Genomic DNA, 61,302 nt, shown 5'->3' with positions numbered 1-61,302 from the left:
CATGACTGGACATGGCAATTAGTGTCTGATTAGGTCTTTGGTTGTTCTCAACCTGAGCAGTGGGTGTTTAGTTCAATGTGCATCGATAAGCCCACAATAGCCTGCAGCAAGGCCAGCTGACTTTCATTTTGTGCAAAATCACGACCTCGCCCCTCTCTCTCTCGCATGCATGCACGCACGCACAACACACACACACACACACACACACACACACACACACACACACACACACACACACACACACACAACACACACACACACACACACACACACACACACACACACACACACACACACACACACACACACACACACACACACACACACACACAGACACAGACACAGACACAGACACACAGACACATACAAGCTGGCCAGGGTGGAAATTGTCTGGCAATGTAATTATCATGTGGTCCTGTGACATAAGCTTTGTGTGAAAGACTAATTGCAAAAGAGTGAGTGTAGAAGGTACACTTTTGCATGCATTTTAAGAGAGAGAGAGAGAGAGAGAGAGAGAGAGAGAGAGAGAGAGAGAGAGAGAGAGAGAGAGAGAGAGAGAGAGAGAGAGAGAGAGAGAGAGAGCAATTATTTGTGCACTGATAGCCTACTATATGAGATGGTTTCATATTTTTTTATATCTCCTGAAGTGACCAGCGAGATTAGTATGTTTATAATTGTGGATGAAGCCCTTTGTTTGTTAATAATAGCTTAAGGCCCAGTCCACACGATCACGGGTATTTTTGACACAGAGGTTTCAAAAAAATAAACCTCTGTACCACGGGTGGTTTAAAAAATAACCGTATACTCACGCAACTGTAAAAGTGATGCAATATACATGTAGTACAATGCCAAAGCAATAGGTGGCAAGGCCATTTTCAACCAATCAGAAGGTTGAACGCGTCACTACACGTCCTGCTCAAAACAGAACCTGCCATCTTTAAATTACCTCGCTTGAACATTAGCAACATAGCATTCATTGTTTGCAGCAAGAACAAAGTGCAATAAACAAAAAAGGATACATTCACTGTGTGTTCTGCCTCATTTGTTGATGAAACAAAGCCAACATCAACACAATTTACCACCAAGAGCGGAGAGTTTAGTTCCACAAAAAGATCGCCGATTTTGTTAGCTTACATGCTAATGTGATTGGGATTGCCATTATAATAGTCAGCATTGCGGCTAGCGTATATTAGCGTAGTAACATTATACATGGGAGACTATCTTGCTGGACACAAACATTGTTGATATAGCAGTCTGGTTAATGTTGTTATATCGCTCTCTATTGGTTGTACTAGTAACGTTAACGCTAGTAGAATGAATGGATGAAAACTTTATTTAACAGATTGCAGAATGGGTACAATACAATACGGCTCAATACAAACAATGTTAAGGGGATGCAGACCAGAAAAAGACAGCTCTGCCGTAAACACTGGAAATAATCTCGGTTACTATGTCCACACGCAACCACTGCAACCGGGATGCGCGCAAAACTTCACCCTGGACTCCGGTTGTAAAAGAACACGGTTGCAGTGTTCCAAAACCCGGATGCGTGTCGACGAACAGTGCAACTGCGCACATTAAATCACAGCGTTCGTGTGGACAGGGCCTAAATCACGGTTACATAAAACCCTGCGTTCGTGTGGACAGGGCCTAAATCTCCCACCTTGGTGAGAGCCAAGGGGCTAAAGCCACACTCATCTCTACTCTTAAAGCCAGGGTCCCTTCTCTCCCTCAGTGGTTTCCAAGGTGGCCAGAGTGGAAACACTCCTCTCATGTAACCTACATGTACTTTATGTGTTTCACTATTATTATACCTTGTATTGATCATGAAGATCCATCTACGGACATAATTGAAGAGTCTGGTTCAACCACCTGTCCGATTGCGTAAATGGTAAATCATGCATTTATATAGCAGCTTTTATCCAAAGCGCTTTACAATTTGTTCCCACATTCACCCGTTCACTCACACATTCACACACCAACGGCAGATGCGTCTTGCTCAAGGACACTTCGACATGCTGCCCGGGAGGAGAGGGAATTGAACCAGGGAACCGCCGGATTACCAGACTACGTCCCGAGCCACCCAAGTCGCTTAGGAGAGCAAGGTCTGTTAAATAATGCCACAGGATTAACCCTTTCAGTGTGAGTAGGCCTGTCCGATTCAGACTGCGTCCCAAAAAGTATGCTTAAGCAGGACACTTCGAAAAACAATGGCAGTTTGTTTTGCACACAATCTGTAAACAGTTTTGCGCACGTTAATTTAGTCAGTTATCGCAAGTTAATGAGTCTGAATATGGCCACCAGTGATGTCATCCTTGTGTTTTGTTAATTGTTAATGCTCAATGAAATTCATGTGGCCTTAACTATGGTTCCCCTGTTTTAACTCGATAGCAGGGCCCAGGATTGACAAAGAAAACTCACCCTGCTGTTTGATGAAGCAAATGTGCGCAATGTGCCAACGTGGATGACTGATGCGCGGTGGAAACACTTGAAACGACAACATCGCTAATACACAGAAAGATGTTTACTGACAAAGTCTTTCATCTGGTGGAAGAAACCTTGCTCCTGACGTAAACCAAGTAATGTAAATCTCCAGGGTTATAGTTGAGCTGCATCGTGGTGAGTTTGGCACAGTGGCTATTCAGTATAGCTTCCTGCCTGATTCATTGGTTTCCTATTGTGCATCTGGGTGAGGTAGAATACAATGCATCATATCTTCAGAAACCTCAGAATTAGCTGTTTCATTCAGTCACTGACTGTGGCGCTACGCTGTAAGAATCTATGGTTGAAAAGTAAGCAGAAAATGTATCTTGTGTGAGCACAGCACAGGCTCTCCCCAGTTGCTTGCAACCCCACAGTTTGAGAATCACTGGTTTAGCCGGTGTGTGTGTGTGTGTGTGTGTTTGAGAGAGAGAGAGAGAGAGAGAGAGAGAGAGAGAGAGAGAGAGAGAGAGAGAGAGAGAGAGAGAGAGAGAGAGAGAGAGAGAGAGAGAGAGAGAGAGAGAGAGAGAATTCCCTGGGAGCAGTTACACACTTAAATCAGAGAGTGAATTTGTGTTTCAGTTTATGTCCAAGGCCCACTTTGCATTCTCCTGTAAATGTACATGGATGGGGGGGGGGGTTACCAGGGTTACTATACAAAACACATTTTCTCAAAGATTAAGTTAAAACATTTACTGTTATGGGTTATAACAGTATAATAATTAAATAATCATATCATATATCTCCATCAAATATTATGAACCTACACAATACGGTTTGTTGGCTCTCTAATACACTTTTTATCTTCAATGGAGGGGGGGGGGGACACAACATCACATGTGGAACCTCACACTCCAGGTCCAATAGACCCAGTGTCCTGCTCTCTGATAGGATCTCCACGGTGCCACTCAAAGAGCATTTGCATAAGGAGGGGGCTATAAATGACCAATTGTCTCATGGACAGGATTCCTCGGTGGGAACCTGCTCCACGGTACAATAAGAAGCAGGACCGAACCAGGAGACCGCGACATCCAGTAAGAAGATTACTGCAAGAAGAACACCAAACAGCCGGCTGAGTGATAAAAGATGTCCCACAAAATAGGTCCTCAGTCATCCTACAAAAAGATGTTCGGCGGGGACAGGTCCTTGTCGAGCAGGTCCAGCAGCACCTACTCCAGCCGCCAGTTCTCGGCGCCGATGCGCTCCTCTCGCACGTCCTTCGGTGGTCTCTCCTCCGGCCCCCCGTCGACCATCTACTCCTCCAGGAGCCAGAGGGTCCGGAGCAGCGCCATGCCCCGGCTGGCGTCCGAGACCCTGGACTTCTCCCTGTCCGACGCCATCAACACCGAGTTCAAGACGAACCGCACGAACGAGAAGGCGCAGATGCAGTCGCTGAACGACCGCTTCGCCAGCTACATCGACAAGGTGCGCTTCTTGGAGCAGCAGAACAAGATCCTGCGCGCCGAGCTGGAGCAGGTGAGGGGCCAGGGCGCGTCGCGCATCGGGGACCTGTACGAGGAGGAGATGAGGGAGCTGCGGCGCCAGGTGGACCTGCTCACCAACGAGAAGGCCCGGGTGGAGGTGCACCGGGACAACCTGGTGGACGACATCGAGAGGCTGAGAGAGAAGTAAGTTGGGGTCCATGGTTGATACTGCTGCTGGCCGAAAACTCCGAATTGATTGATTGATTGATTGATTGATTGATTGATTGAAAACTGTATTAACAGATTGCAGAATGGGTACAATACAGTACAGCTCAACATGACATACAGATAGACAGTGCTGCTACAGCTATACATTTATGACATACCATATTTACAATCCCGAGAATATGATGTGGTTTCAGGAAAAACTAATAGGCACACATATAGTCACACAGCTACACAATATTATTTTCTTAGACTTGTTTAGTTTAGTTTAATGTAGTTTAGTTTAGTTTGATTTAGTTTACTTTAGTTTATTAGGATCCCCAATTAGCTATACAGCATTGCAGTATAGCTCTTCTTGGGGTCCACAAAACATTCATTGTGACCTTGCGACATAATACTCACATCATGTACATATAGCTCCCACGCACGCACACACACACACACACACACACACACACACACACACACACACACACACACACACACACACACACACACACACACACACACACACACACACACACACACAATACACATCATATAACATATAACATTATGTCGTTGTCATTATATTAGGCTATTTATAAATCTATACAGTAAGCATGTAGGCCAATTAGGTTAAAAACAAAACAAAAACATTCTCCTGTCCTAGTTTAAAAGTTTGCCAGGCAGCGCTTCATTTGCATAGTCTTTTGTCTGTGGTTTAGTGAAAAGCTTTTCTTTTTTCTATTTCACCGAAAAGTTTGCATGAGTGGAGAAGAAGAAGAAGAAGAAGAGGGAGAGAGAGAGGGAGAGAGGGAGATGGAGAGAGAGAGAGAGAGGAAGAGGGAGAGAGAGATATGGAGAGGGAGAGAGAGAGAGCGCAGGCAGGAGAACGAGTGAGGGAGCGGGAGGCCATGTCCCGTGCCAAATAAAAGGGGGTCAAGGCTGGTTTCTGCTGAAATGCCAGCTTGTTGTTGTTTGTGTGTCGCTGCAGGTTTCAGGAGGAGATCGGTCAGCGGGAGGAGGCGGAGGCGACCATGCAGGGCTTCAGACAGGTACGATGACGTTTGATTGATTGATTGATTGAAAACTTTATTAACAGATTGCAGAATGGGTACAGTACAGTACAGCTCAATACATACATTGTTAAGGGGATGCAGACCAGAGAAAGACTTTCGTCTTGTTTACATCAGGGTCCCCCATTTTCAATTCATCATAACGTCACCTCACGCAGGTGCATTAGAACTCTACTGCTTAACACATCAACAGCTATTAAAGGTGCTGTAAGCAGTATTTTCTTTGTTAGAATAGGTGGTCTACATGCAGGGGCGGACCTAGCACATTTGGCGCCCTAGGCGAGCTTCACCACTGCACCCCCCCCCCCCAAAAAATCAAAACATCTTAACCCTTTCACTGCCACAATACACAGAAGGTTAATCCTTTCACGACCGTCGGTTGTGTGATAGTAAAGGGTTAACCCTCTGTCGTGTGGCAGTGAAAGGGTTAAGAGTTATACAGTAAAGTACTGCACCTTTGTTTTTTACAAGCAAGAACAAGAGCTAAGAATAAATGTAAAGTGCACACTAAAGAATTAAAACAAATAAACAACTTAGCTAACACACAATAATAACAATAACAAACAATAAAATAATGTGCAAATTTGCTTTCAAAGAAAATTAAGAAGAAATGTAAAGTGCACACTAAAGAATTAAAACAAACAACTTAGCTAACAATCAATAATAATAATAAATAATAACAATAACAAACAATAAAAGAACATGCAAATTTGCTTTAAAAGAAAATGATGTATTGTAAAATATGTTACACATATATAATCAAAATATAATATGCTAAATAAACAAACAAATAAACAAAAATTACAAATTCACTTTGTCTAAAGAACTATTTACATTCCACTCCCTATCATCACACTTCAAGGTTAGCCTGTAGCTTTTACTGGTTTCCATTTACAGTGCAATCCTTCTCGCCTTCCTCGCTGCAAAGTCATCAATCACATCATCATATGAAATCTGACCACCAACCTCATGGTTAATACTGATTGCAGAGGCATTCTTGAGCCATGGTTGACCTCAGGTATGTTTTCAAGAGTTTTAATTTGCGGCCAGGTAGCACAGCGGACTAAGCGTCTGTCTACCACCGCAGATACACTGATATCGAATCCAGCTGTCAGCGGTGCCTCCGGCTTGGCCGGTCGTCATACTGACACAATTGGCAGTGTCAGCGGGAGGGAAGCCGGTGGGTGGTAATCTGGTCGTTGTAAACAGCGACTCCTACAGGTCGGTCAGGGCGCCTGCACAGCGAGGAAGGGATCTGGGTGAGGTAGTGTGCCCTCCCACGCGTTACACTCACCCAATGAGAGTCCTCGCTGCCAGGTGAAAAGAGGCTGCTGGCTGTCTCCTATGTATCGGAGGAAGCATGTGATAGACTTCAGGGCTCCCTAGACCGGCAAGTAGGGGGCAAATGCGCGCAACGACCAGGAAGGGGAGGGGGGAATTGGCATAACGACAAAATTGGGATGGGAGGAAAATACAAGAAAAATAGGAGGAGAAAAAGTGGATACAAAAATTGCTTTATCCTCTTGCGCTCCGAGGTCCATCTCGGGGGCGCGTTCTTTACCTTCTTGCGCTCCGAGGTCCATCTCGTGGGCGCGGTCTTTATCTTCTATGGGTTCATGCGCTCCGAGGTCCACCTCGGGGGCGCGGTGTTCTATGGGCATAGTCAAGTCATGTCCCGCTTGTCCCCCCCGTGAGCTAAGTCAGTTTCACTTAAACTAGCTTGGGTCTCTACCGGTGGGGTTGACAGGTCGATAAGGTTGGGCATACTTAAGCTACTAATTTTATCCTTGCTTAACGTCCTTTTAGATAAGCTAGGATGTAGATCTACAGCGTAGTTCTCCAAGTGGGGAGGGGGCTGACGCTGGCGCCTAGGGCGCTCTAATGGGGGAGAGCCGTTTGGAGAGTGTCCGCCACTGGCCATATTATTATTAATATGATTATTATTACTGATACCCTCCGGCTCGAAGGACCAATTGTAGCTGAGGGGCTACACAACCCGGACTGTATTAAAAGATTGTTTAGATTAAACCACTACTAAAGATTATTACTTGCCAGACAGTACAGTTAGATAAATATGGCAGACACTCAATTGACGGCACAGGGACAAAGATATCAAGTTTACAGTATTTTAATCGTCATATCAATATACAACTGAATTATCACGTTGCTCCTTTAATAATAGAATGTCAGAGTATCAAAGTCAGGGGGAATGAATATTTCCTAGGTTAAGAATACTCGACCGGAGCTCTGCAGGGAGTGAGAAGAGGTGATACGGGGCAAAGCAAGGGGGGTAGCTGGAGACGATAATTTCCCTCTGGAGTTGTAAGCTCCGGAGGAATTGAAGAATGGTCGGATAATCCTGTGGTCACTGAAGAAAAGGGGTCTCGTACGGAACCGGTCCTTGTAATCCTAGTGCCCGATGGCAGGGTTAATAGCTCTTAATCCAAAAGCCCGATGGCATAGATGGTAGCTAGCTAGCTTCGTTTGTACTGGAAGCTAGCCCGAGGATGGTCTTCAGGGAGTAGTTAGATCCAAACGCTGATGGTTTTATCTACACGTTACTTCGCTTACATAAGTCACTATACTGCGCCAATAATGGCTCTACAATATTATAGTCGTATCTAAGTAGCTACTAGCTATCCGTAACGATACACCACTGGTAGGTCTGTGTACAACTGTACCGAACGTATTACGATCTCGCTCTGCTGCTTCTCCTGTTCTGATACTGCCGACTCGTTACTTCCACTGTTCACTCACTCCCACTCTGTTGGCTGCTTGCGCCATCTACAATATATATACTCAGACTGATTTCTAGGGTGCAGCCGATTCACCTGTCCAGAATCAATGCGCCTGCTATGGGCATGTCTGAACTTGCCCGGACATGTCTTTGAACTCTGTCTGGGGGGCTCGTCTCAAGGGCGGGACCCAATGAGGCGAGCGAATAATACTATGGTGCAAACGGATGGCGTTGGATATATATCTTATATATATAAACAATATACAAGTTATACAAAATAATAAACGCAGACTTTCAGTATTAATCTGGACCTTCAGAACAGTAGTCATTTATCATTAAACCATGCTGAGTAGCCATTTATCATTAAACCATGCAGAGTAGCCATTTATCATTAAACCATGCAGAGTAGTCATTTATCATTAAACCATGCAGAGTAGTCATTTATCATTAAACCATGCAGAGTAGTCATTTATCATTAAACCATGCAGAGTAGTCATTTATCATTACTGTAAACCATGCAGAGTAGTCATTTATACTGTAATTAAACCATGCAGAGTAGTCATTTATCAAAGAAAATCTGCAATCGTACCACATAGAGCTTAAAGGAACACGCCAACATTTTGGGAAATTAGCTTACCATCTTCTCCAGAGAGAGAAAAGAAGATAGATACCAGTTTCCTCTCTGTGCGTTCAGTAGAAATCTATCTGGCTGCATGTTAGCCTAGCTTAGCACAATGAATGGAAGTGGACATGGCCGGTTTGCCTTCAGGAGAGGTGTTAGTTGGACAATGCCTAGGCTAACCGGCCATGTCCGTTTCCATTCATTGTGGCTAACGTTGTGGCAGCCAGATAGCTTTCTACCGAACGCAGAGAGAAAACTGGTATCTATCTTCTTGTCTCTCTCTGGAGAAAACGATAAGTCAGTTTGCATCACATTTCAAACGACCACAACCTGGAGCCGTCATCCTTTTGTCTCTCACCCCTCTTCATCCAATTACCAGACATGATGAGCGAGAGGGAGTGGAATGCCACGTCCTAAATGGCACGGCAGTAGACCTTGCCCACAGTCCAACACGGCATTAGTGCAGGACTACTGGGCCTGACCCGGTGTGGTTATCAGAGCGAGGAGACCACCATGTGATCCCAGTCTGGCGTCTTTTATGGTCAGATTTAAGATGATGATAAAGTCATCAGACTGCGGTCAGAATCCTCAGACTGCGGTCAGAATCCACACCCTGCAGCGACGGAGAGCACAACAGACAAACTGTTTTACAAGTCGTATGATTTACTGCAACGTTTCAGTCTGGAACCTTCTCCAGGCGTCCTGAGGATAGTCCCATTGAAACATTGTAGTAAATAATAATATAATAATAATAATAATAATAATAATAATAATAATAATAATAATAATAATAATAATAATAATAATAATAATAATAATAATAATAATAATAATAATAATAATAATAATAATAATAATAATAATAATAATGATAATAATAATGCTAATAATAATAATAATAATAATAATAATAATAATAATAATAATAATAATAATAATAATAATAATAATAATAATAATAATAATAATAATAATAATAATAATGCTAATAATAATAATAATAATGATGATGATAATAATAATAATAATAATAATAATAATAATAATAATAATAATAATAATAATAATAATAATAATAATAATAATAATAATAATATAACTAACAATAATAATAATAATAATACTAATAATAATACTAATAATAATAATAATAATAATAATAATAATAATAATAATAATAATAATAATAATAATAATAATAATAATGATAATACCGATGATAATAATAATACTGATACTAATAATGATAATCATAATAATAATAATAATACTGATAATAATAATAATAATAATAATAATAATAATAATAATAATAATAATAATAATAATAATAATAATACTGATAATAATAATAATAATATTAATAATAATAATAATAATAATAATAATAATAATAATAATAATAATAATAATAATAATAATAATAAATAATAATAATAGTATCATTGTGATAGAGTATCCTTTGCACTTATCGTAGCCTGCTTTGCTCCTTCAACACACACTTAGATCATTCAAGTGTTCATGACACTTCTATGACCAAAAATGGTCATAATGTAAAAAACAAAAGCATGCTGGACTAAAGTCAGACAGTCTGATGCAACATCGCTGGAGTTGGATTTGAAAATCCATCCAAAAGGTAGTGATGACTCACAGCCAAACAGTCAGCCAACCAGTCAGCCAACCAGTCAGTCAGACAGCCAACCAGTCAGACAGCCAACCAGTCAGCCAACCAGTCAGTCAGACAGCCAACCAGTCAGACAGCCAACCAGTCAGACAGTCAGCCCTCAGTCAGTCAGCCAACCAGTCAGTCAGACAGCCAACCAGTCAGTCAGACAGCCAACCAGTCAGACAGCCAACCAGTCAGACAGCCAACCAGTCAGACAGTCAGCCCTCAGTCAGACAGCCAACCAGTCAGACAGCCAACCAGTCAGACAGCCAACCAGTCAGACAGCCAACCAGTCAGACAGTCAGCCCTCAGTCAGACAGCCAACCAGTCAGACAGCCAACCAGTCAGACAGCCAACCAGTCAGACAGCCAACCAGTCAGTCAGCCCTCAGTCAGACAGCCAACCAGTCAGACAGTCAGCCAGTCAGACAGCCAACCTGTCAGTCAGCCAACCAGTCAGACAGCCAACCAGTCAGACAGCCAAACAGTCAGACAGCCAACCAGTCAGTCAGACAGCCAACCAGTCAGCCAGCCAACCAGTCAGACAGCCAACCAGTCAGACAGTCAGCCAGTCAGACAGCCAACCAGTCAGTCAGCCAACCAGTCAGACAGCCAACCAGTCAGTCAGTCAGCCCTCAGTCAGACAGCCAACCAGTCAGTCAGCCAACCAGTCAGACAGCCAACCAGTCAGACAGCCAACCAGTCAGTCAGCCAACCAGTCAGACAGTCAGCCAGTCAGACAGCCAACCAGTCAGACAGCCAACCAGTCAGACAGCCAACCAGTCAGACAGTCAGCCAGTCAGACAGTCAACCAGTCAGTCAGCCCTCAGTCAGACAGCCAACCAGTCAGACAGCCAACCAGTCAGACAGTCAGCCAGTCAGACAGCCAACCAGTCAGTCAGCCAACCAGTCAGTCAGCCCTCAGTCAGACAGGCAACCAGTCAGTCAGCCCTCAGTCAGACAGCCAACCAGTCAGACAGCCAACCAGTCAGTCAGCCCTCAGTCAGACAGCCAACCAGTCAGACAGCCAACCAGTCAGACAGCCAACCAGTCAGACAGCCAACCAGTCAGTCAGCCAACCAGTCAGACAGTCAACCAGTCAGTCAGCCCTCAGTCAGACAGCCAACCAGTCAGACAGCCAACCAGTCAGACAGCCAACCAGTCAGACAGCCCTCAGTCAGACAGCCAACCAGTCAGACAGTCAGCCCTCAGTCAGACAGCCAACCAGTCAGACAGCCAACCAGTCAGACAGCCAACCAGTCAGACAGCCAACCAGTCAGCCAGCCAACCAGTCAGACAGCCAACCAGTCAGACAGCCAACCAGTCAGACAGTCAGCCAGTCAGACAGCCAACCAGTCAGTCAGCCAACCAGTCAGACAGTCAGCCAGTCAGACAGCCAACCAGTCAGTCAGCCAACCAGTCAGACAGCCAACCAGTCAGACAGCCAACCAGTCAGACAGCCAACCAGTCAGCCAGCCAACCAGTCAGACAGCCAACCAGTCAGACAGCCAACCAGTCAGCCAGTCAGACAGCCAACCAGTCAGTCAGCCAACCAGTCAGTCAGCCCTCAGTCAGACAGCCAACCAGTCAGACAGCCAACTAGTCAGTCAGCCAACCAGTCAGTCAGCCCTCAGTCAGACAGCCAACCAGTCAGACAGCCAACCAGTCAGACAGCCAACCAGTCAGTCAGCCCTCAGTCAGACAGCCAACCAGTCAGACAGCCAACCAGTCAGTCAGCCCTCAGTCAGACAGCCAACCAGTCAGACAGCCAACCAGTCAGACAGCCAACCAGTCAGACAGCCAACCAGTCAGACAGCCAACCAGTCAGACAGCCAACCAGTCAGACAGCCAACCAGTCAGACAGCCAACCAGTCAGTCAGCCCTCAGACAGACAGCCAACCAGTCAGACAGCCAACCAGTCAGACAGCCAACCAGTCAGTCAGCCAACCAGTCAGACAGCCAACCAGTCAGTCAGCCAACCAGTCAGACAGTCAACCAGTCAGTCAGCCCTCAGTCAGACAGCCAACCAGTCAGACAGCCAACCAGTCAGACAGCCAACCAGTCAGACAGCCAACCAGTCAGACAGCCAACCAGTCAGACAGCCAACAGCCAACCAGTCAGACAGCCAACCAGTCAGCCAGCCAACCAGTCAGACAGCCAACCAGTCAGTCAGCCAACCAGTCAGACAGTCAGCCCTCAGTCAGACAGCCAACCAGTCAGACAGCCAACCAGTCAGACAGTCAGCCAGTCAGACAGCCAACCAGTCAGTCAGCCAACCAGTCAGACAGTCAGCCCTCAGTCAGACAGCCAACCAGTCAGACAGCCAACCAGTCAGACAGCCAACCAGTCAGTCAGTCAGCCCTCAGTCAGACAGCCAACCAGTCAGACAGCCAACCAGTCAGACAGCCAACCAGTCAGTCAGCCCTCAGTCAGACAGCCAACCAGTCAGTCAGCCAACCTGTCAGTCAGCCCTCAGACAGTCAGCCAACCAGTCAGTCAGCCAACCAGTCAGTCAGCCCTCAGTCAGACAGCCAACCAGTCAGACAGTCAGCCCTCAGTCAGACAGCCAACCAGTCAGTCAGCCCTCAGTCAGACAGCCAACCAGTCAGTCTCAGACATTCAGCCAACCAGTCAGACAGCCAACCAGTCAGACAGCCCTCAGTCAGACAGCCAACCAGTCAGACAGCCAACCAGTCAGACAGCCAACCAGTCAGTCAGCCCTCAGACAGTCAGCCAACCAGTCAGACAGCCAACCAGTCAGTCAGCCCTCAGTCAGACAGCCAACCAGTCAGACAGCCAACCAGTCAGTCAGCCAACCAGTCAGACAGTCAGCCAGTCAGTCAGCCCTCAGTCAGACAGCCCTCAGACAGTCAGCCAACCAGTCAGCCAGCCAGCCCTCAGTCAGACAGCCAACCAGTCAGACAGTCAGCCCTCAGTCAGACAGCCAACCAGTCAGCCAGCCAGCCTCTCTAGCCAGATCCGTGACAGCCAACCAGTCACCCAGCCAGTCAGCCAGATCCGTGACAACCAACCAGTCAGCCAGATGCCTGACAAAGCCCACTGTTGTGCCAGGGTGCATGCGTTTGTGTCCGTCGTGTCTGTTATGCGTGACCGAGAGACTCGCGGACAATTATGGACAGTTTCTGCTCAAGGGGCCTCTGGCACACTGGCTGTCGCTCCACCGCTCACAGAGCAGATCCTGTGCGTCTGCCACCGCGACGGGGACCTGCGAGGCACCGTGTCGTGAGGAAACACATAGGTTTCTGTCTCCAACATCCACACTCACACTCGTCATGTGTCTACATTTAGTTTATATTAGATGCATGTGTTTCTGACCTTGCCGCACAATACAATGAGCCTTTTGTGTGTGTGTGTGTGTTGTCCACTTGTCCTGCGTAAGTGCGTGTGACTGCTTCTGCGTGAGCACTCAGCAAACACACACAGCACCCATGTCACCGTCACCAGTCACCCAGTAGAGACTCATGTCCCCCTGCAGGATGTGGACAACGCCGCCCTCGCCAGGCTGGACCTGGAGCGGAAGGTGGAGTCGCTCCAGGAGGAGATCATCTTCCTCAAGAAGCTCCACGATGAGGTGAGATGCTCTCTTTACAGAAGCCCAGTGCGCGGACTATGTATAGACCTGTTTGCTGTATACGTCAGACTCAGTCGGTGTGCGCACGCATCCGTGGGGCAAAAGGAACAAGGCATCCTGGTCAGAACAACAGGGCAGACTACAATATAATTTGCATTTGTTAGCCATGCTGGCGATCTAAACAATCAATCCATGCCAAAGCTAGCTATGTAAAAGGTGAAAGACTCACACTCACAGCCATGCTGATTTGTTGTGAAGATGTTTTAAAGATGACCTGTAAATCAATCAACCGATCACTGCAGGAGATGATGGAGCTCCAGACCCAGGCCCAGGAGCAGCAGGTTCAGGTGGAGATGGACGTGGCCAAGCCTGACCTGACATCAGCTCTGAGGGACGTCCGTCTTCAGTATGAGAACCTGGCCAGCAAGAACCTCCAGGAGTCTGAGGACTGGTACAAGTCCAAGGTAAGAACACCCAGGAAAGGCATGTAATGACTATTTGGTCCTGAAAGGTTTGCTCAACTTTGCTGCTATTTAGGAATATATATATATAAGCTCATCTGCACCGTTGTTCACACAATTTATTTGTCCTCATATCTTTATATTCAGATAACATTTTATTGTCTATATTTATGTCTTTCTAGTTTCTACTATTACCCTGCCCCATACCTGTACCTCCCCTCCCCCATGCTGCGATGACACCCAAATTTCCCCAAGGGGATCAATAAAGGAATATCTTATCTTATAATACGAGCACTGATTAAATCTCTCTTTCTCCCTCTTTCTCCCTTTCTCCCTCTTTCTCCCTCTCTCTCTCTCTCTCTCTCTCTCTCTCTCTCTCTCTCTCTCTCTCTCTCTCTCTCTCTCTCTCTCTCTCTCTCTCTCTCTCTCTCTCTCTCTCTCTCTCTCTCTGACAGTTCACTGACCTCACGGACTCCGCTGCCCGTAATAACGAAGCCCTGCGAGTGGCCAAGCAGGAGGCCAATGACTACAGGCGCCAGGTGCAGGCACTCACATGTGAAGTGGACGCCCTTAAAGGAACCGTGAGTACCCTGCACCGGTCCTGCATGCTGAGGAACCCCCACACAGACCCACCACAGACCCGCCACAGACCCACGTGAAGGCCTCTATCTGCCCCAGAGACCCACCACAGGCCCACCACAGACCCACGTGAAGGCCTCCATCTGCCCCAGAGACCCACCACAGGCCTACCACAGACCCACGTGAAGGCCTCCATCTGCCCCAGAGACCCATAACAGATCCATCATAGACCCACCACAGACCCAGACCCACGTGAAGGCCTCTATCTGCCCCAGAGACCCACCACAGGCCTACCACAGACCCACGTGAAGGCCTCCATCTGCCCCAGAGACCCACCACAGACCCACGTGAAGGCCTCCATCTGCCCCAGAGACCCACCACAGACCCACGTGAAGGCCTCCATCTGCCCCAGAGACCCATAACAGATCCATCATAGACCCACCACAGACCCAGACCCACGTGAAGGCCTCCATCTGCCCCAGAGACCCACCACAGACCCATGACAGACCCACCACAGACCCATGACAGACCCACCACATACCCATGACAGACCCACCACTAGAGCTGTCCCCGAAGCCTGTTTTTGGGCTTCAAACTTCGCCAGGGTTTTTTGAACGGACGTTCGAACTTTAGTTTTTAATCATGCAAAAATGTGCTCCTAAATAATATTTCTGGTTCAGTACTGTCGAGTCTTGACTTTAGGCACATAGTGCACATTTACACATATGTGCATATTGCTGCGGTTATTAAGAGTAGTAGTACCTAGTCACGGGAGGCTTCCATATCATTTGGATGGTAATCCATTTTGTGAATACATTTTATTTTTTGTGATCCACTTTTTCTCCTCCTGTTTTTCGGTATTTTCCTCCCATCCCAATTAAGTCGTTATGCCAATACCCCCCTCCCCTTCCTGGTCGTTGCGCGCATGTGCCCCCCACTGGTCGGTCTAGGGAGCCCTGAAGTCTATCACATGCTTCCTCCGATACATAGGAGACAGCCAGCAGCCTCTTTTCACCTGACAGAGCGGACTCTCATTGGTGAAGTGTAGTGGGAAGGTCACTCTCATTGGTGAAGTGGGAGATCACACTACTTTTCACTTGGCAGCGAGGACCCCCATTGGTGGAGTGTAACGCGTGGGAGGGCACGCTATCTCCACTAAGTCCTGCCCCGCTGAGCAAGCACCGAGACCTGACCTGTAGGCGTCGCTGTCCGCCAGATTCCCACCCACCAGCTTCCCACCCCCTAATACTGCCAATTGTATTAGTATGAACGACCAGCCAAGCTGGTAGCAACGCCGAGAGCTGGGCTCGAACCCAGCATCTCCTGCGTTGTCGACGAGCGCAATCTCCGCTACGCCACCTGACCGCCTTTAAGTGATATATATTTTTGGGTTCGAACCCATTAATTAAGATTTGAATGCCAACGTAACGAACGAAGGTCAGAATGTTTGAACATTTGTGCTCAGCCCTACCCACCACAGACCCATGACAGACCCACGTGAGGGCCTCCATCTGCCCCAGAGACCCACCACAGACCCATGACAGACCCACCACTCTACACTTTACTGGGCTTAACCTCCAGTGAATTACAGGGAAATCAAACTATTCCTGGGGATTTCCTGCAAAACCCCTCGTGGACCCCTGGCCGGGCCCCAGACCCCACATTGGGAACCACTGTACTACACTACCCTTTAACCCTTTCACTACCATACTATACAAGATTAAATACCACAATAACATTGTTTCTCAGGCAAAAGGAATTAGTTAGAATTGAGAAAAGTGAACACAAAGAGGAGAGTGCAAATAAGGAACTGCTGTAGACACAATCATGTTCTGTCAATACAGACAGTGGCTCAGGAGGTAGAGCAGTTCTGTATCGTTAGGGCTCAGCTTGGCTTCGCCTTCTGCACTATCTCGCGTACGTGCACGCGTACTGAATAAACCACAAATGTACCTCTAATACCAGTATTAGTCTGACCACACCCCTCATCAGCTTACCTTCATAAGCAGGTGTGTGGTCACCTGCTCTCCTCCTTCTCGCTTTCACCACAAGGAAGAAGTGCCTCGGTAGATCCCCACACTTGACACCATGATGGAAGAAATTGGATTAGGAACAGCTTGGGAAACAAGGATACGTTGACATCATATCTTTATTTTCTCTCTCACTATTTTCGAGAAAATACGGCGATATTGTCTTCGTACTGGAGTGTCTAGAAGATGATGATCATTCTACAAACCCTCCACCGGTTTTCGTATTGGGAGCACGCCGCTGCATGCTTCTCAACTGCAGTTCCTTGCTGTGTTTGTTGGGGTGAAACCTGTCAGGCCACAGCTGAACTGTCGGACATGCCGCTGTTGTGAGGAGCGGTGCGTTCCAGGTTGGGTGAGTAGTGTTTGCTGGCGGGCTCCACTTGTCTGTTAGTGCTATGGGGGCTACTAGACGAAGTTTATGGAAACCGGCCCCAGGCTAGGGTCCTTTGTTTAGCCGTCTAGGCGACAGAAGGCCTTGGTCTGGCGACCATTATAGTTTTAACTAGTGGGCCGCGACCATTGACACTGGTGATCCCTGTGTGTTCTGGACGAGTGGATTCTCTGTCACCGTGTTAAGACCCCATCTTTCATATCCAAATGAGAGTATTCCTTCACGAGGGGATATGTGCATGTAATGTGCGATAGCGGCAGATTCATGTTCAAAGTCAGCTATACAGGCCAGTTGGTACTGTGCTGATTCCGCCGGACGTGTTATTGTCACCGTTGTGAAGCGGTGTTGACGTCTTGTTTTTCCTTTTTCTCTTAAAAAGTGAGGAGGGTTCAGAACGGCGGCCTGTCTGGGTGAGTGTTATGTCATTGTTTACATGTTCATAGCTTACGGTTAGCCGGTCGGTGGCCTGGCGCGGGGTGGCTTGGCTTCTCGCGCGCCGCCGGGAGCTCGCTCCTGATCGCGTGCGTCGTAGATCGGCGTCTCGCGAGCGGAAGCGATAGCACCCGAACGGCTGGAGCAGCCGTTAGCTTGATGCTATTCTGTTGAACGTGCTTTGATTTTTAACATGTTTTACACTTTTGACCACGACGTCATCCTTGACAGGGGATGTTCGTCAACCCTGCCCGAGCCTAGACGGGGATTGCGTCAACAAAGAGGACTGTAGCGACTGGTGGAGCGGCGACGCTGCCCGGATCGAACAACACGGGACGCTTGTGACTGCACTTCGCTGATCTGCGTTCCGGGCAGGTACGGGGTTGGCCAGACCCTCATAACACGTCTTCTGGTTTTACCTTGCTAAATGTATTGTGAATGACGGTGTTTTTTCCCAAAACGTGTGTTGTTGCAATGCATTTGAGATACGTTGCGGGTTGTGTGTGAGCTGTTTTTGTCACTGGCAGTAGCTTCTCCGTGCAGGTCGTGATGTATTGATCTGGTTGTTGTGTGAGAAACATCATGGTGTTTATGTGTACCGTGTACTCACTACTAAGGCAACTAACCTATGAAGCTATGCTTGGTGACGAGTGAGTAAAAGAATGTTCTTTCTCAGACTGTAATGACAATGGACAGTGAGTTCACACATTAACAGGTTTTCCTGTTTTAACTGGCCGTATTGAGGGTGAAATAGGAGGATTGTGTTTTTCCCCCCCGGTTCCCTGGGGACTTTATCACCTCCTATCAGACATGTTGTGCATTAATTGTGTCTTTTTGTGTGGTAGGGATACGATGTAACTCTCAGCTTGATTGCTGAGGTTGTGCTAAATCTGCTGGAGAAACTTATTTCCTAAAGGGAAATTGGTTTGGTTGCTGTCGTGTGCTTAGCAAGGCCTGTGGTCGATACTAATCAAGAATGATGTATTCTCTCATTGTGATGATGATGGGTTGTGTGTGTCATGTGACCTACAACTGGGTTGTACTGGCCACAGAAGCACATGTGTATGTTGGACCGGGGTTCTTAGAGCCCTCTCTATTCTGTGTTTTTCCTTAGTAAAAATCAGATAGCAGGTTAGCTCGTGCGCTGTGTGGAGCTGTGAAACGCTTCATAGAGCTGACTATGACTGTGTCATATTCTCTTTTTGTCGTTACGTCGTATCATGGGTGTGGGGTCGTAAAGGGGTGAACTGGTAACCTTTCCTCTCCCCATTGTTCTGTCGGTCAGGGGTACACCCCCTGTCCTTCAAGGTTCCCGTCACGTGGCGGTTCGGCACGTTACGGGGGGGGGGGGGGGGGGGGGGGGGGGGGAGGGAGTTCCTGGTCCCACGGCCTGGTATATTGGGCGTGTGCACCGCAGGAATTCCCCCGCCATAGAGTACGTCACCGTGCGCGTCTCTGTTGGTAGGACTTCCGTGTGCTGTTCAGGTCCATGTGATGGATCTGTTTTCAGGGGGGGTGGTCAGGGCTCCTCCTCACCAAGCGCCTACTCAGGCCTTCTGTGAGTTCGGACTCCTTCTTCCATGTGATCCATGTGAGGAAGCCTCCATCAGAGTACAGAGCCTTCCTCCTCAGATTGTCAAAGTGAGTGGACCCTCTAGAAGGGTCCTTTTCTATTGTATGTATATTCGATTCAATTCGTTTATTGAGTGTGTTTGGGTTCGGTGCCTCTTCCCCGGAGGCCCTAAAACCAGTTTTTTACATGGCTCAGGGTGCAATATATTCTTTTCAATCTGTACAGCTCGCGTGGGAAGTCTCTCTGGGGATCCCCGTCTCTTTCCTATGGGAGGGTGGTGGGATGTAAAAATGTGAACATTTTTTACCCCGGCTGTGTAGACTGGGATACATACTGTTGATGCTTCCTTCTTTCTATTCCAGAAGTGTTGGAGTTAGGGAGTGTCACACCCCTCTTGTCGTTCCCCTGGGCGCCTTGGGGATTCAATGGCAGGTCTAAATAGCCTGTTCATTGATGGGGGTGTGTCCCGACGCACGTATAGTGCTAGCTCGCTGTAAACAGGCGATTGACTGGCACGCCTTAGTTGCTTGTGGTTGAAACAGCGTTTTTATAAAGCAACTGAGATGGGGGTTTTTCCTCTTCCGGCGACCACATCCCATGACCTGGGTGGGTTGTCGACGGATCCTCGTTCATGTCTGGGGGATGATGACGGGATGGATCTGAACATATGTAGTGGGGTCTCACGCCCTTGGGGTGGGCCACCAGGCGCGGTTCGTCCCGACGTCTGGGTGGCGCCTTCTTTTCATGTTAAGATCAACACGCATATCTGCCCTTTTCCTGGGGCATGTCGGCGTGGTTAGGGCACGGGACTGGTTCTGGTCACGCTGGTCCAGATCAGTTGAACCCGTTGTCCGCCGGGGATGCAGATCTGCTGTTCTGGTACCCTGAGGGACTTGGGCTTTTTTCAGGGGGAAAAATGCCAGGTCGGTCTGGGTGTCACAGGGTTAAGCGCTATGGAGACCCTGGTTGGGTATGTTTTTACTCAGCACTGTCGTCATGGCTTACAGCCATGCCATTCTGTACGCGCTCGATCTCGTCGGATCTCGGCCGCTACACAGGTTGGTCCTGGTTAGTACTTGGTTGGGAGACCGCCGGGGAATACCAGGTACGGTGTGCTTAGGGGCTGGTTCTCCATTGTTTTTCGCTCCTCTCTCACGCATGGCGAAGAGGGGCCTGTGGGGGTGGTTTTTTGACCTCCTCTGGTGACCCTGTGCTTCCCGTACCGCCAGGCCCGGTCCGAAGTGATGTTTGCGACCCGTAGGCCTGGGTTAACCCTTTTTGGAAACTGAAACACTTGTACTGCGGTATAGCCGGTGTATACCCGCAGGTGTGTTTTGGAGTTTTTTCTTGAGGGGTTATAGGAACAACCACCGCATTGGGTAACACCGAGGTGGTTGGTTCCCTGGTGTGTTGGAGCAGTGTCAACTCCCGGGTTCACCGGTTGAGGGTGCCCCTGCACGTTCATGACGTCTGCCAATCGTGTCAGCCTTCTCTGCCTCGACCCCTCTGGGTGGGGGTTGTTAAATGGAGGCTTGGTCATGCAACACCGCCAGCTTACGCTCCTTCCGCCGGGGCGGCTGTGTTCAGCTGTCCCCTCTGGCGCCTGTCTCGTCCGCAGTCTCCAGGCTAGGGTTAACAGCCTGTTGCCTGGTTTTTCCCCGGTGCGCTGCCTGCTTCCGTTGGTTAACCTTTTTTGTGTGCTTACGGCCATGCTGACTGCCTTTTCTGCAGGGTCAGTGTGCCAGGCGGTGTACTATTGGGGGGACGGGGCCCGCTCGGCTTACTGGCCTGGTTGGTTCCGCCTGGGAATACCAGGTGCAGTAACTGGGGGCCTTTGTCCGAATACGCTGGCGATGTGGGGGGCGGGGCACTACGTGCCCACCTGGTGGGGTCTTGATGCTGGCATCATGGACTTCTCCGGGCCCCCATTCCAGGGAGTCCAGTCCTTTTGGTGGGTCTGGGTCTTCCTTCGTGCTCCGCTGCTACGGCCTTGCCACGGGGTTGGGTTTGCCCTTGACCCCGTGATTCTGGGGGCAGTAACGAGGTTGTTCCTCCGTTCGTTCCCGGGTGGCATGCGGGTTGTGCGTGTGTGTAGTCGTGGGTCAAGCCACGGTCTGCTCACCCTGTGCGTTGAGTTGCTTGAGTGCCTCTTCGCACGGTCGGGTCCGTCGCCCTCCCGTGACGTCCCTAATAGGGGGGCTACCCTCCATTAGGGGGGGTCGGGGGGGCTCGGCCCTCCCTGTTCTGATGGTTTTGGGGGGCTGTCAGCGGGGTGTATTTGTCAGCCAAGTGGCTCCGCTTGGCCTCCCTTGTGCAGAAGGCGAAGCCAAGCTGAGCCCTAACGATACAGAACGTTAGGTTATGACTATAACCAAGTTCTGTTAGTTAGGGCGATGCTTGGCTTCGGACGGCCGCTGCAGCCCTTGACCTCACCTTGTGGTGAAAGCTTGGGAAGGAGGAGAGCAGGTGACCACACACCTGCTTATGAAGGTAAGCTGATGAGGGGTGTGGTCAGACTAATACTGGTATTAGAGGTACATTTGTGGTTTATTCAGTACGCGTGCACGTACGCGAGATAGTGCAGAAGGCGAAGCCAAGCATCGCCCTAACTAACAGAACTTGGTTATAGTCATAACCTAACGTTGTCTGGTAATCGGAAGGTTCCCGGTTGGATTCTGGCTCCTCCCGGCAGCGTGTCGCAGTGTCCTTGAGCAAGACACTTAACCCCTAGCTGCTCCCGATGAGCAGGTTGACACCACGCATGGTCGCCTCCGCCGTCGATGTTTAAATTAATGGGTCAATGTGAGGCACAAGTTCTAAAAGTGCTTTGGATAAAAGCGCTATATATAAAAGCTTGTGTGTCGACTTGTAACTGTTGTTTTCTATCGTTTATCCTTATTCATTGTGCCTATATGTACAAGTAGCTGATAAATTATGTCTTGTTTTGTACGCTTGTTGTCGCTGTAAATGAGGGTAACCTCAGTGTCTTACGAGTTGAAATAAGGGGTTGAAATAAAATTATACTAAATTTACATAACACTCCTATAGAGTTCAAAAACTTTAAAACCACCACAGATGGGAGGTAATTCAATGAGAATTGGTTTCGGAGGTCACAGAAAGTCAGCGTCCTCTCTTGAGAGTGTTTCCATGCTGCCATTCAGTGCTCTTTTGTCCCTCCCTGGCCACCGTCCCAGAACGAGTCCATGGAGCGGCAGATGAGAGAGACGGAGGAGAACTTCTCCATGGAGACGTCCAGTTACCAGGACAGTGCCATCCGTCTGGAGGAGGACATTCGCCACATGAAGGACGAGATGGCGCGCCACCTCCGCGAGTACCAGGACCTCCTCAACGTCAAGATGGCCTTGGACATCGAGATCGCCACCTACAGGAAGCTGCTGGAAGGGGAGGAGAGCAGGTAGCCCCTCCCCCCTCTGTTGCAGTGAAGAGCGACTGGTTTATTCTGCGTTCATAGTAGAAAATAATATTAAATAGATTTATATTATAATCATAATTGTGTTTCTTGCTTGCAGGATCTCCACTCCAATGCCGAACTTTTCGACCCTAAACCTGCGAGGTACGACCTGTTCCTAAATGAAAGACCTGTTTATAAATGAAAGACCTGTTTGTAAATGAAAAACCTGTTTGTAAATAAATGACCTGTTTCTAAATGGAAGGGTTTCATCTCAAAACTATATATCCATTTTGGAATTTGAATTATTAGCTGATATTCATTGCAAATATCATTTTCACAATGACAGATGAGTACATCCTATAAACTGTTACTATTTTGTAGGGCTGTCCCCGACTAAGGATTTGGATGGTCGACTATGATTGGCCAAAATCTGCCGTTAGTCGACTATTGGCCAATTTTTTTTTTAGTTTTTTAAATATATATATTTATTTATTTTGTACATTTTTTATCATTCCATTTGGGTTGTGGGGGGGTGCTTAATGTCTGTAGGAGTCGACTGAAGGCTTCTTGTCCTCTGCAAAAGCATGCAATTGGTCCACTGATGGATAGATCTTGATATTTGTCTAGTCTAGTGTGTTCATTAGATGGGTGAAATCCTCTTTCAGTGCCTCTGTGCCTGTTTTCGTAGGCAGTTAGCCTCTGGTATGCGTGCCATTAGTGTTAGCCACGCTTCTAGGCCTCTTTTCTTTTGGAAAGAATGATAAAAAAAAAAATAATAATAATAATTTTTTTTTTTTAATTCTTTTATTATTATATTCGACTAAGAGGTTGGCCAATCGACTACGGCTCCTTTCGACCGATTAGTCGACTAATCAACTAATAGGGGTCAGCCCTACTATTTTGTAAGTACAGTGTTGAAGACTACGTGAGCTTCACTAATATTCCACAGTGAGACTTTAATACCAGACACATGTTGAGGAGGCCGAGGGGTAAAGTTAGTTTAAGAGGTGGACATTTAGTTTTGGAATGAAACCCTGAGGGCCCGCATGCACATAACGCCTTTTTCTGAGCATAAGCGTCTTTTTTCAATCGTTCCCAATGAGGAGTGAGCACATGTGGCCGCCCTCTTTTCTCAGAGCGCTCTGGCTTTTTTGTGCGGCCGCTCCCAGCGTTTAAAGTTGAAAGCTTCTGAACTTTTCTGAAAAGGTGCCGGTGTCGTCACTGTCGCTCCTTTTCAGACAACCAAATCATATTTAGGGTGGGACTCGTGACACATTTGTAACTTAGTAACTGATGTGGTCGATATTTTAGAACGCAACAGTAACCATAGTAACCAAGTCGAGAAAAATGGAAGAGCAACTTGTTCTGGCTGTCTTCCGTTTATCCGGAGCTGTATGACATGTCGGACCGCAACTATCACCACAAGGACAGGAAAGCCCGTTTGTGGGAACAGATCGGTCCTGAATGTTGCTGATGAGTTTTTTTCTTTTTTTATCCTCTGTTAATGAAACAATATCTAACATTGCCAGTCAAAATGGAAGTACTTGAGGGACATGTATAGGTTGGAAGGAAGGCTGACAAGGAGAAGAAGAGTGGGGCAGAAAGAAAGAGAGGAAGGCTGACAAGGAGAAGAAGAGTGGGGCAGAAAGAAAGAGAGGAAGGCTGACAAGGAGAAGAAGAGTGGGGCAGAAAGAAAGAGAGGAAGGCTGACAAGGACAAGAAGAGTGGGGCAGAAAGAAAGAGAGGAAGGCTGACAAGGAAAAGAAGAGTGGGGCAGAAAGAAAGAGAGGAATGCTGACAAGGAGAAGAAGAGTGGGGCAGAAAGAAAGAGAGGAATGCTGACAAGGAGAAGAAGAGTGGGGCAGAAATAAAGAGAAAAAAGTAGTAGAACGCGCTCACCTCACTAGACTTGACACTGGGTGCTGTAACCTCTGATATCATACATAAAAAATAGGGAAACAATGTCCAGGCACGCACTCCAGGTTTTTCCAAATTTATTGGCAGCCTGTAATCATGACGTTTCGGTGTGAACACACCTTCTTCAGAATGGCTTGCAAGCCATTCTGAAGAAGGTGTGTTCACACCGAAACGTCATGATTACAGGCTGCCAATAAATTTGGAAAAACCTGGAGTGCAGAAATAAAGAGAGGAATGCTGACAAGGAGAAGAAGAGTGGGGCAGAAAGAAAGAGAGGAAGGCTGACAAGGAGAAGAAGAGTGGGCAGAAAGAAAGAAAGAGAGGAAGGCTGACAAGGACAAGAAGAGTGGGGTAGAAAGAAAGAGAGGAAGGCTGACAAAGACAAGAAGAGTGGGGCAGAAAGAAAGAGAGGAAGGCTGACAAGGAGAAGAAGAGTGGGGCAGAAAGAAAGAAAGAAAGAGAGGAAGGCTGACAAGGACAAGAAGAGTGGGGCAGAAAGAAAGAGAGGAAGGCTGACAAGGAGAAGAAGAGTGGGGCAGAAAGAAAGAGAGGAAGGCTGACAAGGAGAAGAAGAGTGGGGCAGAAAGAAAGAGAGGAAGGCTGACAAGGACAAGAAGAGTGGGGCAGAAAGAAAGAAAGGAAGGCTGACAAGGAGAAGAAGAGTGGGGCAGAAAGAAAGAGAGGATGGCTGACAAGGAGAAGAAGAGTGGGGCAGAAAGAAAGAGAGGAAGGCTGACAAGGACAAGAAGAGTGGGGCAGAAAGAAAGAGAGGATGGCTGACAAGGAGAAGAAGAGTGGGCAGAAAGAAAGAGAGGAAGGCTGACAAGGACAAGAAGAGTGGGCAGAAAGAAAGAGAGGAAGGCTGACAAGGACAAGAAGAGTGGGGCAGAAAGAAAGAGAGGAAGGCTGACAAGGAGAAGAAGAGTGGGGCAGAAAGAAAGAGAGGATGGCTGACAAGGAGAAGAAGAGTGGGGCAGAAAGAAAGAGAGGATGGCTGACAAGGAGAAGAAGAGTGGGGCAGAAAGAAAGAGAGGAAGGCTGACAAGGACAAGAAGAGTGGGGCAGAAAGAAAGAGAGGAAGGCTGACAAGGAGAAGAAGAGTGGGGCAGAAAGAAAGAGAGGAAGGCTGACAAGGAGAAGAAGAGTGGGGCAGAAAGAAAGAGAGGAAGGCTGACAAGGACAAGAAGAGTGGGGCAGAAAGAAAGAGAGGAAGGCTGACAAGGACAAGAAGAGTGGGGCAGAAAGAAAGAAAGAGAGGAAGGCTGACAAGGACAAGAAGAGTGGGGCAGAAAGAAAGAGAGGAAGGCTGACAAGGAGAAGAAGAGTGGGGCAGAAAGAAAGAGAGGAAGGCTGACAAGGAGAAGAAGAGTGGGGCAGAAAGAAAGAGAGGAAGGCTGACAAGGACAAGAAGAGTGGGGCAGAAAGAAAGAGAGGAAGGCTGACAAGGAGAAGAAGAGTGGGCAGAAAGAAAGAGAGGAAGGCTGACAAGGAGAAGAAGAGTGGGCAGAAAGAAAGAGAGGATGGCTGACAAGGAGAAGAAGAGTGGGGCAGAAAGAAAGAGAGGAAGGCTGACAAGGAGAAGAAGAGTGGGGCAGAAAGAAAGAGAGGAAGGCTGACAAGGAGAAGAAGAGTGGGGCAGAAAGAAAGAGAGGAAGGCTGACAAGGAGAAGAAGCGTGGGGCAGAAAGAAAGAGATGAAGGCTGACAAGGAGAAGAAGAGTGGGGCAGAAAGAAAGAGAGGAAGGCTGACAAGGACAAGAAGAGTGGGCAGAAAGAAAGAGAGGAAGGCTGACAAGGACAAGAAGAGTGGGGCAGAAAGAAAGAGAGGAAGGCTGACAAGGACAAGAAGAGTGGGGCAGAAAGAAAGAGAGGAAGGCTGACAAGGAGAAGAAGAGTGGGGCAGAAAGAAAGAGAGGAAGGCTGACAAGGAGAAGAAGCGTGGGGCAGAAGGAAGGTGCAGCGGAAAGAAAGAGATGGAATCCTAGCTTTTCTAGAGCCTCATATACAGGACAGAGAGACTCCTTGCTTGGCTCTATGTCTTCATCCCAGCGCTCCCCAGCGCCCTGCCGGTGCTTTTATGATCGAACAAGGCACTGTGTGGACGCGGGCCCTAATGCTTGTTGTTTTTTAAGACTCTAGACACACAAGCCTTTAGAAAATGGATGATCAGAATGTCTGTCCATCACATCTCTTGCTTCTCAGAAACCATGCTGGACTCCAGACCCGCCCATTTGGAAAGCAAGACGACCAAGAAGGTCCTCATCAAAACCATTGAGACCAGGGATGGTCAGGTACAGTAGTACAGTAGCTGGAGGGGGCTTTCCCTAAACAACGATAGAGGGGTGCTGTGTCACTATGACAACGCGCCAGTGCCACCATGTGTTTGAAATAATACTTTTTTCTTTTGCAGTGAAAGCTTGGGGCCACCTTAGAAATAGACACACTGTTGTCTAATACGTTCCACTGTGTGCGTGCATGCGTGTGTGTGTTTTCATCTTGTTAGAAGATCCTGGGGAAAGCCCTGCTGTCCTGTTAGCCCAGAGAACACAGCGCTAAGCTGCTGCTCATCATACTAACTCTTTCATCATACTAACTCTTTCATCATACTAACTAACTCTTACCCCTAACTATACAGGTGATCAACGAGTCCACCCAGAACCACGATGACCTGGAGTGATCCGTTTCTTCTTAGATGCCAAAAACAAAACGACCAGCCACAGCAGTACGGAGCAACGCATGTCCCCCACGAGGCCAGAACAAACTGCAACCCGCTTATAGAAGTGCCTTTATATGTGAAGATGCCGGAAGCCTGTTAGTTGAGACAGAAAGCATTGTTTCTCTCGCCTTCCTCTTCTGTTGAAAGGGTTACCGCCACGTACACTTGTTTAGACAGGGTTGCTAAAATCAGCACAATAGATGAGACTTACTGAAGTCTGTAAAGGTGTTTCTTTGTAACCAAAACTGTTTGTTATTATTTTTTTTTATCAGTTCCCATGCAACCTGTATGCTAAAAGCAGAGATGCCACAAATGCCTGTAAGCAGCAATAAACCTGTTATAGACAGTAACATGTTGTTGTTGACTGTGTCCTTAGCAACATAGGAGGGTATTGAACTAACAGAAAAGAGAAATCTTGTGAAATCTTTATTTAGATAGCAGTCCTTGTGTGGCACATCGATAATGGATTTCTATTATTTTTACATGTAGTATTCAGATTCAGATAATTTTATTGTCCCAGCTTTTTTTTTTTTTTAAATGTACTGTAGGCCTACATACATTCAGGAAAACGTGAGATGCTTGTTTTTCCCGGCTCCTCAACCATAGTAGATTTGTAGACAACAATACACAACAATCTATACAAACTATACAATACAAGGTAAAAACTGGATTAAAAAATATATAAATATATAGCATGTAAATAGCAGCAGTGTGTGTGAAATAAGTGTGCTTGTGTGGTGTGTAAGTCACTTAAGTTGTGGGATATTTTCAATGTTTTAGCAAATTTTGATTTAAATTGTATAATTCCCATTTAAAAATGTTTTACCATGGTATGTTTGGTATCCTTTTTTACAGCACAGCCTCACATATATGACCTGACAGTTAGTTTTCATACTGTATATACTGTATACTGCATAATGTACAACACAAAACACAAAATCGGATTGAGAAAATGTGTTCTTTTTACTATGAACCAATGCAAACATATTCAATCAAGCATATAAAACAGTGGAAATGCACCCTCAGGTAGCATATTTACATAAACAAAAGAGAACAGGACAGAATTAAATTCAAAAACAATTATTTTCTCCATACACAGGTAATATACCCAGACGAAATTTAGATTCTCAACTGGAAAATCTCACCATCATGCTTTTTTAGAAAGAGTCAACCATCTCGCACAAGAAGTCCTTGTGCGTCATGTGTGCCTCCTGTTTTGCCTTACTGATTTCACAGTGGAGGATGTAGGCGTTGGTGCTTCCACAAAGTGGAAGAACATGGTCCGGTACCAGCGGGAAGTTCTGCGGTGTGTGGAGTAGTACTGGATCAGCTGGTCTGAAAGGTCAATGATGGGGTTGGGACAACGAAAAACGTCTTGACCATCCAGTGCCCAGCCTCCTTCAAGATTCAAGAGATTCAAGAGTTTTATTCATCACATACATATACCAGGCATACAGTGAAATGCGGGTGGCCACCCCCGCTTCGATTGTGCAATAATACAAAATAATAAAATAGACATAATAAACAGGTATAAAAATACATAAAGCATATACCTTTACTCTCCTCTGGACCGTGTCTGTAGGTTGAAGGACCGCTGGGTGGATGGTGGAGCACACGGACACCTAGACAGAATAGAATAGAATAGAAAAGAAATGAATCATCCACAGGGAAATTTTACACTACAAATCGCTCACAGTAGAGGAGTATAGGAGTACATACCTCCTTTGTGTCCATCCACTTGGTGAAGACCAGGGACCCCTCTCTGATCCATCTAATGGAGCCTCTCTCCGACTTCTTGGTGAGGGCATTTGGTCTGCCCTTGGGACAACCTCTCCGGATCTCCCTGTACGTACCACAGGCTCCAAACTTGGGACTGGTGTAGAAGTTATCTACATAGATGTGGTATCCAGTCCCAAGGTACGCTGGCTGAATAATAATAATAATAATAATAATAATAATAATAATAATAATAATAATACATCAATTAGGTATAGCACTTTTCCAAATGCTCAAAGACACTTTACAGAGCAAAATAAACAATACAGTTTTAGTAGAAAAAATATTATACCTGAATGAGATCGACAACGGCATCATAGGTCAGCCCGTGTTCAGTTGTCGGCGCTTGTTGTTTGCCGATGTAGACGTTGAAGTTCAGAGTGTAGCCGTTATCGGAGTCCGCCAGCACAAACAGCTTGATCCCCCGTTTTGTTGGCTTGTCCTTCATGTACTGGGTAGATAGATAGATAGATGATAGAATAGTTTATTGATTTAGAATGGAATAACATATATACATTTGAACAGGTATACATGTGTGGACGTGGTGTTTGTAGTGTCAGGATGTGTGGTATAAAAAGAAAAAAATACCTGGGTCATGCCAGTATGCGCCTTTGTCGCCACCATTCGCGCATCCACCGCCAGGTCCTTCTTTGGGTGGTAATGGGCCTTGCAGGAATCAAGAATTTCGTCCATCAGAGGCTTGATTCTGGACAGAACAAAGTCACGAATAAGAATAACAAAACAAATTGCCTAAGAATAAAATAGGCCTAAGAATAAGCTAATAATAGAGTACGTACCGGGACAGCTTGTCATACTGCGGTGTTCCCTTCTTGGCGTCATTGGTGTCATCATCCACTGGATCGCTCATGTGGAGGTTCCATAGGATCGACCTGAAGTCAAAGTCAGCTTTATTGTCGCTTCTCATAACATAGGACACTATAAACATAAGTAACATATGGGACACGATGTACATACACTATACAAGACTATTATTATACCTGTATCGGTCCCGGAACATGACCAGCCTTGGAAATGGCACAGATAGTACGTGCTGTACTTTCCAGTAGTCCGGGATGGCAGGCAGATGGAGGAGCGCCGTGTACAACTGCAGGCCGATGAATTTGGACATCTCATCCGCGTCGACATCCACCCACTTGTGCTTCTGGCCCAGAGCTTTCCGTCTCGCAGCATACTTGTTCGTGTTGTCAGCCACGGTCTTCATTGAACCTAGGGAGAAAAACAACATAAACAGATCTTTAGGCGAGTATGCTGCGTGGGCATCCAGCCTGGGTCCTGGGGGCCTGCGAGGCATGAAACGGCTGACTGGCGGGGCTTGGTCAGGATCCTTTTCAGTCTTCTAGGGTTTCAGATCTGCCTGGGCTGCAAATAAATGGCACACACATTGTACATATAAAACATTGCTCATTTATCACACTACAACACTCTGCACAGTGCACACACACTGTATATACGCTCTCAACATTCCATTCTGTATATATTGCAAAGTCTGCAAACTGAGTAATAAAAAAAAAGCTATAAACAGCCATAATAAGTCTGTCTCACCTGTCTGGGTCATTTGACCTGGCTGGGCCCCGCCTGGCTGGGCCTTTCCGCCTTGTCCTTCCGGTCCCAAGTTGTTCTGGTATCTCATCGCTGTGTAGACAATGACAACTTTTATGAACAGTTGAACAGTACATCATACAGCAAGCAACCCTTTCTTACCTGGTCCTGATCAACACAAAGAAGTGACCCCCCCACCCCAGTTGTGGCCATCAACGCAAAGAAGTGACCACCCCAACCCCCACCCCAGTTGTGGCCATCAACGCAAAGACACACACACACACACACACACACACACACACACACACACACACACACACACACATTCTGTATATTGCAAAGTCTGCAAGCAATACAATACAAAATTAAAAGCAATAACAGTCTGTCTCACCTGTCTGGGTCATTTGACCAGCCTCCTCTCCTCTCCTAGTCACAGGCTCATCGTCTCTGTATACAATGCCATGTAGAAATACATTATTATTATTTTATTTTTTTAAACTTTATTTTTTAGCGTTTATCGCTTTTTCTGGTCAAGCATAACCGACAGAAACAGGTTGAAATGGGATGTAGAGCAGGGGAAGACATTCTGAGAAATGACGGCGGGTCCGGGAATCGAACTCGTGTCCCCCAGATCCGTGACGAGCACGGTTTTCCCCGACGCAGAAATAGCGCCGAGATATGCGGTGAGCTACGGGAGCTCCCCAGAAATACATTATTTTCAACTATACTAAGTGTTTTATTCAAACGTTGTACATGTGTGAGGTGTTTCCCAGACAGAACAGTAATGAGTGAGACAATAAAGCATCTGTACCTGTCGAGGACAAAGGATGGGTCCTCCACGTCGGAGCCAGATTGTTCAGCAGTAATATCAGAGCCCGATTCCACGCCAATAAGTGCATCCAATTCCTCGTCATCATCGAAATAATTATCCCAGTAGGAGACGGCCCTCGGACACGGTTCAGCTCGCCTCGTCATGATGCCAAAAATTTCTCCAAAAAAGTCAAAATATACACAAACTTGCTCGGACAATCTCCGGACTGTTGTCATCCAAAACACGAGGAAGAGTGAGTGAAACAGCAGCCCTATTCCCCGTACCTGGTTCAACTAAGTCGATCAAGAGTCCCATTATCCAGATTCAATTAACCCGATGTTTGAATCCGGGATTTTCCTGTTCCTCGAACGCTGATTCAGTCTCGTTCATTCGAACCAGACTTGAGACTCAGGATAATTGCGCGCGGCCGCCTCAGCTGAAAAGACAGCATGTGTCGATCGCACAAATCCTGATTTTCTAACGGCATTGATTGATTGATTGATTTAAAACTTTATTAACAGATTGCAGAATGGGTACAATGCAGTACGGCTCAAAAGTTAAATGCATAATCTATAGGCTAATTTTAAGTCCCTCATTACCCCAATCAATCAGATTATATTTCTTTAAACGTCCCTGCTGGCAGTATAGGCTTAATGGAATGAATAATCAAATGAGATCTTGCTAGCGAAAATAATTAGTTCAACTCTTTCAGAATAACGATAAAAACAAGCCCAAATAGTATATCTAATTGATACGAATTATACTATGAGGATATCTGTATGTGCTTAGGTATATAAATACATGGTTTCCAAAGAGAGGCTTGGAGGGAGGCTTGCAGTTACACTATTAATCAGGTTTTAATCTGTTTCGGACCTACTCCATACATGCATTGAATTGATTACCCTTTGGTTTATAGCAGTGACACCTCATGTTCATCATCAGATAACAGTGCTTGAAAAGATAAATGCATTTTCTCAAATTCATTCATCAAAAACGTCAAAGGCTCATTCAATTTATCAAGTCACGTCACGTCATCAAATCCATCAAACAGCGCATCTCCTCATATATTTGAATCCCAGTTACAATATCACAATAACGTGTGACACTGTCACAGTGATAGTGATACAATTAAATTCTCCACAGATTCAGATTCCTCATAATTCATATCCACAATCCGCGCATAAACGCTTCAGCTTGAATGAAACGCATCCGGGTGCTCCGTTAAGCAAATACACAGCGAAGAATATTAAACTAATCAGAGCCAAACACCCGATAGGTTTCATTCATTAAAAATATCCCAGCGGGATTCACATTTGCAATGATCCGTTTAGTCCGTTATTAAAATAACTGTGTGTGTCGCGACTCGCGAGCGCCGTATCCGTATAAATATGACGTGCGGTGCATTATATAGGACAAAGTAAATTTATATGCTGAATATGATTTATTATCAGTGTTACTGCAGACCTATTATTTTACATTTCAAACGAAGCACAAAAACATAATTCAGAATGGCATAATGGGATCTAGACTGTGAGAAATATTTCAGGAAGCGAGCTGGCATTTTCTTTGCGGGGGCGTGGCCATAGTTCATCCAGCTAACTGAACTTAACCCTGCCCTCGACCAGGTTCAAACTTTCTGATCTGTTGTGATAGTGATTTAGACAATCGAGCGTCGGGGAATGGAAAGGTCTGGCTTAAGTCAAGCTATGCTGGAAATTATCCGGCTAACTCAGTTAGCCAGGTACGGGGAACGGGGCCCAGTCTAGAAGCTTCTACCAGGGGGTAGGGCTGAGTCCGAACAGTCCCGGCGCCATGGGCGGGCATTAGGGGGCCGGGCCCGCCCACTGAGTCAGCTGTGCCCACCCTGGTAAAAAAAAAAAAAAAAAAAAATTTAAATCAAAGTCAACTATCCAAATCCTTAGTCGGGGACAGCCCTAGTGGGCACTGATGTCAACAACAACACTACTGAAGCTAGCACGGCACTCTGTGATAATTCGTTTTCTACCCTCAAGAACGTCTTTACAGAACATCGCCTTAGTATGCTTCATCGACGCAACTAAGGCCAATTTAATTCAGTTGGCATTTGAGAAGGACTTAACAAAAAAGTTCAGGAATGAGTGGAGGGACAGTGTTTTAAGAAGATTTCACTCTGTCCCCAAACACCGCTTGCCTCTCTACTTATGATGGTGAGTAGCCTGTGGAGGAATTTTGTTTGCTTTTTTATGCACCTTATTTTTGTCAGTTCAGTTCAGTTTGTCAGTGAATTCAGAAGTGTTGAATAAATGGAGACTTTTCAAAGTTATAGAATAGAATAGAAATGTATTATCCTGAGGGAAATTTGACACTGCAAATCACTCAACATTAAACATTTAGACAGAACAAGTCACAAATATGAATAACAAAACAAATGGCCTAAGAATAGAATAAAATGAAATAGAATAAAAATAGAATAAAAGATACAGTAAATAAATACAGTAAAAATATACTGAAGTCTACAGTAGGTGTAATATTGCACAGTGCTGTTTAAAAAGTAAGAGTCCAGGAAGATGGTAACTGTCACTCTGTGCTCAGTGATGCAGTGAGGCACAGTGATGCATTGTGTAGTCTGATGGCTGTCTGAATGAAGGACTTCCTGTGCCGTTCAGTGCTGCATTTAGGTAGTGTGAGCCTATAACATGCTCCTCCTGTCAGCCAAGTCTGTGTATAGTGGGTGGGAGGGGTTTTCCCTGATGGCCTGGAGCTTAGCAAGGTTCCTCCTCTCCGCCACCCTCGCTAGAGTCCAGCTCCACCCCAACCACGCTACTGGCCTTCTTGACCATCTTATCCAGCCTGTTTGTGTCCCCTGCTCTCAGTCCGCTGCCCCAGCAGGTCTGTTATATATATCCGTTCAGTCTGTTTTTGTATAAGTGAAAGTTCTTAAGATAGAGAGAAATTAGATTTTTCAATTGCCTCTCTGCTGTTTAGTTCAGCACCGTGGGCAGCGCCAAGCAAGCCACAGTGCCGCTGTCCCAGCTGAAACGTATAAAAGGGAACCTGTGTTGAAAAACCATTGTGCCCCCCCGAGAAAATGTTATGCCCCCCCACTAATTCGTTTCTGCAGCCTGGTCTGAGTCCGAAGCTTCCGTTTCCGTTTACCGTGTGACGATACAATCTTCTTAGCCAAAGTTATTCAACAAATAAAAAATAAATGTGGCACATTTTACGCACGCGTAAAAGTTTATTTAGCATGAATTGAAATTATCCTGGTTCAGTTATTTATTGTTTTATCAACACCAAATAAAAATGTGCGTGTAACTTCCGGTCTTATCATTCGAACTACATTGAAAGAAACCCGGAAAATGAGTATAATTCCCAGGCAGACCACGTCAAACAATTGACGTCATTCTATGGCGCATGCGATATCAGCGTCGCTGTATTAAGGTGAGACAGCACCCCCTAATAGGGGAAAAAAATACTTGAATAGATATCACTATGAAACTTCCCCAGTTTGTTATGTAGGTATAAACTAAGAAGAAATATATTACAAGTTTTCTGAATTTTATGTTTATATATGCAAATGAGGCACTTTCCCATTAAATATGTGCACATTTATGGATGCAATCAGGCAAAATGAAGTCAAATAAACAACTAAATGTGTGTTATTGACATTTTATTGTCACTAGTTTCATAGAAGACATGTTTAGGAAGCAAAATATAACAAAATCTCAATATCGTCGAAAAAAAGCAAAAAGGCAATTTTGGGGGTGCTGTCTCCACGGACGACATATCTCGTTTTATCAGCCCCCCCCGTTGAGTGCCCACAACGACAAATATCGTTTTATTGTTTTATTAGCGATCTGATTTCATATTTCATCAACCGAGTCTCCCGTTGGTATACCAGCCTCTACAGGAGCTCAGAATGGAAAAAAGCGCCCCCTATCGTCTATCCCTGTGTAACTGCAGGTCAGTCGCGTAGACTGACCTGGGATCTGTAGATATGTAGAGGCAGAGCCAGCTGGTTCCTTGTGCTGGCAAGAAGTCTGATCAACATGGAAGTCATCGTGGGACGGGAATCAGCCTGGAATATATATTTACAGCAGCCAATACTCAATCAATAAGCGTGATCGATATTTGGAATGGCTATCAGGAATTGGAATGATCTTTTTGGAGAACATCTGATCTGAGGTAAGGAATCTATTTTACTAGTCTTGGGATAATCAGAGTTGTATTCGCTGAGATCTCAGCGTTTGCCCTATGTGTGATGGGTCTGTATGTGCACGATCGCTGATGAGGAAATAAGAGAATACATTTTTCAGATCGCCTCTATAGCGTGCATACGTACACATAAAACTATCGATAATCTAGCATTTATTTGAAAACGATTCATAAATAGGCAGAAGAATATTCCAGTAAATGTCTTTTATCATGGAATCTTTATATTTTCCTTGAAAACGAGGGCTTTTCAAAATGCTATAAAACGAAAATGAATCGATAAAAAAACAATCCGCTTCGACACTGCAAACGAGTCATTGATAAAGCGACGGGCAGATTAGACACATAGCCATAATTTAAACATAGATTAGGCGTTTTTAACGCTAACATTGAAGTGGATGGTGGCATTCAACGGGTAAATCAAGGTTAAGCAAGCGCTCTGAAAGTGTTAAGGTGCTTTTTGTGTGTATGCTCATGTGATTATTTAGACTGAGTCTGTCCGTCAGTAGTCTGTTTGCCCAGTGGAAGTAGCTGTTCAGTGTTCTTTGTCCAATGTGTGACCAAGAATATCTATGATTTATGATTTTTCAATCAATCAATCAATCAATCAATCAATCAATCAATCAATCAATCAATCAATCAATCAACAAAGACTAAGGTCCACAATCAAATATGGTGTTCTTCTCGTACTGTAATCATTCAATGACAAACATTTTAGCGCCATTCAATTCACAATTAGTTTTTTTTTCTCTCTTTTTTCCTCCTTTTTCCGATTTTTTTTAACTTTTTCTCCCAACGTTAGTCGTTATGCCAATTCCCAACCCCCTTCCTGGTTGTTGCGCACTTTCCCCTACTGTTGGTCCGAGAGGCCGGAGACTGTCACATGCTTTTCTCCGACACATGTGCAGCCAGCCGGCAGGCCAGCCTGGCCGCGCAGATTCTCACTGGGAGAGTGCACCGTGTGGGAGGCCGCACTACCTCTCTCCAGATCCTACCCTCGCTGAGCAGGCGCCCCGACCGAACTGTAGGGGTCGCTGTCCACAACGCCCAGGACCCACCCGCCAGCTTTCCCCACCCCCTAATACTGCCAATTGTATTAGTGTGAACGGCCAGCCAAGCTGGTGACAACACCGGGAGCTGGATTCGAACACGCGAACCCAGCGTCTCCAGCGTTGGTGATGAACGCAATCTCCGCTACGCCACCTGACCAACCCAATTCACATTTAGTTGACGCCACCGTGACTGCTAGTCTGGATGTTGGTGTGGTTGACTATTTTATTATCATAAGTCTAATTTCTGATTGCGGACAGTGGTCATTAAATTCGCTGTAAGTGGTATATTTTATGTTAAAATGTGTGTTAAATAGCTCTACATTCTGACAGCCATCACATATAGTGTTTGGTCAGTAACATCTCTCACTCTCAGTCCCTCCACTCTGCAATAAACACAAAATAAATGTTCTGGTATCCCTTCCCACTTTATCCAATCAGGAGAGAGAACCCTAGATATTTGGACTTATTTCAATAAATATTGCCAAGACAGATTTGCTTATTATTTGCAGATACTTTTACCTGTTTAAAGCACTCTTAGGCTATACTGTATTTGCTTAAAACTAGTTTTTATTTCATATTTTTGTAAGACAGTTTTTTTTCAGTGTGGAGTGGAGACCCATGTTACTGACCAAACATTTATTTAACAAAATAAATACCATTTGCAGCACCTTTAATATTTATATACAAGATCAAGACAGTGGCACGGTGGTGTAGTGGTTAACACTGTCGCCTCACAGCAAGAAGGTCCAGGGATCGATTCCCGCTTGGGGACCAGGCTTCCATGATGCCAGGTACCCAGGTGGGGTATCTCCCAGGCCTTTCTGTGTGGAGTTTCCATGTTCTCCCCGTGCTCGCAAGGGTTTCCCCCCCCTCCCCCCGATAAGATAAACCCAATGGAAAAACATGCACAACAACAGATCGCTAACGCTGTGGCGTCCTTGATGAAGACGTACAGGAGCACTTGGATTGGTCCCCTGGCGCGGCTCACGTTGACGCCTGTCTGCTCCCGGGGGGGAAAGGACGACGGGATGGGTTAATCGCAGAGACGAATCGCATCGGCGATCCTACAGAGACAATGCATGCGTGTGTGTTCCTGTGTGTGTGTGTGTGTGTTGAGGATAATTGCATGCCAATTAAAGACCTCTGAGCAGGTCCTGCATTATTATTATTATTTATAAGATGCATCATCTGCTCATTGAGATTCCACCAGAGCAATTATCCACGCTTTTATATGCCAGCAGATACTGTATGGCAAGAAACGCAGGATTCAGGCCAAGACTTTCTGTCAATACAGGCCACTTCACTATCACAATAATGTGGTGTTCATAACATTGTTGGCTGGTTCCCTTGGAAAGTGGACAAAACCTTTTGGATTTGAGTGAAGTTTAAACCAAGAGGGATCTACAGTGGTAATGATCAAAACAACTCCCCCGGGGGCTATACTCTTAGAAGTAGAAGAGCCTCGAGGAACCTTTTGGAGTTCCTCACCATTGCCACTGTGGAGGAACCTTTTCAGTTCAAAAAGGTTCCTTGAGGAACCCCTGCAGGAGGAACCTTTTCAGTTCAAAAAGGTTCCTTGAGGAACCCCTGCAGGAGAGGTTCCTCGAGGAACCCCTCAGAAAGGTTCTTCAAGGAACCGCTTTGTGGGGTTTGGGGTTCAATTTTGAACTCATTAAAAGTATTATTATTATTATTATTATTATTATTATTATTATTATTATTATTATTATTATTATTATTATTATTATTATTATATATATAATTGCACAAATGTTTAACATGCAACACCAAGAGCTGGGCTCGAACCCATCGTCTCCTGTGTTGATGGCAAGCATCTTACCCACTGCACCACTTAGTCACCTTACATTGTGGAGGTGTTTTTGGCCAACATCTGTGCTCACTCTTAGAAGTAGAAGAGCCTCGAGGAACCTTTTGGAGTTCCTCACCGTTGCCACTGGGAACCCCTGCAGGAGAGGTTCCTCGAGGAACCCCTTAGAAAGTTTCTTCAAGGAACCGCTTTGTGGAGTTTGGGGTTCAATTTTTAACTCATTAAAAGTATTATTATTATTATTATCAATATAATTATTGACATTGCACAAATGTTTAAAAAGCAATGACAAGAGGTGGGCTCGAACTGAGCATCTCCTGCATTGGTGGCAAGCGACTTACCCACTGCACCACTTAGCCGACCTGCATGGTGAGGTGTTTTTGGCCAACAGATGCTAGTAGTCCATATGTTTTCAGAGCTCACGAGACAGACACCCCAAATCCAACGTTGTCCTTTGGCACAGAGCTTTGCAGTTTTCGTCGAGAACCTCAATAACTAGAATATACATAAATATTTAAATGAGCTATCGATAACTTAACCTTACCTCTTGCTTGCTGCCTTGCTCGTTAGTAGTGAAGAGCTCGTTGTCTTTATTGGCACAGAGCTCACGAGACAGTAGACACCCCAATCCAACGTTGTCCTTTGGCACAGAGCTCGAGAAGGGCTGGTAGTGCAGTGCATATATCAAATTTATTTCCATATAATGCAGTCCTCTTGGTTATATTATAACCAAGAGGACTGTATTATATGGAAATAAATTCGATTTAGGTTCGAGGAACCTTGCTTAAGTTATGTTTGGAAGAAATGTGAAAAGCTGCTAGGCTAATCTAATTATAACTTAAACAACGTTTTAATATTTTGTTTATTTTTTTTATTAAAAGGCTAAATAAATTATTTAAGAATCACCTAAATGTTTTTTTTGTGCTGAGACACTTGAATATCAGTAAAGTACTATATCTTTCCAGAATGATTTCGAGAAACAACAATTATAAAATGACTGATATTCTGTTTCATTTTCACAGAAGGAAAGGCTTGTAGTAGCCTCATTAATTAATTTCGAAAAATATTCTACAGGAACCCTTTTAAAAAAGGTTCCTACAGGAACCCCTTCTGAGTGAAAGGTTCCTCCAGTAACCTCTCCTCTAAATTGAGCTGTTAAAGGTTCCTCCTGGAACCACCCAACCAAGCAAGGTTCCTTGAGTATCCCCAGAGTTCTTTGAGGCTCTCCTAATTCTAAGAGTGTATGGGCCTATATGCTGGGATGATAACCTATAGCTCTCTAGTTCACCTGAGGGGTTCCTTTTGCCAATGACCCCCGGAATATTTAGGCCACATGTGGACAACGCTCTGTCCCCCAGGGATCCCCGTCTGAGATTTCTTTGGTGGTTGGACGTGACTTAGGCAACGTGCATGTAATTGCTAATTAGTTGAACCGCAGCTCAGAGCGAAGGTTGTATATAGGCTATAGCTGTACAATCTGTTATTAGACACATGAAGGGACAGTTCCATGGGACCCATTCCATATAATCTCCTCAAGCCTCCACCGGAGCATCTTTTTATTATATAGCTTAACAAGATGGCAGTCAGTAACTCAGTGAATTCAAGGTGCACCCCTTCATGTAGCCTATACAATTAAGTTAATTGTAGTCTATGAAGGGATCCCACCTTGAATTCACTGAGTTACTGACTGTCATCTTTTTAAGCTATATAGTAAAAAGTGATCGATTTTGGTGATCGAAAGCTGCGTGTAAAATGAAAAAGTGAAAATGTGAAGGAAAACAAAACCATAAGAGGTGCGTCTCTGTATGCACCATTTTGAAAATATAAGTCGCATTTTAATTTCGCAATTAGTTATGTGAGCACAAGTAATGCAGCCATTATTGGCCATGCATGCAGGTCGGTCTTGGAAACGAGATTTGAATCTCAATGGGTCTACTAACCTGTTCAAATAAAGGTTAATGAAATTAAAAGAATGAAGAAGAAAAAAAACGCGGTCAACTATTCCTCAACACTGATACACGTGTGCTTGGCAAAAGCAACCGGTTGAGCCTATTACATTCTGTATCCGCGATTTCCAGCTCATTTTAATAATCGGGGACACTTAGCCAGGTAATTAGTGTCGCTTGTTTTCCCGCGTTATACTCCCGGGAGATCCATCTGTTTGCCAGGAGAACAACTTTTTCCGTGTGACGTCTCTCTGCCGTTTGGGAAGGAAACGCGAGGCAGGGAGGATGAGATGCGGGGATGAGTCCAAAGTCCGTCTTTCGGTTCGCCTCTGGTCTGGAACTCTATATCTCGCTCAAAATGATGCCGCAAGCTTTTCTCTTACAAGCAGACCGAGGAGTCAGTGATTCAGAGGAAGAGTCTATTGAATATTTAATATATGTTTGCGTATAATTGCCTGGGCTAATTGGAAGAAACACATCACTACCTCAGGAGGACCACCGAAATTCGGGCAGATATAATGAAAGACGAGTCGATATACTGTGTAACTTGCTTCAACCTTTTGTAAAAAAGAAAAGAAAAGCACAGCCTCTTGTAATAATGGGCTCTGTCACGTCTGCTTTCACCAGAACGAGGAACGCGTTGGTGAAAGTGGGCTCAGAACCGGAGCAGACGGAGGCGCAAAGGCACTCCTCCGCTCCTCCAGAATCAGACCACCACCAGGCCCGGAAGAAAAGCGCGTCGACCCACGTCGGACGCCCCGGTGCTGGGAAGGAGTCGCTCTCCGAGGTCCTGAACGCGGAAGCCTGTGATGATGATGGGGCCAACACGTCGAAGAGAGAGACCTCGGAATGTGCACTGAGCGGTAAGTTATAGAAAGTGCTCCCAATATTAGGAATTATATGTATTACATATAGAATATAATATAATAGAATAGAATAGAATAGAATAGAATAGAATAGAATAGAATAGAATAGAATAGAATAGAATAGAATATATCTTTATTGTCATTGTTACAGTTGTTACAACGAAATTAAAAAATGCAACCCTAGGTGCTAGTAAAAATATAAAATATATATATATTAATGGGAGGGAAAAGATGTAGCCATGACTACAATTTTGTCAAAAGCATTCTAATGTGTGATTTGAATAGGCTACACTATAGTCCTGTATGCGAGGACCATTAAATGGTCACGTTAGAATGCGTTTGACAACATTTCAAATAGGCCCGCCTACTTCACTTGTTTTGAACCCAGACTAAATTGAACTATAGTCTGCACAGACTGGCATGTTGTCGACTAGTAACAGGCCACAATTCCACTGATCGCTTTAGTATTGAGAAACTTGACATGAAGTAGGACGAGTATCATGGTTTTAAAAGGACACGATCATGGTTTTAAAAGGACTGTATCACGGTTTTAAAAGGACTGTATCATGGTTTTAAAAGGACTGTATCACGGTTTTAAAAGGACACGTATCATGGTTTTAAAAGGACGAGTATCATGGTTTTAAAAGGACTGTATCATGGTTTTAAAAGGACTGTATCACGGTTTTAAAAGGACTGTATCATGGTTTTAAAAGGACTGTATCACGGTTTTAAAAGGACACGTATCATGGTTTTAAAAGGACACGCATCACGGTTTTAAAAGGACTGTATCACGGTTTTAAAAGGACACGTATCATGGTTTTAAAAGGACACGTATCATGGTTTTAAAAGGACTGTATCATGGTTTTAAAAGGACTGTATCATGGTTTTAAAAGTACACGTATCATGGTTTTAAAAGGACACGTATCATGGTTTTAAAAGGACTGTATCATGGTTTTAAAAGTACACGTATCATGGTTTTAAAAGGACGAGTATCATGGTTTTAAAAGGACGAGTATCATGGTTTTAAAAGGACTGTATCATGGTTTTAAAAGGACTGTATCATGGTTTTAAAAGGACTGTATCACGGTTTTAAAAGGACTGTATCATGGTTTTAAAAGGACAAGTATCATGGTTTTAAAAGGACAAGTATCATGGTTTTAAAAGGACACGTATCATGGTTTTAAAAGGACGAGTATCATGGTTTTAAAAGGACAAGTATCATGGTTTTAAAAGGACAAGTATCATGGTTTTAAAAGGACGAGTATCACGGTTTTAAAAGGACGAGTATCATGGTTTTAAAAGGACGAGTATCATGGTTTTAAAAGGACAAGTATCATGGTTTTAAAAGGACAAGTATCATGGTTTTAAAAGGACTGTATCATGGTTTTAAAAGGACAAGTATCATGGTTTTAAAAGGACACGTATCATGGTTTTTGAAGCCTAAAACATGTGCCGCAATTGGATTGGATGAGAGGTGAGAGAGAGGATGCAGCACAGTGCCAAGTTTCTCAACACTAAAGCGACCAGTGACATCACAGCAAGAGGCCTACTAGTCAACGTCACGCCAGCCAATGTTTCAATAGGGGGTAAACAAAAATAAAAGTGAATAATGAAAACTACTTTTAGCGCAAATGAAAGATTTGCGAACACGCCGTCGAGCTCTGGTCTGAAGTACACCTGTCTGTTGTGTAGACCTGCCACTCCTTCAACCAAACACAGTTCTGTGTTTCACTTCGCTCATTCATCCGGACATGAGAGACATCACTCACTTCAGAGGGATACTGTGAATATGCCACGTGGAACAAACTAATGATGAATTCTCATGATGAATGAATATTGGGTCCTTTGAAGACCAGCCACTGCTGTGTCTGCTGACATAGAATCTCTCTGATGTCTGTGTAAACACCCCCCCCCCGCCAACATGAAATAAACACCAGAGGAAACACGCCAGGAGTCCTATACATTTATTTTATTTTTACGATTGAATGTGTGAAAATGCTGATTGTGCAAGTTTGTGGTCTATTTGTCTGAGTGGAAGATATCGAGCACTAAGTGACTATATACCTACTTATACACCTGCATATAACCCATATAACTCTGTAGTACATATCCCTTACCTATACTCTTACTAGTTACGCTGCTGGCCAGTATGACTTACTACCATAGTGTCTTTAGTATATACCTGTATCACTGTACATATTAATACTACAACGCTGTACATACATCTGATTACCACTATACTCAGTAGTACTAATTCATATATTTCTATACCTGTACATTGTAGCCTATATTACTGTCACACTTTACTGTTACATTTGCACACTGGTTGGATGCCAAACATCTTTTCATTGTACTGTACGTGTGCTGCATGATGACATGGGGGACCCTGATGTAAACAAGACAAAAGTCTTTCTCTGGTCTGCATCCCCTTAACAATTGTATGTATTGAGCTGTACTGTACTGTACCTATTCTGCAATCTGTTAATACATTTTTCAATCAATCAATCAAAACAATAAATTTTAATCTAATCTAATGTAATACTATCAGTTATCAACGGACACTGGTGGAGGATGAACGTGTAGCTCAGTGGTAACAAGTAAACAGGCTATATAGTGTATCTGGCGTTTCACATCAACAATCTCTCATTATTCTCCATCAAATATTCTCTCTCCATCAACTTATCTATTTTTCTCCTCCATCTGCCACCGACATCGTTCCACCTCATCTCTCTCTCTCTCTCTCTCCTTTCCCTACGCTGGCTCCCGGCTCCCGACTCCATCCCCAAAGGAGGGAGGGGGGGATGCGTCCCCGGTCGGCTGCTAAAATCCCACCTCCTCCTCCACGTTTCCATGGTCGTGCGACACGACGCCTCCTATCCAGTTTCCTCCCCCAGCTCCCCCAGGTGGGGAGTCTCCTCCTCGAGTCTCTCACCTGTGATCTCACCTGGCTCGCCTCGAGGGAGACACAACAGACACCCACATCCTAATTAGTCTGGCTGTGACAAACCAGCCTCTCTGGCTCAGTGCTGAAGGGTGGTCTGGCTGTGACAAACCAGCTATTTGTCGTCCTCCTCAAACAGCTTCAGACAACAGTCCCAATCACAACGCCTAATGCTGAATCTCCTCTTACGATGTGAGGAAGAGAAGGTCCACCGATGGCCTTCAACTCTCTCTCTGTCTTGTATACTTATATGTTTAAGATGCCCAATACCTCTATGCATTCAGGGGCGACAGTGGCTCAGGAGTTAGAGAGGTTGTACGGTAATCTGAAGGTTCCCGGTTTGATTCTGGCTAGGGCTGTCACGATTCGTCGACCGCGTCGACATAATCGACGAATACATTTAGTCGATTTGCATATTCATGATCGACGTGTCGTATTGTTGGTACTTGTATGCCTTTTTGCGGTGGAAATGGCAGACATTCTAAGTCATAACATGCGCAACGTATAATCGAATTAGTGCCCAATGAATCACGTTTGAAATATAAATAACTTCTCTTAACCTCTTAAGCCCGGAGCCCTATTTTCTGAAAATCCGCCTAAAATACATACCTAAGTAAATGGAATATTGCTCCACTTCTACAAGGCCCATTTGCATGTTCTTGGTATCTAGGGACATCTATGAACCTCAGTGAACGTATTCCCAGTGTCAGAAATATTGTGTCTATTACTAGGCTTGCTTAAATTGTGATGAAACAAAGGAGAATATGAATTATGATTTTTAATTGCATCTTTGACAGTGAATAACACCATGCTAAAAATGACCAGACATGAAAAACTGCCACTGAGCTCGTTCAGTACCTTCTTGAGATCACGTGTACAAAATATCTAAGGAGATTAATAAAGGGAAGATGAATAAAGAGAACGTTTTGTAGATACAGTACTGAATTCTCCCATCCGGACCAATGCAATTATTATAGAATATAGAATAGCAGGCTTATAAATTACCTTATTATGGCCAATTCGCACATTTATGGATTGTGCCAAATCTTATCTTTCAAATGGCCGAGTTCAATTTGGATTTAGTATCACCAGGCGTGCATAAGGACAGAGAATGAAATCCTCTGTATGTACAGTAGGTTTAAAAACTTTGCGACAAGTCCGCCATTTTGAATCCGTTTGCAATGCGGATTGTTGCTAAATGCTCAAAATAGGGGAGACAAACTAACTGCGCTTTAATATATGCCAATAACGTTCAGTTTTGTGGTATATTATCCAGAGTAATAAGAGAACAAAAAAAATATTCATAACAAGTCATTTGCTTGCTAGGACCTAGAGGCAGTGGCGGTGGGGGGGAGGGGCTAGCAGGGGCTTAAGCTCCCTCTGAAAAAGGCTTAGCCCCCTCTAAGCCCCCCCTCCCAGTTATGTTTTTTTTCTTTTATTTATATATAAAATACATTACGAATTCCGTTATATTGGACATTTGTATTAATTATATCAAGCGAAGAACTGAGAAATTTGGCAGAGAGAGACGGCAACATTATCGTGGGTTTGCGTGATGAGTATCTCCACCTCTTTTATTGTGAAGCTGTATCTATCTACCGGTAGTCATCAAAAGCATGTCTGTCACTATAGCCAATTGAAATGCTAGAAATGGTCACGTGGACTGGGAGAACCAATGGAATAGTCCCACCGGGCCGCGTGTATATTTCCCTAACGCACTTTCACTTGCGAGATGCGAGCGAGTTAAAAAAAACAAAACAAACATCTTTGGATAGCTTCTTTGCAACAGGGAAATATAACGCTTCTTTTAATAAACAGGAGCCATACTTAAAATACGGGTTTATCGCAACAGGTCGGTGATTCTTGCGTGCCGAGCCGACGTCCTCTCTGCATAATATGTGGCGACAACAACAACAACAACAACAACGAGGCAATGATGACAACTGTGTTCAAGTTGGCAGATAAAGTAGCTGCATTCAACGCCAATCTGGAATTGGATGGCGGCGAGTGGATATGACATGTTTCAAACATTAGCAGGGATTTTGGAGGACTTAACAACAAACAAGGTATGGTGAGTCGTGTTTTCATGCATTCTGATCTGTTCATCACCCGCCGCAGTGATCTGCAACAGCTGATCTGCTGTTCATGAATGAATGAATGAATGAAAACGTTATTTAACAGATTGCAGAATGGGTACAATACAGTACGGCGCAATACACACAATTGTTAAGGGGATGCAGACCAGAGAAAATGTTTTGTCTTTTTTCAATATCACTATATTAAATTAGCCATTATTCTTTATCCTGGCCCGCCAAGCAACGGCTTGGGGAAAATCTGGCCCGTGGCCAGACCTAATTGCCGACCCCTGATGTAGCCTATATTAGCCGTTATTTTGTTTGTTATTGTTTGTTGCATTAAAATTCATTAGCACCTGCTATAAACAATCCAGCCCCCCCAGAGCTCCCCCAATGCCAATTCTCTGGCGCCGCCACTGCCTAGAGGCCTTTGGGAAGTGTATTTAAAAAAAATTCCAACGCTCATTGAAAGCATTGAAAGCTACATTTCCCAAATGGCCGGTAATTCAAAATGGCCGATCCCAGCGACACAACACACAAATGAAAACTAAAATCTCACTAATAACACTTTAACCTATTGGTAAACAAACGTATTGATGAAAATAAAATATACATTATAATAACTGCTGTTGTGACATGGTTATGATGTTTATTCTTGAATACGTTTGAAAAATAAAATGATAATTTTGTCAGACAGTCTGCAGAGCTTGATTTATGACGTGATGTCATTTGCCCCCGGACCGCACGGGCGGAAGAGATTAAACAACTAATTGTGATTCCGCCTAGAGAAAGGACTCGACAGTGTGCGTTTCACTTGCATTTGATAACTTCCGTGTTTCAAGTCAACTCCAGCTGGAAGGGAGGGTCTGAGCCAGGGGCGGAGCTAGGGGGTGGCTACCTGGGCTCAAGCCCCGGATGTATTCTGAAAAGCCCCGAATCTATTTTTAAAAAAATAAAAAAAAATAAAATATGTTTGCACCAGATTTAGCAGAAGCTAATTTCCATCTGTGGTCTATCCAGCTGCTAACTGTATTTGAGTGAGTTAAGTCTTGGTGTTATGGTAGACTCAGACCTAAGCTTTAAATCACAATCAACAAGTTAAATGAATTCTTCCACCTTAGAAACATAGCTAAAGTACGGCCATTTATAAATCAAAAGGACGCTGAAAACCAGATCCATGCCTTTATCTCAAGCCAACTCGACTACTGTAATGCACTCCTTACCGGCCTCCCGAAAAAATACGGTGATAACTATTTTATTGCAATGCACTATTGCATTATTTTATTCTATTTTACTAACTATTTTATTGCACTGCACTATTTTACTTTGTATCAGTGAATCATAGACGCCTGGCCATAAGAGCATTCGGAGCATCTCTGCTCTCCCACTATTGAACTTGGGGGAGCAAAGGTATGATCTTGCTCCACCACTTTTTGATTATATGAAAAATATGATATATCCCCCCCCCAATATATAAATCTAACCATAACTACGTTATGGTTAACTGAGTTTTATAGTGAAAAGAGCAGCTTTATTGGTCAAGATTGAAGGCTCTATATTGCAGGAAATTGCACGTACAGGTTAATTAAATTCAAAAAAAATCTGTCTGGGAGGGGGGCGTGCCTGACCCCCTCCAAACCACCCCTTGCTTCAAAAAAAAAAAAAAAAAAAAAAATAAATAAATAAAAATTTAAAAAAAAGGGGGCCCATCTGGGCTAAGCCCCGGATCTCCTACAATCCTAAATCCGCCCCTGGTCTGAGCCCAATACCCACCCCTTAGAAGCTATGACATCTAGCTCTTCAGCCTGCGTTCTACAGCATGTGATAACTCCCCTGCAAGTCCTGCTGTTTCTATTGGCGCTTTTCCACTGCATGGTACCTACTCTACTCTACTCTACTCGGTATTTTCGGTTTTCCATTACCAAAGTACCTGGTACCAGGTACTTTTTCGGTACTTTTTGGGTACTTTTTTAGTCCCTGCTCTGTCGTGGTTCCAAGCGAGTGCCAAGCGGGTAGAACTGGTACTAGAAAAGTCACGTGAAACACTGCAGACCACTGATTGGTCAGAAGAGAGACGCGTCACTCGTTGGAGAGTCTGAACCTGGTCTGAACGACAGTCACTGTGTATTCTGCCTCATTTATTGATTAAACAAAACCGACATCAACACAATTTGCTACCGAGCGGAGAGTTTAGTCTCGCAAAAAGATCCCTGACTTGTTAAGGCTTAAGCTTATGTTGTGCTAATGTTGTGCTAGCGTTTTAGCATGGCTATTGTACATAGCGTGATCAATATAACTCGCTATTGATTGTTTGTATGAGTAACGTTAATGCTAGTAGAATAGACACAACGTGAGGTAATCACCATCCATTTTAAACCGGTTATTACCTAATGCTAACGTTAGCAAATAGACGCGACTGGTAACGTTACAGCTTGTTAGCCTAATGCTAACGTTAACGTTAGCATAGACAGCCTAGCTAACGTTAACGCTTGTAGAATAGACACAATGAGAGGTAACGTTAGCGTTAGCAGAATAGACACAACGAGAGTCTCGTTAATGTTGTTATTGATTGAAAACTGTGTTTTACTCTGGCTTGCGCGGCGCCTAGCTCACGGACATAGCTATGCTGGAGCTCTCACAGAGCTATGGAGCTCTCAGCTGTACACCAGCAGCCCCGCCTCCCCACACGGAGACAAACTGAGTACTTTATTTTAGTACCTGCAGTGGAAATGGAACGAAGTACCAGGTACCTAAAGCGAGTAGAGTAGAGTAGGGTAGAGTAGAGTAGGTACCATGCAGTGGAAAAGCTCCATATGTAAACTCTGCGAGCAGCGGGTCCAATAAATGTGTCTAACTTGCTGTACATCCTCGCCATACCTGTATGACCATGCGTCGCCGTAAAAAACCTTAATTAATTAACATTATTAAGAGTTCCAATAGTGAGGAAAGGGGGGCAGGGGGGATGAGCCTGTCTCTCTCTCCCTCTCTCTCTTAGGCCATAAGGTGAAGCCTGTTATCGTTTCATCCCATTCCCACCTCGGGGGACTACGCAATTTTCACTCTGGGTGAAAGATCTATTGGTGTAGATTTAGGAATAAAAAGTTCTCCATCTACAATCCTGCCGGTTTTGCGCAATTATCATTTTAAAGTCAGAACCAGATCCTTCCTCGCGAACGGATACTTGGTCGTCGCATAGTTATATTCGGTGTAATTGGTGCGAGTTCTGTTACGTGTCTTGCGCTCGACCAATAGCAGCTGCTGTGTTGCCAGGATACAGCCGTCGGGCGACAACAAATATGACATCCATAGAGTAACGTTACATCTCGACGAGTACAGAAGAGGACGGAAATGGACAAAAAACACCTTCTAAAGTTCGCAAAAAGGTTTCTAAACAATGTTATATGCATCTCACATCCGTTCAGAAAGAACGTGTACAAGACTTTTTTTTTAATCTACTTTTTCTCCTCCTTTTTCTGTATTTTTCTCCCATCCCAATTTAGTCGTTATGCCAATTCCCCTCTCCCCTTCCTGGTTGTTGCGCGCATTTGCCCCCCACTTGCCGGTCTAGGGAGGGTTGAAGACTATCACATGTCTCCTCCGATACATGCAGAGTCAGCCAGCCGCTTCTTTTCACCTGACAGCGAGGACTCTCACTGGGGGAGCGTAACGTATGGGAGACTCACACTACTTCCCCCAGTTCCCTCCCTCGCTGAGCAGGCGCCCCGACCGACCTGTAGGAGTCGCTGTTTACAACGACCAGGATACATACCCCGCCGGCTTCCCACCCGCTAACACTGCCAATTTGTTAGTATGGACGACTGACCAAGCCGGAGGTACCGCTGACAGCTGGATTCGATACCAGTGTCTCTGCGGTGGTAGGCAGGCGCTTAGTCCGCTGTGCTACCCAGCCGCGCCATGTACAAAACTTTACACAGACACGGTGGGATTTGATTTGATTGATTTGATTTGTATTTGTCTCGAACATAGAAACATAAAACAAGTTTAAAAAACAAAAAGGTAAATAGTCAAAGACTATTTCCATACAATAAGTGTTCGAGAAGGAGCAGGGGGAAGTAAAACAACTTATCAAGCCCTGCCCCTTCCTTACAATATTTGACATTATAATTTAATAAAAATTAAAATAATATAACAAATAATAACAAAATAAATAAAAGTACAGTTTTTTATATAACCAAATATCCAAATGAGAAAAATTAATAGGCAGTCACATTACTGCTCAAGCTCCTCTCTCTTATATGTCCATAAGTGCTTATAGATATAGAAACTGCGTCGAACGGTGGCTTAACACATTGGTGCCAAGGGCTGATGACACCTAAGCCTAGCTACACTAATAAGAAAAATAGACTATTTGATGCTGTGCTGAGAGACAGTTTAGCTGTGTTTTTATAGTTTACATAACTAGCATTCTAGTTTTCTTCAGATACTGTATGTATGCCATCTAGTTAGCCCCCCCCCCCTCCCCCCAGGGGTGCATGCTAGCTCTATTGTCCTAGTCACTAGGACCTAGTGTGTGTGGGGGGAGGAAGAGGTGAGGGTAACACAAGCATTGGTTCTGAAAGCTAACATACTTTAAACATCACTATGAACTAGCAGAGCTACATAAACATCACTGTAAACAATCAAACTAGATGGCATACAGTATCTGAAGAAAACTAGAATGCTAGTTATGTAAACTATAAAAACACAGCTAAACTGTCTCTCAGCACAGCATCAAATAGTGTATCCACATCTTAAGCTGCAGAACACGTTGTGGCCCGTTTCTCAGCTGTATCCAGGCGCTTTATGTCGATAAAATGCGAGTTGCGTGAAAACCATCTTCAGGTACATTGGCAAAATCTAAACAATGTTTGTATGTCTCCGCAATGGTATGATTCTCGCCTGGTAGGTTAAGCCACCATGCGACGCAGTTTCTATATCTATCCCACTGTGTCTGTGTAAAATCTTGTACACATTCTTTGTGAACGGACGTGAGATGCATATAACATTGTTTAGAAACCTTATCGCGAACGTTAGGTGTTTTTTGTCCATTTTCGTCCTCTTCTGTAATCGTCTTGATGTAACGTTACTCCATGGATATTTGTTATCGCCCGATGGCCGTATCCTGTCAACACAGCGGCTGCTATTGGTCAAGCGCAAGACACGTGACAGAACTTGCACCAATTACACTAAATATAACTATAACAAAGCAGGATAGCCGGACCAGCACTCACAGGTTCAATGTTTTTTTAATTGGCAGCCTGAATCAAAGCAGACATGTTTCGGACTAATGTCCTTCTTCAGTGGTCCATACCAGTACTTGTGAGCGCGGTCTAACTTGACTATACTAAATATAACTATGCAATGACCAAGTATATATCCGTTCGTGAGGAAAGATCTAGTCCTAATTGCGCAAAATCGGCAGGATTGCAGAACTTTTTATTCCTAAATCTACACCAATAGATCTTTCACCCAGAGTGAAAATTGCGTAGTCCCCAGAGGTGGGAACGAGAATCGTTTTCTAGCCACTTCCCAGGCTTCACCTTATGGCCTATCTGTATGTCCAATGATTTGAAGCAGCGTTATTACACTATAAAAACGAACTGGATAGTTGATGATAATAAATATTTCACTTCATTAGCAAAAATATTGCAAAATCATTAAGTCTGCTATAAACAATCCTGATTCCTGAGCCTATTTTTCAAAAGGAAGATATTGATATTGAAATATGTATATAGCCTAATAAATACATTTGAATCGTGTCTCCTGTTCTGGCACAAGCACTACCATAGCATGGAGTGGAGAGATAACACACAATACATAATATAATAATTCATGGTAATATACTAAAAAGCTATTTATGGCCGGTGAAAAATCTCTCTGGCTGGTAGTTTTTCAAATCTAAAGCTAAAAAGGATGAGGATACTCATTAAACATTTTGAAATATTCAATTGGAAATATAATCAATTGTTGTTGATTTTGCTGGTAAATTAATAGTTTAATAGATTAATCGACTAATCGATAAAATAATCAACTGCTTAATCAATAACAAAATAATCATTAGTGACAGCCCTAATTCTGGCTCCTCCCGGCAGCGTGTCGAAGCGTCCTTGAGCGAGACACTTAACCCCTAACCGCTCCTGGTGAGCAGGTCGGCACCTTGCATGGTTGCCTCCGCCATCGGTGTGTGAATGTGTGAGTGAATGGGTAAAATGTGAGGCATGATCTGTAAAGTGCTTTGGATAAAAGCTGCTATATAGATGCAGTCCATTTACCATCACTGAATATACTCTCTCACAATGCGAGGAAGAGAAGGTCCACCGACAGCCTTCAACTCTCTCTCTGTCTTGTACACTTACAGTATATGTTTAAGGTGCCCAATACCTCTATGCAGTGTTGCAGCATCCTTGTCTGTCTGTGTGTGTGCGTCTGTGTGTGTGTGTGTGTGTGTGTCTGTGTGTGTGTGTGTGTGTGTGTGTGTGTGTGTGTGTGTGTGTGTGTGTGTGTGTGTGTGTGTGTGTGTGTGTGTGTGTGTGTGTGTGTGTGTGTGTGTGTGTGTCTGTGTGTGTGTGTGTGTGTCTGTGTGTGTGTGTGTGTGTGTGTGTGTGTGTGTGTGTGTGTGTGGTTGTGTGGTCGTGGAGATACAGCCAGGTGTAATTACCCGGGGGCACTAGAGAGCTTCTGTAATAACTGCCGTTGAAGTGCTGCAATCACCCTGCTTTTGATTGTGTCGCTGGCACATGGACTAGGTCATATAGCCAGAGGGCTTCCCGTGGTGCGAAAGGCACCAGATTGACTGTCTTCGTGACTATCGGGTCATTAGAGGGACGGCAACCTTGGCCGCGGCTGCATTCCTTTTAGGGGGTCGGTTATTAGTGGATATGGTGGTGGGGGACAGCGGGTGAAGGTTGGAGAGTATGGTTAGGCCTACAGGCCGTGTGTGGCTGCTCGATGGTCAGGTGACACTCTGCGAAGGGTCATCAAAGAGAAGCCGCAGATTCTCGGTCCTCGCTCCACAATGGTGGAACGAACTACCCACCACAGTTCTGTATCGTATGGCTCTTGCTCGGCGTCACTCTCTGCACTGTCCTCGCACACGTGCACGCACACTGAATAAAGACCACAATGTACCTTTAATCCCAATATTTGTCTGACCACACCCCTATCAGCTTACCCATATAAGCAGGGGTGGGGCCACCCACTCGCCTCCTTTCTCGCTTTCACCACAAGGAAGTGCCTCGGTAGATCCCCACTTGAAGTGATGTGATGGTAGGAGAAGAGTTGGAAAACAAGGATACGTTGACATCATATCTTTATTTTCTCTCTCACTATTTTCGAGAAAATACGGCGATATTGTCTTCGTACTGGAGTGTCTGGAAGATGATGATCATTCTAAAAATCCTCCACCGGTTTTCGTATTGGGAGTTTGCGCCGCTACATGCCTTTCCAACTGCAGTCCTTGCTGTGTGCTGGTTGCGGTAAAGACACAGCTGGGCTGTAGGACGCGCCGCTGTTGTGAGAAGCGGTGGGTTCCAGGTTTGGTGAGTTATGTTTTGCTGGCAAGCTCCACTTGTCTGTTAGTGCTATGGGGGCTAGTTGACAATGTTTATGAAAACCGGCCCCAGACTAGGGTCCTTTGTTCAGCCTCTTAGGTGACAGAAGACCTTGGTCTGAAGCCCATTATAGTTTAACTAGTGGGCCACGACCATTAACACTGGTGATCCCTGTGTTTTCTGGACGAGTGGATGTTTTCTCTGTCACCGTGAGCCCCATCTTTCAAATGAGAGTATTCCTCACGAGGAAATATGGGCATAGATGTTCGGTAGCGGAATATCTGTGTTCAAGTCAGCTACAGGCCATTTGGGTATTGTGCTGGCTCCGTCGGGTGTTGGTAAAACTGTGTTAACATCTTGTTTCTCTTTTCTCTTAAAAAGTGAGGAGGGTTTCAGAACGGCGGCCTGTCTGAGTGAGTGTTATATCATTGTGTACAAGTTCAGGTGATAGCTGCTTAGCTTACGTGCTAGTGGTGGCCTACTGTTAGCCAGTCAGCTGTTAGCTGCGGCGCTAGCCTGCTGTGATCACTAGGCTAGGAAACGTTAGCTTGCTGCTATCGGCCGAGGCCCAGCGCGGGGTGGCTCCGGCCCCTCGCGCGCCGCCGCGGTTCCCAACTCCCCTCTCCCTCACGGGGAGAGGCGGGGGGGATTCGAAGTCTCCCCTCTGGTCGCGTGCGCCGTTCGCTCGGCGTCTCGCGGGCAGGGGCGGTAGCGACCGACGGTTAGAGCGGCCGTTAGCTTAATGCTACTCTGTTGAACGTGCTTTGATTATAACATGTTTTAAACACTCTTGACTACGACGTCATCTTTGACAGAGGATGTTCGTCGAACCTGCCCTGGGCCAGGACGGCAAGGACTGCGTCAACAAGGGGGACCGTAGCGACGGGATGGAGCGGCGACGCTGCCCAGATCGACAACACAGTACGGCTGTGTTTACTACGGTGCCTTGAGACTGCACTTCGCTTGATCTACGCTCCGGGTAGGCAAGGTTTGGCCAGACCTTGTACACTTCTTCTGGCTTTCCCTTCTAAATGTTTTGTAAATAACGGTGTTTTCCAAAACGAGTGTTGCTGCACTACATTTAGGATACGACGCGAGTTATGTGTGAATTGTCTTGTCACTGGTATTTAGCTTCTCCATGCAAATCGGGTTGTTGTTACAGATGTGAAAATGATCTGGTTTGTTGTGTTGAGAAACATCATGTGTGTTTATATGTACCGTGTACTCACAACTAAGGGGGTTAACTAACCTATAAACCTATGCTTAGTGACAAATGAGTAAAGAATGATTCTTTTCTCAGCCTGTAATGACAATGAACAGTGTGTTCACATATTAACAGGTTTTCCTGTTTTAACTGGCCGTATTAAGGGTAAAGTAGGAGGATTGTGTTTCCCCCCGGTTCCCTGGGGACTTCTTCATCCTCCTCTCAGACATGTTGTTGCACTACATTGTGTCACTGTGTGGTAGGGATACGATGTAACCCTTAGCTTGATTGCTGAGGTTGTGCTAAAACTGCTGGAGAAACTTTATTTTCCTAAAAGAAAAGATTGTTTGGTCGCTTTCGTGTGTGCTTAGCAAGGCCTGTGGCCGATACTAATCGAGAATTATGTATTCTCTCATTATGAAAAACGGCGTTCCTCTGTAGAGTGTTTTTGCCATTTTTTGTAGGTGATGATGGGTTGTGTGTGTCATGTGACCTACAACTGGGTTGGACTGGCCACAGAAGCACATGTGTAAGTTTGGTACCGGGGCTCTTGGAGAGCCCTCTCTATTCTGTGTTTTTTCCTTAGTAAAAATCAGATAGCAGGTTAGCTCATGCGCTGTGTGAAGCTGTCAGACGCTTCATGGAGCTGACTATGACTGTGTCATACTCTCTTTTTGTCATTACATCGTATCATGGGTGTGGGGTCATACAGGGGTGAACTGGTAACCTTTCCTCCCCCTTCTTTTCTGTTGGTCAGGGGTAAACCCACCTGTCCTTCAAGGTTCCTGTCACGTTGCGGTTCGGCACGTTACAGGGTGAGGGGGGGGAGTTTCCTGGTCCCACGGCCTGGAATATTGGGCGTGTGCACCGCAGAAATTCCCCCGCCATAGAGTACGTCACCGTGCACGTCTCTGTTGGTAGGACTTCCGTGTGCTGTTCAGGTCCATGTGATGGATCTGTTTCGGGGGGTGGTCAGGGCTCCTCCTCACCAAGCTCCTATTCGGGCCTTCTGTGAGTTGGGACTCCTTCCATGAGGAGGGAGCCTCCTTCAGAGTACAGAGCCTCCTCCTCAGATTGTCAAGGTGAGTGGACCCTCTAGAAGGAGTCCTACTCTATTGTGTATGTATTCGATTCAATTCGATTATTGAGTGTGTATGGGTTCAGTGCCTCTTCCCCGGAGAGCCCTAAAACCAATTTTTTACATGGCTCAAGGTGCAATATATTCTTTTCAATCTGTACAGCTCGCGTGGGAAGTCTCTCTGGGGATTCCCGTCTCCTTCCTATGGGAGGGTGGTAGGATGTAAAAATGTGAATTTTTTTTACCCCCGGCTGTGTAGACTGGGATACATACTGTTGGTGCTTCCTTCTTTTCTATTAAAAAGAGTTGGAGTTAGGAAGTATCACACCCCTCTTGTCGTTCCCCTGGGCGCCTTGGGGATTCAATGACAGGTCTAAATAGCCTGTTCATTGATGTGGGTGTGTCCCGACCAAACTTTTCCAAGTGGCTGTGCATTACTATTTCGTTACTATCTCATCATAAATTCATAATGCAGGCGGAATGCAGTATTTTATTTCGTTTTCGACAGTCAAAAATACATTTTGAGCTGTTTTTCTTTTGGGAGTGACGTGGTGTGGCAGTGAAAGGGTTAAATACAATAATGTGTCCCGCGGCGTGACTGGTCCCTCTGTCTGAGTGACTCTGCTTTGGTCCAATCACATTCCCCATCCACAGTCTGCGAATCAGAGGCAGAGTAGGGTGGGTCTTCACAGCACGTCATGTGACATATGCGCCAATCGTGTGACAGCAGGGCTCCGTAGTCGGAGAATTCCACCCCAAAACGCTTGGCAAAATTAAAAGTGAAACCGCAAGATGACTTTTGCGGTTTCTGTTCAGAATTCCACCCCAAAACGCTCGTCTAAACGTAGCCTCAGTCACTACTTCACGGCGGAGGAAACAAAATACTGTCTACCGCTAAAAACAGCACATCCAATTGCATTGAAAGCATCTGGAATCACAACACTAGCCGACGCTTCGACTAGGTACAGGAGGGTTGATGGTGGCAGAGCAAAAGCTCTTATTTGCCAGATTTACAGTTAATTTACATGTTAAAGAGAGACTGATTGTATGTTTATAGAGAGACATTTATAAAAACAATTTAATAGTTACAGTTGATATAATTGAAATAATAGTTCAGCCTGCATTTGTTAGATGTGATACACTGGTTTTGTAAAACCACTGGCTGGCTGCTCTAATGCTGTGAGCATCATAGACTGTTGCTTTACCATACTTGATGGTACAGAAGCTGAAGCACTAGTTTAACAATTTACGTTATGTGCAGAGAAACAAGTTAAAAACAATTTATGCACTTTCAATAAAGCGTTTAAAAAAAAACTGTTGGGGGAACGACGACGACTTCGTAACCTAGTTACTTTCAAAGTAAATAAGTTACTCTGATAATCAAGTAATCAGTAAAGTAACTTAGATTACTTTTTAAAGGAGTAATCAGTAATCAGTAATCAGATTACTTTTACAAGTAATCTGTGGCATCACTGGTCCCGACGCACGTATAGTGCTAAGCTCGGGGTGTTCTGTAAACAGGCGACTGACTGGCACGCCTTGGTTGCTTGAGGTTAAAACGGCGTTTTTATAGAGCAACTGGGATGGAGGTTTTTCCTCTTCCGACGACCAAATCCGACGACCTGGTTTGGTTATCGACGGATTCTTGTTCATATCTGGGGGATGATGATGGAATGGATCTGAACATATGTAGAGGGGTCTCACGCCCTGGGGGTGGGCCACCGGGCGCGGTTCGCCCGAACGTCTGGGTGGCGCCTTCTTTTCATGTTTGAGATCAACACGCATATCTGCCCCTTCTCCTGGAGTAGGCATGTCGGCGTGGTTAGGGCACTGGACTGGTTCTGGTCACGCTGGTCCGGATCAGTTGAACCCGTTGTCCGCCGGGGATGCAGATCTGCTGTTCTGGTACCCTGAGGGACTTGGGCTTTTTTCAGGGGGAAAAATGCCAGGTCGGTCCGGGTGTCACAGGGTTAAGCGCTATGGAGACCCTGGTTGGGTAAATTTTTTACTCAGCACTGTCGTAATGGCTTACGGCCATGCCAACCTGTACACGCTCGATCTCGTCAGATCTCGGCCGCTACACAGGTTGGTCCTGGTTAGTACTTGGTTGGGAGACCGCCTGGGAATACCAAGTACGGTGTGCTTGGGGCTGGTTCTCCATTCTTTTTTGCTCCTCTCTCACGCATGGCGAAGAGGGGCCTGTTGGGGTGGTCTTTGGCCTCCTCTGGTGACCCTGTGCGTCCCGTATCGCCGGGCCCGGTCCGAAGTCATGTTTCGTCGACCCGTAGGCCTGGGTTAACCCTTTTTTGAAAACTGAAACACTTGTACTGCGGTATAGCCGGTGTATACCCGCAGGTGTGTTTTGGAGTTTTTTCTTGAGGGGTTATAGGAACAACCACCGCATTGGGTAACACCAAGGTGGTTGATTCCCTGGTGTGTTGGAGCAGTGTCAACTCCTGGGTTACCCGGTTGAGGGTGCCCCTGCACGTTCATGACGTCTGCCAATCGTGTCAGCCTTCTCTGCCTCAACCCCTCTGGGTGGGGGTTTTTAAATGGAGGCTTGGTCATGCAACAACGCCAGCATACGCCCCTTCCGCCGGGGCGGCTGTGTTCAGCTGTCCCCTCTGGCGCCTGTCTCGTCTGCAGTCTCCAGGCTAGGGTTAACAGCCTGTTGCCTGGTTTTTCCCCGGTGCGCTGCCTGCTTCCGTTGGTTAACCTTTTTTTGTGTGCTTACGGCCATGCTGACTGCCTGTTCTGCAGGGTCAGTGTGCCAGGCGGGGTACTATTGGGGGGACAGGGACTTCTCCGGGCCCCCATTCCAGGGGGTCCAGTCCCTTTGGTGGGTCTTGGCCTTCCTTCGCGCTCCGCTGCTACGGCCTTGCCACAGGGTTTGGTTTGCCCTTGACCCTGTGATTCTGGGGGCAGTAACGAGGTTGTTCCCTCCGTTCGTTCCCGGGTGGCATGTGGGTTGTGCGTGTGTGTAGTCGTGGGGTCAGGCCACGGTCTGCTCACCCTGTGCGTTGAGTTGCTTGAGTGCCTCTTCGCACGGTCGGGTCCGTCGCCCTACCGGGAAACCTCCAATAGGGGGGGTGCCCTCCATTAGGGTGGGTCGGGGGGGCTCGGCCCTCCCTGTTCTGATGGTTGTGGGGGGCTTTCAGCGGGGTGTATTTGTCGGCCGATGGCTCTCGCTCGGCCTCCCTTGTGCAGAGAGTGACGCTGAGCGAGAGCCATACGATACAGAACGTTAGGTTATGACTATAACCAAGTTCTGTTAGTATGGTGACGCTCGGCGTCCGACGCCGCTGCAGCCCTTGATCTCGCCGTCTGGTGAAAGCTTGGGAAGGAGGCGAGTGGGTGGCCCCACCCCTGCTTATATGGGTAAGCTGATAGGGGTGTGGTCAGACAAATATTGGGATTAAAGGTACATTGTGGTCTTTATTCAGTGCGCATGCACGTGTGCGAGGACAGTGCAGAGAGTGACGCCGAGCGTCACCATACTAACAGAACTTGGTTATAGTCATAACCTAACGTTAGTCGACTAAAAACACACTTCTTCATTCAATATCTGAAATGAAGAAAAAACACTAACCTTCTTACTGTCTTCTACTATCATGCACTCTTCCTACTATACTAATAGTTTTTACTACTGTGCACTCAACACTGCAGCACCCATGTTTTAACACTGTTTGATGAACATTGTCACTCAGCTGAAAGAGTTGTACCCTTCCTGCTGCTTGTCATACAGAACTTGTAAGTCGCTTTGGATAAAAGCGTCAGCTAAATGACTAAATGTAACAGGGTTTTTGGAACTTTCTCATAGACCTGCCGGATCTTCAGTAATGTAGGAAGAAGTTGTAACATGTCTGGCTGTGTGACCGAGTGGATTTGAACCTGGGACCATAGGATCCACAGGCGGCCGCACTAACCAGCTGAGCTAAAGGGTCTGACCCGTTAGCAGGTGCTGGTTGACTGTGACCAACTCGTTTAGTAGTTTACAGTCGTCCTTCCCCCAGAGAAGTGCATCCTTGCACGTTCTTTCGTACATGTGTGCACTTTCCCAGGGTTAAGGCACTGAGATCCCACCCCCATTGCTATGTGAACCTGTATCCAGATGTATTAGCAAAACATACTGTTAGGATTATGATTAGGGATGTCCCGATCAAATTTTTTTTCTCCCGATCCGATCCCGATCATGTGATTTTACGTATCTACCGATACCGATCTTTCCCGATCCGATCTTTCACATACATTTTTTAAAATGTTCTCCCATCCCAATTTCGCCTCGCCAATTCTTCCTTCAATTCTCCCCTCCCCTGTCTCGAATGTTGCTAGTCTATGCCTCCCACTGGTCGGCTGCAAGTTGACGTTATCCAGGTGAAAAGTTAACTTCATTCAAGCGAGGCATTGCAACCGGAAATAATCTAAAAAGTCTGCCTCCAACCTGCTGCTTCATGAGAGCAATGGTGCCATTGTCTGTAAAAATCAGGTGACTACAAGTTCTGCAACTACTGTAGTGGATGTCCCTCATCCTTGACATAAATCATTTGATGTATAATTAAATCAAAGGAAATGTGTTTGTTTTGGCAAAATTCTTCTGCTCTGTGTGACAATAAATAAATGAATGATGATATGCAATTTAAAACCAAAATTAAGGCCTCAGTATGAGTTTAAGACGTGAACATGGTCATGTTTGTTGAATTATTTGTTTATATATTTTTTTGATCCCGATCTTCTGAAAATCACGTGATCGGCCCCCGATCCCGATCACGTGATCGGATCGGGACATCCCTAATTATGACCGTACAATGCCTGGTCATACGGCTCTATATTCTCTCAACATACATGTAGAATCGACATATACATTTACAGACACTAGTCAAATCGGAAAGAAATCGTCAGTGGCCTATGCTCCACGGGGAGTGCAAAGGCTTAAATCAAGTCAAGTCAGTCAAATCGAGAAGACAAGTTAACAATGTGCCGGATGGCAGGTAGACAGGAAGTGACAATCACTGGCTCAAGTTAAATCAAATTAAACCTGATGTTGCTACATCAAGTGCAAACAAGGAGCGCCACTTAGTGACCAAAACATGGCACTGAAACTAGTTATTGT

General features: G+C 45.3%; 1 protein-coding gene across 1 annotated transcript; it reads left to right on the top strand.

Annotated features, from left to right (window-relative positions):
- The first annotated feature begins 3,462 nt into the window (after positions 1-3,462).
- Positions 3,463-27,664, top strand: viml (vimentin like). The gene is made up of 9 exons (XM_084327964.1): positions 3,463-4,109; positions 5,107-5,167; positions 13,709-13,804; positions 14,107-14,268; positions 14,721-14,846; positions 22,465-22,685; positions 22,801-22,844; positions 26,801-26,889; positions 27,234-27,664. The coding sequence occupies exons 1-9, from the start codon at positions 3,568-3,570 to the stop codon at positions 27,273-27,275; spliced, it is 1,383 nt and encodes a 460-aa protein (XP_084184090.1). The 5' UTR covers positions 3,463-3,567; the 3' UTR covers positions 27,276-27,664.
- Positions 27,665-61,302: the final 33,638 nt, after the last annotated feature.

The sequence above is a fragment of the Notolepis coatsorum genome (genome assembly GCF_963971535.1).
Source record: "Notolepis coatsorum genome assembly, chromosome: 13".
Taxonomy (NCBI): Eukaryota; Metazoa; Chordata; class Actinopteri; order Aulopiformes; family Paralepididae; genus Notolepis; species Notolepis coatsorum.
Note: the sequence above shows the minus strand (reverse complement) of the source record. Positions and strands in the feature narration are given on the sequence as shown.

Excerpts from the sequence above, each read along its gene's own strand:
- viml (XM_084327964.1), top strand. The coding sequence starts at position 3,568 with ATGTCCCACAAAATAGGTCCTCAGTCATCCTACAAAAAGATGTTCGGC. Across the intron at positions 22,845-26,800 it reads TTCGACCCTAAACCTGCGAG|AAACCATGCTGGACTCCAGA; the intron begins GTACGACCTGTT and ends CTTGCTTCTCAG. Across the intron at positions 26,890-27,233 it reads TTGAGACCAGGGATGGTCAG|GTGATCAACGAGTCCACCCA; the intron begins GTACAGTAGTAC and ends CTAACTATACAG.